Genomic DNA, 64,753 nt, shown 5'->3' on the forward strand with positions numbered 1-64,753 from the left:
AAGTTGATTTTGAAATATAGCTTGATTTTAAAAACTTAATGTAAGTTAAAAGTGAATTAATAATATAAGTACTTTATCATGGGAAATCTTCCCCTAAAACTCGATTCTTTCATATTTGAGTAATGTTAATAATCTATTTTGCAAAAAAATTTCAGAAAAGAATGTGTAACACTGTTAACTTAAGTGAATAAAATTTGAAATTGCAAATTAGCATGTATTTAAATAATGAAAATTAAGCAACTTTGAATTTTAGAATAATGTAACATACGCTATTAGAGTTTTGAAAAGCTCTACATAAAAAAATAAATAAATTGAATCAACTGCCCAAAAACATAGAAATATATATCCATTAATCTTAGTGAAAAGAGTAACATCCAGTTAAAAAAATATAAAATTAAAAATACCCAAGTAAATTGCAATACACATCAATATTTAAAACACACTCACATAAGTTTTTTAAAGCATTAAATCTCCTCTAGTTTTTTTTTTCTATATTAAGAATATTAAACTAATTTTAAAATTTGAAAGATAGAAGAATTACAAATCAACATAAAAAATAAAAACAAGAAAGAAAAAAAGGGAGGAACTAGAAAGAATAAAAGAAAGAAGAAAAAAGAAAAAAAAGTATTTATTACGTTGCTTTTACGTTTGAGAAGGTATCGATACTTTATATTATTAATTTAATTAATTAATAATTTTTTTATTATAATTTAATTTTTAATATAAAAAATATTTTATTATAATTCAAGGAGAGCATTATATATCCCTCAACAGTCGGTGCACCGTAGATCGTTAAAACTAGCCGATTTGATTAATTTAAATTAGTATATCAAAAGTAAAGTTCAAAGGAAAATCAATTTAAACAAATTCACTTTTCTTAAATGTATATTAATACTCAGTGATATTTAACATAAATCGATGAGAATAATAGAACAATAAAGTGTAACTTTAATTAAAAACAAAGGTAGAATGTTATATTTAAATTTTAGAAATTAAGATATAATTATTTTTATAATTTTTTAAACATTTATAATTTAATTTAAAATATTTAGTAAACCAAACATAATCATACAAAATTCATGCTCCAAAGAATATTAAAAAATTGAAATATGTTTACTAGAAATGCATGCATGCGTGCGTGTGACATATGTTTCTGTAAAGACTGAAAGTGCAAAGGTCATCTTTTTCTGTCAGACTTTTCATGCTTTTTCAACAAATACGTACAGCCAATAATGGGTGGGTGAGTTCAATTTTTTACCATCTCTGTTTTTATTATATATTTTAAGAAGAAATTATTTATTTATTTATATAAATTTTTAAATAATTTTAATTATCATTTTATTATTAGAAAATATTTAATATATTTGAAAATTTTGAGATTTAATAATTTTTCAATAAAAATAAGTTTAAAAATTAATAAAATAATAAATTTTTAAAATGTTTTAGATAGATATATAATTTAAGAGTTGTTAAGTATTACTTAAAGAGTTAAATTAAAAAATTATTGAAAAATTTTATTAATGTATTTTCTTTGTAATTTTTAATTCATTTTAACGTTATTTTTAATAAAATAATTTACTTAATTTTTTAAATAATGTCTTTTAAAGTAATAATTAGAATTTGTTTTTGTATAAATGTGAAACTGATTTTTATTTTAGATAATATTTTTAAAAGTTGATTTAACTCTAATTTTACCTCTACCTTGATAATGCACTATTATTCATAACCAAATATGTGTTTCCTAGCACTTATGTTAAAGTGGGATAAAGAGAGTTTTATCAGATCTTATTTAATTTCAGTTCAAATAAGATAAATCAAACCTAAAAATAACAACATATAATTATACCTTATATTAAACAAAATTTCAAAAGTATAAATCATTAGATAAATATATTAAAGGAGTGATTGATTATAGATGATATATATCATCAAATGTTTTTTCCCTTATAATCTTTTAAATTACTCCATTCGTACTAATACACTGTATACATCAGATCAAATACTTTTCATGAAAACTTTAATTATAAATGTTTTAACAAATCCATGCATTAAAATAATTGGTTTGTCAATTTTGATTGTCCTTTGAAGTTAATTTTTTTTTGGTCTAGTCAGACATACTCCACAAGAGCCACAAAAAACAATAATTACTCAATCTTGGAACATCTACAATGTGTGAAGATTGGTAATTTCAGAATTTTTTTTTTTCACACACAAGGTTCAAAATGAAGAACTTATTTTAAAGAAGATCAAGCATAACACTTGAACAATTCCTGTGGATATTTTTTGGCCCTTTGAAGTTAGTTTGCATCGTTTTAATGCCAATCGCATAAATTTCCATTAAAAAAATCCTTCTAACTTGTCTACTCATTGAAGGGAATTGTCGAAGTAATATAATAATCACATAACAAAATTAACGATTCATGACAATAAAGTTGTAATATTTAAAATTAAGACAATGTTTTTGATGTCTAATTATGCTTCAAAATATTATTTCAAGTTTTCCTTTCCAAAATTAGTGAAAACAAAAAAAAAATGTAGAATTAAGTGTAATGCGGCATAGTAAAAGAAAAAAAAGATTAAGAGTTTTGTTAACCTCAGTTTTTAAAACTGAGTTTATATTTATAAATAATTTTTTTTATAAAAAAATTATTAATTATAAAAATATAATAAATATTTTTTTAAATTTTATTATTATTATTTACTTATTTTTAGTTTTAAGAGATGAAGTTAATAAAATTCAAAGGTTAAAAATGAGCAATTATATAGTAATTGGAATAATGAATGTGATGTTATGAAATGCGTTACATTGATCTTAAAGTCTGTTACTTTTTCCTTTTCTAGTTATATTTGTCAGGTAACAAACGTGAATAATGTATTGTTGACCTAAAGATATGTTTGACCATAACATAACAGACAATTCCGCGTACAAATTCAAAGAATAGTGTGAAGAACCATTACTTTACCTAAATATGTTATAAACTTTTTTTAATATATTTTTTTAAAGTTTAACTAAAACGTAAAAATAAATGTAAATTAAGAATATTTTAATGCGAATTCAAACACGCACTTGTACTGATAATTCTATGTTTTTCTTAAAATTCAAACATGTATAAATCTTTCACAGATTAAAAAAAAATAAAAGGAAAAAAATATCTAACAGTTTATATTAGAATAATCTTGATTAGAAGAAATTACAGTTGTAAGATGAAGTGCATGGGAAGAGCTAAGGGGACCATAAAACCTTGTCGGTCATGAACACTAAATGAAGTAAAGTTTTTGATTATCACGAAAGTTAAACCAGAGGAAAAAGGATGATGTTAACGTTAACCCAAAAGATTGGAAAGTGGGAGTGTTATGCGAACTTAGTTGTCTAAAAACTGAGGATTATAGCTTAAAAAGGTGATGGAACTCACAATCTCAGCCATGAAATAGAAGAAGTTTAGAAACCCACTTGGCCACATAAACATTAATCATAAGGGACAAATAAAAGGACAACAACAACAATGTCAGACTATGTTGTTTAAATCTCTCTTCACCTTTCTGATCTTAGATCTCGTCTGACACTATTTTTAAGATCCTCTGCCATAAAGCTCCAAACCCTTCTCTTATCCATTGCTCTCTTTGGTCACTGAGATCATAGACCAACTCTGCCATATTGAATCTTTATGTGCTTTTACAGCTAAATCTGTTTCTCAAATATGGCAAACTTCTGAGCTCCAAACGTATTCAACTCAGATTCAAGGTATAGAGTACTAGCACGCCTTCATATTCTTTGTACTTGCATGAAAACTATTTGGTTTCACTTTCCAAGGTACATTTCTCAGTTAGTTCAGCCCATACCCTTTTGGCTTTTATGTAAAATTTGTTCTTATCCAATGGTGTCTGCTTCTGCAGGGTATATATATATATATATATATAAATTCAGGAACTGAGGTCTTGTGCTAGAGCCAAAATCAAGAAAAACTTGATATTTGTTCAATTTTTGGATCATTTGTGCTGTTGATGTGAAGCATAAGCTTTTGTAACATAAAGGGGTACCAAAATATGGTTAGATCCTGTTGGAAACCAATTGCAGATGGTGACGAAGGAGATGGAAGCGGGAGAGTTGATGGATTGCTATGGTACAAGGACTTAGGGAGCCATCTTTATGGGGAATTCTCAATGGCTGTGGTTCAGGCCAATAGTTCATTAGAGGATCGAAGTGAACTTGAATCTGGACCCTTGAGTTCCAACCACTTGGGTCCTCAAGGAACCTTTATAGGTGTATATGATGGCCATGGTGGAAGCGAGGCCTCACAGTTTGTCAGTGACAATCTTTTCTGCAATCTCAAAAGTATGCTCTCTTTTTTTATTATGACTTCTAGATTAAAATTCATTTGGATTATTGCTTCCCTAGACGTTGCTCTATGCAGATTTTCAAATGAATTGAAGACTAAGCAAGCCAAGCCACTTTCATAATGACCCTGACAGCTATTTGTCTAAGATCACGTCCTTCAAACTCATCAAAAACAAGATATCCTTAAAAACATTAATAGCACAAGTCCTAGTTACCCTTCAACCAAAACAAAAACTTGCTACATATATGTGAGCCTCATGCACTTGGCCACCCTTAATTTCAGTTTGTTACTTACTGAATCCATTTTCTGTGTGATCCAGAGCTTGCAGCTGAACATCAAGGTGTGTCAGAAAATGTTATCAAAAGGGCATATTCAGCAACTGAAGAGGGTTTTCTGTCTCTTGTGAAGAAACAGTGGCTGATTAAGCCACAGATTGCATCCACTGGTACTTGTTGTTTGGTGGGGGTAATTTGCGATGGCATGATCTATATTGCAAATTCTGGAGACTCCCGAGTGGTGTTAGGAAGATTGGAGAGAGCAACAAGGGAAATAGAAGCTATACAATTATCTAAAGAACACAATGTTAACCAAGAAGGAGTGAGAGATGAACTTCGGTCAAAGCACCCTTTTGATTCACAAATCGTGGTTATGAGACAGAACGTTTGGCGTGTGAAAGGCCTCATACAGGTTGAAGTTTGGTAGATCTATATTTCTTTTTTGTCACTAAGGAAGATTTTAAATTCAAGGTTCAAATTCTTCTAAGAAAACAAGGAAATAGTAATCTAGTGTTTAAACAAATTGCTTTATATTATTTGTAAAGATAGAAGACTAATGAATTATTCTTGCCTTGGCACAAGACCATAGCATAAGCAAGAACAGACATATTTAACTGCTGATAACTTATAACCATTTTATTTATTTATTAGAATTTGATGTCGATAGAACTTGGCTTGGCAGGTTTCACGATCCATAGGTGATGCATATCTGAAGAAAGCAGAATTTAACAGGGAGCCTCTACCAATGAAGTTTAGACTACCAGAAACATTCTTCAAGCCAATTCTTAGCTCTGAGCCATCAACATCATTGCACAAACTCCACCCCGATGATCAATTTCTCATATTTGCTTCTGATGGTTTATGGGAGCATCTTAGCAACCAAGAGGCTGTTAACATAGTCAGCAATAACCCACCTAATGTAAGGTTCCATTAACTCTTTCTGTCCATTCAAGTTTGTTTGTTTTCTTTAGCATCATACTCTTTTCAATACACTCTTTCTATCCATTCAAGTTTATCCTTTTTTTGAGAAATGCTAAAAACACTCTCTTTTAAACAGACTCTTCAATACACTCATTGTAATTGATTTATTTATTTTTAAAATTATTTTAAAAAGCCAGAACACTCACCTCGCCAATTGATCACTTTTTAGAGAATGGACCAATCATAAAAAGTATGTTAAAAGAGTGTGTTGCAAGCATTCTTCTCTTTGGTACGAGTCTTTTCCTTTCTGAATTGTATGGATGGCATGCATTTCATTCATGTTCAGGGAATTGCTAGGCGACTTGTGAAAGCAGCACTAAGAGAAGCTGCTAAGAAGAGTGAAATGAGACTTGCTGACCTCCAAAAGATTGAACAAGGGATGAGGAGACACTTCCATGATGACATAACAGTGATTGTTGTGTTCATAAATTCCAAAATTACTGATAACAGCTCTTTCTGTGGTTCTCCTCTTTCAATCAAGGGAGGTGGGTCTGCCAATTCCTAGCTGATCATACAAAAATAACAACATATATATATAAATATATATATGTATGTATGTGTAGATGAATGTGAAGCAATTATCACTATAACCTAGCAAAATTTAGATGTATCATGATGATCTTTCCCTATCGTGTTTCTGTTTATGATATGGTTAACATGAACGTATATTTTATATATTAATTGTAATCCCTTCACTGCTCATGTTTCTGAAGACACGAATCTATGGCCTCAGGTCGTGGTTCATAAATTGCAAAGCGTTGTATACTAATTAATAATTTAATAATTCTGCGTTTACTTGGTAGAACTGATGTTTCTTTAGAAGATTTGTATGACTTTTTCCTTTTTTTCCCATAGAAAGATAATTTAATGTTGATGAAAATGTTTGCTTCTTTTCGTTCATGATATATCCATCATTTCCATAACAATAATTCTTCACATATTATGCATTACTATGGCCATTGAAAAAGATCGAATAGTAAAATCATAGAAAGATATAGCTTTGTATAAATGTTCCATTTGGTGTTCACATAGAAGTTAAAATCGTGAGTATCATACAAGCTCGATCCATAAAAATGTTAGGTAGATTCGTCCAGATTTTACTATTGAAAGCTAGGTCTCTTATTACTGATAATTTTTGTTGGAAAAAAAAAACTTATAAATCCTTTTACAATTTGATATCTTATTTATTTTTCTTGAATTACTTTTTAAATAATCATTTGATATGGAAAATACGAAAGATTTTTTTCTCTCCTCAGAAATGCATTTATTACAATTTAATTTCTCAAGGATACATTCTGTTATTTTAATCCCTCAAATATCAAATGTCTAATAATTTAGTCCCTCTACCCATTTGTTACAAAATTTAATAACCAGATAGTCTTTCATATATTTTTTCAATTCACCCTTTAATATTAGATAAAATTCATATGAATATTCTAGTAAATGGTGATTTTCATTTCTTATTTAAGAAATTTTATAATAATAAAAAAGTATATTAAAAAGAGTATGCTAGGTTAGTGATCAATTTTATTTATAAACTAAAAATTTAATTAAAATATGCTAATAATGTAAATTAATTTTTTATAGTATTAAATTATCATAGATTATCATATTATTAAAAATTGTTGAATTTTGTAATACTTATTTAAATTTCAAACTTTAAGTACTTTTTTCATTAATTCATAGTGTAAAATTTTTATACCAATAATATATCAAAATTAACCTCAGTAAAGTTAAAATGAAAAAAATTTAATAAAAACGTTCCATGTCTCAATTCCCCAATTTAAATCCTTTCTCAACTGCCAATTTTTAATGTAAAATTCCTTGAATTAAGAGTATCCAAGTCTTTTATTTTAAAAGAAAAAAATATTAACCCTAACAATGATGATGATAATAAGAATAAAAGAACGAATAAAAGAAGGAACGGAAGGATAGAAGAAAAAGATAATTCAAATGAATAGATAAATACAATTTCAAAAAGAGGAAGAAATAACTTTGAAGGGGGGAAATTAGAGAAAGATTTTACGGATAATTTGAATGAAACAGTAAATCTTCTTATATGTTTTTTCTCAAAAAAAAGAAGAAGAAGAAGAATTCAAGTGGTCATTTAATGATTACATTAAGGTTAAAGAACTAGAAACTTTGATCAATGAATTGAAACTTCGAAAAGAGCACAAAGGATTTTTGGTGCGAGTTGGAAAGAAGTTTGGTTGATTTAAACAATCATCCATATTATCATCAAACTGAAAGGCACTCTAGTATAATCACTACCCTAAAAAAAAAAATACCCCTATCAAAAAATGCACTGCTGTCTATAAAAAAAAAAAAAAAAAAACTTCTAATAAAACCTTGGACATTTACAAATAAACTCCAGGTTTTGGATTTTGATAATGCTTCTGAGTGATTCTTGAGAGGAATTGATGAAAGCAGCTATCCTTGACCGTGATCTTGCATTGGCAATGGACTAGTGGTAACTATTTCCTTAGTGACAGTGTCTTTCGATTGAGGTTTTTCTTGAATGGTCTTGGATTGTTTGTGCATAGCTCTATGGGTGGAATATTATTTCTTTGTTTATTGACATCCCTAATAAACTAACGTAGATATATTAAAACATATTTTGAACATAGAATGCATACTAATTGTACAAAAATGGACTCAACATCAATGATCCTCACTCGTACTTGCCACTATCTCTGTGATCCCACTTTTTCTACAATTGTGTTAGTATATATTTCGAAACATATTACATTCGAATTAGTAAAAGTATAGTAAAAGATTGCTCCAAGCACCTCACCTCTGATAATTTCTTTTACTTATGAAAGTGGAGAATGAAGGTGTTTGCTTTCTTTGGCTTATTTGCATGTGGGCAGTTTGCATGTTCATATGTCGTGGCCCGTGTGAGACCATATTTTTGACATGCAGTCACCGTTTTGCGGCTACTAAATTTTAAATTACATATATTTATGTATGTATGTCATTATTCTTCAAAGGTTGTCTCACACAGCTAACAATAACAAAATAATTATGTCTCGAAAATAAGTTAAATCAAAATAAGTAATTATTTATCATTTAGGATCTATGACCTAGCCATGCTCTAGCCTTAGGCAAAACATTGGAAGAAACTGGATATGTAAAACTCGAGGGAAATAAATTACAGGCTTCATTGACAAATACCCAAAACACAAGCAGAAAAGCCTATGCTGAACCAAGCTTTCATTATAGTCATATCTATAATTGAATTCTCAACATTATGATAATTACAGAGAAAATACCCAAAACACAAGCTTTCATGCCAAACCAAATTTCTACCAACGTATTCCCTAAAGGCAATTTCAAAGTTGTGGTTCTTTAAAAAGTAGTGATTGTGGTGGTTAGTAATTTTAACTAAATAAAAAGAGTAAAAATGTTGAATATTTGTTTTAAAATAGATGAGTTGAAAGAAAATAACATGCCTATAAAAAACAATCAAAGCAAGAAAATAAACTAGACAAACCAAATGAGTAAATGAAGCAAGAAATTGAATAATGAATCCTATTTCATATTTTTTTTTTCTCCCTAATCAACGAGATCGAAGTACATAAACCAAAGCCTCTAAACACTTTCGAAATAAGCTTGAATGCTTGACGCCGTTTCTTCACGAATCCTAAATCAAACTACCAATCCGTGCAGTCATTTTAAAATTAGATGCAATAATAAATATGGATGTCTGTTATCTAATATCTTCAAGGGCTAACTGCATCAGCAACAAAAGATTAGAGGATATGACAGAAATGGGTTTCATACTTTTATTTCATAATAAAATTTGACAATATACAAGAAATCTAGTCAGAAATTAGAGGCTACAAACATATATAATGGTCCTTCAGTTCATTTATTTAGCTATCAACAGAAGTTGCTCCAGAATCGGGATACTGCTAAAATTTTTCTCCAAACAAAAAAAATAAAAACAAATCACAATGTAATTTAGTAGGACATTAAGAACTTCCCTGCATTCCCAGTCCTATTTAGCAATAAATAAGCTCTATGCTCCTATCTAGCAAGAAACCAACTCTATGCAATATTCCTTTTCAAGGAATATGCTTCCAATCCATATTACCACCCAGTAAATATGTGGCTTAATCTCAGCTTTCCCACAAGATCCAATAATAACAGAGCTCATAAAAGAGTGCAACAGTATGCATACACATACAAATGAAGAACTCAAGATCAAAGGATTCTCACATGTTTGGAAATTTTTGTAAATGAGGAATTATTTTTTTTTCTTTCAAAAACTCTACGAAGCTACTCAAAATAAGCTATTATTTTCTCAGCAGTTAAAACAAACACACAAGATGATGGAGGGAAAGCAACCCAATATGGAAGCCCAAAACAGCCATTCTTAGCCTTTCTAAGGTTTAGTATTTTTTATTTTATTTTTTGCTACATAACCATTAAAACAAACAGGAAGAGTGTTAATGGTAGGAACTAAACAGAAATGAGTACATCATATCTTCAAGCAATTTAAGGGCTTATCTTGTCAATTTATAAACATTCCTCAACAGACCACAGAAGCAACAAAAACCACATTAGCATATTTTGGATCAGCATGATGCTGGATTAACAATACCGACCTGGTACTTCCTTTTAGCACAGTGATTAAGGGAATTTAATTTTGACAAGGAACATATTATAGTTGATGATAGGGATGAAAGAAAAATTAAGAATAAACAAGCTTCCTTTCTACAAAAGCTTCATTCATCTAAAAATCTTTTCTAGGCTGTACATTCCAAAATTATGATCTTAGCATATGTTAAGACAAGCAAACAGCTGTTAATAATTCCAAGGTATCAACTATTAAGCCAAAACTAAGACAAAACAAATCTTGAATCTTGACCATGGCTCAGAGGAAGGCAGTGTTCCAAAAATATAAGATTGATGCATCTAGAGATCAATATGTCGACCAAAATAGATAAAGTATTGAGGCTATCAAGGGAATCCTGGCTGTTAAGCTAAACCTGCAGACAAGTTGAAGCAAAAAGCTTATAAAACAAAGAACATGACATTTCAAACAAGATTACAAATTTACAATTGAAGAAATGGTATTCGAGAAGTCAAAGGATTACAAAAAAGAGAAAAAGACCACAGAATCTTGACTTATTTTCTGAAAGTAACTATCAAGAAAATCTCCTAATATTAAGGCTGAAGCTGCAATTCAGACCCCACTTCCAGCTTTACCAGCAATGGCTAACGATGGATTTGAAAACCTGGCAACAGAAAGCAGAGAGAATCAATTAGCTACTTGCTCACTCAAAGATTACAAATTGTAAGAATTAAGAGATACTTGCATATACGGAATGAGTTATGATATATACTTCAGTGTTCTTGCTTTCTGTTTATCGTCCTCCAAAGGATCATTCTTGCAAACAGGTGCAGCAAATCTAGGAAGCCGAGCTTTCTTCTTCGCATCCTCATCAGCTACTGTAGATGGCATAGGCATCCCAAACCTGTGAAGCACAATTAGTAATCGCTAATAACATGAGGATAGGAAAACTGTGTAGCAAAATTCAGCTAATCCACTGATAGTACAACTATCCCAAGTACCACACCCACCATATCAAAAGAAGGTACTGCCGAATAGTCCTTGTCCAAGTACATAGCTGACATCAGTGAAGAGAAATCTAGAAGAAAAATTCAAGCTTCTATCAGTTTGAAGGATTACATTCGCTATTAGGAACCAATTTTGGTATTTTGCATAAGCTGTAATGATTGGGAATCTTCTTTTTAAGTTATTGCTTTCCCTGTAACAGTGCATATAAGGTACGCATATAGTGTGTATTGAGGTATACAAATGAATTAAGAATATTTTCCTTCACTGCTCTGTACATCCCTTTCATCCACTCAAATGATGCAAATAAGCTCAGGATTAACAAAGTGGAGTTAAAAGTATAACCTCTCAGCTCTAGCCTTTCTCTTTAGCTCCTCCGATTTTGATGCGTCTGATGCTGGTAACTGATAGAAGTCCCACATCAGTGTTCGGTAACTGATAGAAGTTCCACATCGGTACTCATATTTTAGACTTCATTTTGCTTATAAAAGGAGGCCTAAGTTTCATATTTTAGCCTTCCTTTGGCTTATAAAAGGAGGCCTAAGTCCCACATCGGTAAGTACTCATATTTTGGACTTCCTTTGTCATATAAAAGGAGGTCTAAGAGTCCCTTATTATTTTAAAAAATTTCCTCTCCTATTTATTTGGTAGTAGTAGTTTTTTATATTGAGAGTAAATTTTAGAGTGAAGATTAATAAGAGAGGAGATTTTTTGAGATGATACCTAAGGACCCTTAAGTTTTTATAAGCTAAAAGAGGTTTAAAATATGAGTACGATATGGGACTTTTATCATTCTCTCACTTGAAAATATAATTAACTTAATCATAATCTTTCTCCTACTTGAAAATATAATTAATTTAAGTATATTTTGGTCCTTTGGCTTGTACTTATATTTTGGTCCTTTGGCTTATAAAAGGAGGCCTAAGGTCCCTTAGTATCATTCCAAAAAATCTCTTTTCTTACTAATTTTGTATTACACCGAGTTTGAAAAGTAAAATTTTAACCGAGCTTGAAAAATAAATTTTAGAGTGAAGAGTGATGTAATTTAAAATATTTCTTTTTTTTATCTTTGCAGAGCCAAACCTGCAATAAATCAAATCATCAAATCCATTAAGTGTGAATCACATAAGTAATTAGGGGCAATAGTAGTAATAGCGGTAGTAATAGCGGTAAATGGAGGAGTTAGTGAGAGAAGAAAAGGAGAGGGAATTGACATTCCCTTCGAGTCTTTGAATTCGAGGGTTTTGAGAGGGCTATCGTCCGAAGCCGGAGGAGTGGCTTCTTCCGCCGGCGACGCCGCACCGGTTGCCATTGCTACAGTGAAGTTGTAAAGAAGCCAACCAATGTTTATTCCTTTTCCTTAGCGGGAACAAGCAATGCAAACAAATGGATACACCGTCCATTTATTAAGAAAAATGTATTTTTTATTTTTAAATTTAATAATTATTAATTAATTAGATTAATTTTCTAAAATCAAGTATTATTAATTAATTTAATTCCTTAATTTTATTAACCCGATTAATTTAATTTCTAAATTTAACTATTATCGTCAATTCATTTTGAGTAAAACATATTTTTCTCTTCTATAAGATATAAATATTATATTATTTTTCTTTTTTATTATACAATATACTACTTAATTCATTTAAGTTTATACTATTAAAAATAATTTTTAAAATTTTATTTTTAATTTAATATTCATATATTATAATATTTTAAGCTTATTAATTTTATTTATATATTTAAATTTTTTAAATATTTTTAATACTCTATTTGTAAAAGCATTAAAGTAATAAATCGTCTACCTCTTATACAGTTTTCATCAAAGACAAAAAAAATGACGTATTTTAATTTTTAGTGAAAAAATAGGAATATTTTAAGATAGAAAAAAAATTATTTATTAATACTTTATACACCCAAATGCATAACTTTCCTACTTGTTTTATATTTATTATGAACTTTTGCATAAAATTGAATCAATATTTCTCATTTAATTATTAAGTATGTACTTCAGTGATACTGAGTACATCGTAATTTGTATTCTTTTCAAAGAACAGTTAAATTCTAAATGAGTTTAAGTATTTAAAAAGTTCCTTATTCAAAATTTAAATTCTTAGTTATAGTTTCCAAATTTGTACAAAATGAAATTTTAATCTTAATTTTTTCTTTTGAAAAAAATCTCTTATAATCTTACTCAGGGATGGAGTGTGAGTCGTGACCACTCCTCCATGAGAACACAAAACAGAGAGCAGAAACAAACATCTTATCTTTGGCGCGTGTGAGAAAAACATCGAATCTGGCCCAGAATTTGTAATTGGAGTTGAATTGTAGCCACCAACAACACCATTCGCAACCACCGAGGTAAAGAGTCATGGGATTGGCCTCTGTTGTTCACAACGGTGTCCAATTTCCATTAAACTTCAGCAACACCCTTTCACGTTCCCATCCACCCTCCAAATCCTCTTCGCTCCTTTTTCTCCCTCATCATCGTTCTTCTCACCCTCACGCTCTTCCTCTTCTTTTCTCCACACGAATTGGTCGCCAGACCCATGGATTTCTCGCCTCAGGTTACTGCACTATCATTCTAATTATCTACACATGCATAACAGTTTTTATTATTATAATTATATGCGGTAGTGGATGAATGCGCATGTGCAGAAGTAAAGAGGATTAGTGCTCGGCCAAATGAAGACATTGAGAATTCTCCAACTCAGGAATCTCAGGGAAATGAAATTTACAACTCATCTGTTAGAGCTGTGGCGTTATGGGTGGGTCCCCAAATCACTGCTAATTATCTTTTTACTGCTTTCTTTGCTTGTTTAGATTTGCGTTAATTTCATTATGATTTCTTGTAGGTGTGCACTGCGGTGGCATTTGGCATTGGTTTGGGTTTTAAAGACGGTTTTGGCAAGGCATCCGAATTCTTTGCTGGGTATCTGCAATTATTTTATTTTACTTTATTTTATTTTATTATCAATTAGTAAGTCACTCCAATTTTGCAGTGTTAGCAAGAATAGCTAATGTTCTGGACGAATCAAAGTTGATATTGCGCCAAGTTTCTTTGAGTTTATTTGTCATTTGGAGTATTTCAGATGCCTTTGTATCTCTCTTTTATCCTGCTTCTGCCCCTCTTCTTTATATTGCCTTAGAGTTGTATATCACCAAGAGATTGATCAAAACACTAGGTGTATGAGTTGGAAGTTATAGCATGTTGGATGTTTATTTTAGTATTCATGAATACTAACTTTATGGTTTGAGCTGTGATGATGCCTTTTTTGTTTCTTTCTCTCCTTTGTTTTCATTTTCTTGAGCTTTGTCCGAACTGGGAATGATGATGGCCTTTGAATTTTGTGCACTTTTTAGATACATATTGGAGCAAAGTCTTTCGGTAGATAATCTCTTTGTCTTTGTTCTAGTATTCAATTACTTCCAAGTTCCAATTTCATATCAGGTGATGTATTAACCTTCTTGCCAAGGGTAAATATGAGCAATTTCAATTTTATGTTTTAACAAGTACTTGATACTGAACTTGTAATATCATTTTAACAATAAGAAAGTCTGAGTGCAAATAATTGATTAGTTTTCATGTACTTCTCATTGAACTTACAGAATCGTGTACTTTCCTATGGTATTGCTGGTGCAGTTGTCTTTCGCCTGACATTGATACTTATTGGAACAGCCACCCTTCAGGTGTGCTTCATGATGGATATATTTCTTTGCATATTTTACATTTTTTTAGTAAAAGCATTATACTTTTTCTGATTATCATATCTTGTTTTTTATGTTGTGTATAGAGGTTTGAGGCAGTCAACCTTCTCTTGGCTGCAATATTGCTCTACTCATCATTTAAGGTGAGGATTCACTATTTCCAATATCTCTATTCCTTATATTGGTTTGAATTTGATATAACACCATGTGTTCATGTTTGTCAAGGAAACAGTGACCCTTAAGGCTAAAGATAATAGAAGCTACTTGATCGTTTATATACCTAACATTGTCCTCGTTCTACTTTGTTTTGTGCTCAAAGCATGAAACTGGATATGTCCATTTTATAAATTATTACCACTGAAATTCAATTTAATCACGAAGGAATGAGTCATGAGGTTTTCATAATTTATATGATATATATACACTTTTAGATGGAACCACCTGAATGATTTTATCTCTCTAACTATATCTTAGGAAGTTGAGACTTCTTGTTATTATATTCAGAGTTCAATGGAGTGGCTTTAATCACAACATTTTATTGTTTTATGAATAGCTATTTGCCAGTGAAGAAGATGAGACTGACTTATCTGATAACTTTGTGGTGAAGACATGCCAGAAATTTATCCCTGTAACAAGTAATGTTCACTACTCATAATCATTCTTTCTCTTTTCCTAGTTGGAGATTTTGCTGATTTCATGGTTATCCTGACCGTGAATTTTAATTCTTACATTTTGAAAAAGCCAAATGGAAGGATATGGTAGAAGAATCAATTAAAATCTTAATGAATGTGTAGTAGAAAGGGCTGAATAAAAGCTTAATTGGCTGATGATTTAGGAAAATGTTAAGTTTTCCTTTTCTAATGGAATTGTGTGTGTGTGTGTGTGTTCATATAAAGTGCAACTCGTGTTGTTTGGTAAATGCAAAAAATAATTTTGATTTCATGAGTATTCTCTCATTGAATTTTGGGTATAGGTATATCCTATTTTAGCTTTCTTCTAGTATAAGCTGGAGTATTTTTATGTTAGGTTGATCCACTGTACCTTTTTGGAATGCTTGATTAGAATAGATAGATATACATATTACATAGGTGTATCTACATGTCTGCTACATTGGCAAATGCAAATGGGCAAAATATATTGTAGCTAATACATATCACTTGGCATGCGGTTGTTGCATTGATTCAAGTTGTACTGTGTCATCTTATTGTCCATAATCTAACTGCTGACAAACTTGTTGCAGCCTATTATGATGGAAATCGGTTCATAACTAATCAGGATGGCGTGTGGAAGGTAAGTTATTGATGTGTGTCAGTACTCAGTAAAATTTAAAATCAATTCCTTATTGTCTTGATTAAATCAATTGTTATATTTTCAGAGCACAAATGCACTGAACGTTTTGTCAGATTAGCATTTGTTGCTTCTTTTGTCAATAACTAAAAATAATTTTTAATGAATTAAATTAATTTCAACTTGATTTCTAACAGGGATCAAACATTTTGGGCAGGCTACCCCTTTGCTTCTTACTGTAGCAATTATTGAGCTCAGTGACATTGCATTTGCAGTAGGTTTTTCTCATCCCTCTATTTCATGAGGAATTTTCTTGTTACTTGGGCATGGGAATGTTGACACAATTTTTTTAGGTTGACTCAATACCTGCAGTTTTTGGTGTAACACGGGATCCATTTGTAGTGTTTACTTCTAATCTTTTTGCCATTTTGGGTAAGTTCTCTTGCCGCTGTTTCCCTTGTGTATATCTGAATTCATTTCTTAATCCTTTAAAATTGGGATTTGTGTTTCTTAAAGTAAGTGTATTTGATTGACACCTTGAGAGCTTTGTTTTAAGGGCATGATTCATCTATTTTCACTATGGAACATGTTGTAATAAATGATTTTATAACGCAGAATTTGTTGCAGTGAAATGGTTCTTTTGAACCTCATTTCTCTACTTCTCCACTACCATGTGTTGGTGGAGAGGCTAGATAAGTTCATTCTTGTTATAATCTCAGATCAGATGTGCATCCACCCAACAATATTTGATGCTTTTCCTTACAAATTTATTTGTATTTGAATAAGCAACAAATAAACAATTGTTATTTATCAAATGTAGGTTTAAGGTCACTTTACTTAGTAATTTCCGAGGGTATGTCAGAGTTGAAGTACCTACAGGTAAATGTTGACTTGGTCTGTTATGAAATACCTTGGTTGCTACATAATGCTCTGCTGCTTATGTGTCTATCCAATAAAATAACCATGAGTTTTACTGTTGTGACTTGGACTATGGTTTGGGTATCACTTCAACATTGCTGTTTTTCTCGGGATTCCTGCTAATATAGAAGTTCGCTGAGCAAATTTCCAATCTAGTTCCTGAAATTTCTGAGCAAATCATGTTTACTAAAATCATGTTTGTTGAGCTAACCTCACAGTCTAAAATGAATAATTTTTTGCAAAATCAGATACTAAAATGATTGACGCCTATAATCTTGGGGATTAAAGTGAGAGTTCATGCAAAGTTTGCTACTTCATCCTGTATAGTGGTTGAAGAAAAATTAATGCTCATTTTGTCAATATTTTAATCGAGATTTGCACTTTTGTGTATAACAATACATAATCCCAATTGAAAACCTTAATTTTGAAATAAAAACCCTGTAAAGAAAGCGCAAAAAAAAAGCCTAATCTACATCACTTAGTTGACATTAACATCTAGTACTGTCACCTTGAGATTCACTTTAGCAGAAAATCATTAAATATTATGTGCCTGACAGAGCAATGCATTTGTAGGGCACTAAGTTCTTATTTGGACAGCCGTAGTGTTGCATTTTGATTGCATATCTGCATCTTAAATGCAATCAAAATTGTAAGTTTACACCTCAACTTTTGGATAAGTTAAATGAGAGAGCTTCTAAACGACATGATTAACTTATAAGAGAAGTTTGATTCATTATAACTATTTTTTTTTATAAGTATTTGTTGATAAGTTTATCCAAACTAGTATTATTATCAAAGGTTTTGGTTCAAAGTTATTACTCTGTTACTTGGTTTGTACTTGTAATCACGTTTCCTTTTTGTTTACATATATTGTTACCTTTAGCAGCACCATCACTCATATTTTTTAAATTTAAGAATAATATCTTTGCATTAGCCGATACTAAAATGCTTCTGTTTACTAATGCTTCCATCCTGTGATTATTTCCATTTTTTGGCCTTTTTAGCCGTCCATTGCTGTTGTTCTGGGATTTATTGGGTGTAAGATGATCTCAGACTATTTTGGTGAGTATATGTTGTTTGATCATTTACCAATTCATACAAGATATACTGTACTTGAATTTCCATATCTTCTCATTCCTACAGGGATCCATGTCTCAACGGAGGCCTCTCTTGGTTTTGTAGCTTCAAGTATTACCATTGGAGTGGTATTAAGTCTGGCTAATAAGTCTGACTAGCTAAGAAACTCAATTACAACTCATGGTGGATTGAGCTAAGTATGATTGCTTATACTCACCAACCAACCGCTTCCCCCTCCCTCCCACACACGAAAAAAAACAAAAATGAAAACGCGTAAAAAACCCCTTACTGCTTTTATCTTGCAGACATTGTAGAGAGAGATGGTTTATTTAATACATTAGTGTCAATTGCAGCTGAGGAATCTCTTTTGTAGCAGGAGATGCGGCATGACTTGATGTTCAATGCCAAAGGATAATTGTAAATTGTCAATTGTGTTTTTGGATTGGTATCAAATCCTACAAATTATAAATTTCACGTTGAAGGTTTAACGTGATTTTGATTAGTTTCCAAGCATATACTAAATTTTTTTAATTAAAACTATGTAATTTAAACTTTGGATTATCATTGGAAAACATCCCGTAAGTTCAACAATTTCATTTAAAAAATAGACGTTTTTAAGTAACAGTAAGATCTATTACCAAAGAAAAAAAAGAGAATGTTAATAACATTTGTTTCTTACATTTATTATTTGATGACTATAGTGAGTTTTATATATTACCAAAAAAATGTAATTTAAACAATAATAATAATAATAATAAATCAAACAAAAATAATTTATACAAAAAATACCCACCTTAAACAAACACAAGAATGTTATAATATATGGTGATTAAAATAAACATTTTATCTTCGTGTACATTCTTAAGACAAAATGAAGCGTTTTTAGTGAATTTATAACATTCTTAATTAATATAAATAGAAAATTTATTTATTTTTTGTCAGAAGTTATAGACGTATTATCATACCACATTACATCACCGTTACTATAGCTTGAATTCAATTTTTATTAGCTTGAATTTTCTTGGGATACGTTCCTATAGTCAACTTAATTAAATAACCATTCAACAAAAGAAAATAAACTTACTAGTAAGTTTAACTATAAAATATATTAAAATAAAAAATATTTTATTAAACTTCTCCATCAAATTTCTTAAGTTAGAAAAGCTTGTAAAAAGATAACATTATTTTCTTAAATTCAAAGAAACTCTAAAATCTCTTCCAACACTCTTCATTCATTATTCTAAAAGCACAAATTCCATGTTGTAAGTCAAGCCAATATTTTATGGGTGCTTTTGTCAATGTTAATAAACGTTCACAAAATTTGTTAACGATTTAAAAATCAAAATATAATTTTGCAGTAACTAAACATATTAAATAATATATTTACCATTAAATACTTCTTATCTTTTACATTTTAGTATCATGAGAAAGTACTAATAAACATTCTTAAGACACTTAAGGATTCAATGATTGACAGAAGTAAATAAAATTAAAACTTACCAAATTTCATATATAAAAAATGCTGACATAGATAACCAGACCCTATAATACAGAACATACTCAAATATGTTCCCAGTTTCAGTATCAATATGGAAAACAATACATGCATGACCGGAGCAGCATACCCAAATGATCTCATCGGTCGATCACATTATTGTAGCTGATGGACTAATCAGCACTAATCAGCAGCAAAAATAAGTCAATTCAATTCCTTTAGAAGCATTTGTCAAAAAAATTGCAAGCAAATTATGCCTATTGCTCCGTGTAGAGCACAAAGTACTCCCCATGGACATGTAACGAAGCATTATTGAAAACATGAGAAAACTACCAACAAAGACATTTAAAAATGAAAGGAAAATGAAAAAGTAACACTTTCAATATTCCACAGGAGACTATCTTACTCATAACAAGAACACCTACAACATGATAAAATTAGCTCTCTTAACAAGAGAGTTAAGCATGAAACACTTAAAACAAACGATAAGTCAGGAAAATTAATACTTTGAAACATTAAAAAACAAAAGTTGTGAGTAATAAAACCAAAATTTGGTCCCGTCTACACACGGGTGCAATCGCATCGTCCATCAACTACATCATTTAGTAACCAAATAAAACACAAGTAAATACATTATATTATATTATTATACTCTCTTGCTATATGTTAGCAATAGAAATTGCTTTTGCTCCAATGATTCTCAATCTACTTATTGTTATTGATACCCTGGTCTAAACACCCTTCATATGAAATCTTGTCTATCAAAATTTCCAAAATTGAGAATGAGACTAAAAACGAATCACCAAATTAATGTGTAATACTAACTACTATTTAAGTAGGATTCCCAACCATTTTTTTCTAATTTGTTTCCTTTCCTCAAGACGTCTTCTTTTTGGTCCTCTTGATATTGACTCATCCTGCACAATATTATAAATGTCAAATCGAATAAATGAAAAATGAGATAATATTTCTATTACATTTTGTGATTTTTATTTCAGTAACATCAAAGACATAACAGACAGGAAGAGGAGAAACCTTGACAGAAGATTATCATTGGCAACACCCAACATTCTCACTGCCAATAATCCAGCATTAGTTGCATTATTGACTGCAACTGTGGCAACGGGAACACCTCTTGGCATCTGCACAGCCAACAATTATATTTGTAAGCAAGAAAAGAAAATAATAGCGTTTGGTTCAGTCTTTTTGACTCTTGGGTTGTATGGAAGCTCTATTTTTGAGCTTCTGCTTATTTGACTATTTTTACTCTTGAAAGCTTTTCTAAATTTGTGTTTGCCCTAACCCTAACCTTTCCTTTTAAGTAGAAACAAAGCTCAAAAGAATTGAGCAAAAAACTACCTACATGTAATGAAGCAGCTTTAATAATTGCAAAAGATCGACTGAATGTCCTACTTCCTACACCAATTGAGGAAGTCATCGGCACTGATTTTAACTACCTAGCAGAGAAGATTAGTATGACAATACCCATGATTCTATCCCTTTGGTTAATCCATCATGTTACTCAAGACAGAGATAAAGCAAGGCAAAACAAGGGTAATTTTCAAGATGGTCAAAAAGAGACCAACTCTAGCTCCAATGAGATTGAACCAAAGAAGTGACGAGAGAATTGTGACAAGAAATGTGATTCTATGCAGGATAGAACATTCCCCATAATAAGCACAGTAATTGAAAATTTGCTTTTATATATGTAGGTTAACTGATTGTCAATACTAATTTTCAAGTACTTTAGACAGTTGCTGAACTCATTAAGTGTTGCATAAGAAAACTTCTAGGATTCATTTGTTTTAGCATTTTGCACAAGGCATCTCTCATTCACATACAATATTTAACCTAATATTAACATCCATAAAGTTACAAGAATCCTTATTGACCACAAGTTCTAGATAGTGGAAGAAACTTCTAATTAGTGACAATTTTCTGAAAGAAGCCATAACTCAAATTTATTCATTTGTCCTTTTTGTGAACTAACATAAGGCATATTATTAACTCACCATTAGAAAGGAAATCCTAGAAACCAGTAAAAGTAATTTTGTTGAGCATGGAAAATTGGTAAGTAATGAATATTTAAACATCATAGAAAAGTATACCTGGACAATTGACAAAAGTGAATCAAGCCCATCCAGGGTAGAAGCTCGCACAGGAACACCAATAACAGGCAAGGCAGTTAGTGCAGCAACCATACCTGAAATTAAAAGCTTGCTTAATTTCAAAAAGAAAATCAAACCAAACAAAATTAAAATTATTTACCTGGCAAGTGAGCTGCCCCACCAGCACCAGCAATAATGACTTGTATGCCTCGTTCATGAGCCGATGAGGCATAAGAAAACATCAATTCTGGAGTCCGATGTGCTGAAACTATTCTTACCTGAAATATTCATAGTTAAGGATAAACAAGTTCATACAGGAACCCCCCAAGGAAATTAAAACAATTTTACCTCATGAGGCACACCAAACATCTCCAAGATTTCAGCAGCACTTTTCATAACAGGCAGATCTGAATCAGAGCCCATTATGATCCCCACACGTGGAGCAACTACATTTGACAAAGAAAACAAAGCATAATTAAGTGCAAGAATAACAAATTTTTAACTTCAAATTTCAAATACAATGCTCCTCTCCATTTTCCTAAATTAGAAGAGAAAGGTAGTTTTCAATTTTATCAAAGATTTCATAATAAAATAGAAAAAGTACAACTGAAAGCAATATATGAATGAATGAGACAGATAATATTCCACTTTCATAATCTTATTTTATTTTCTCAATTCATCAGCCACCAACAATATTTTTTGCAAAATAAGGGGAAGAAACAAGCAATTTGTCTCACCAGATTCACAAGGAAACATTAAAATTTGTCAGAGGATTAAGATAATGAAACACACAATAATAGACTTTTCCTAATAAACTAGAAAACCCAAAAAAGAAAATTGTAAAAATATCAAATGACTTAAAAATGAACAAAAAATTACAGTAAAAAGACTAATTTTGCTTCAATGATAGAAAAGGGGGTAATGTTCAATTAAAAAACGTAGCCATGTGCAATATGGCCAAAGATCTAAATTGATAATCAATATTTTATAATTCACATTCAACTTCCTAAGATAATGACTCAAAAAATGAGGCATTATTTTTTAATATTCTACATTATAATTTAAACTGAATTTTCCAAAAAAAAAATAAAATGGCTATGATGCTATGAACTATTCACTGTACATATGAAATTATTACATGAGTTGATCAGATATAAAATGAAGAAAACCATTTTTCTTCATTGATCTATCAACATGAAATCACTAACTACAAAGATAAAGTATAAGCGAAGAAAAGTCTTTGTCACTGACCTGCAGTCTTGTAATCTAATATTTTCCCTTCTACCATTGTTGCAAGATTGCTTTCAATATTGCCAAGGGAAGTCCCAACAATCGTTATATGCCCCATCTTCCGATGCTTTCTCATTTCTGACAAAGTGTCATGACAATAATATTTACTAGTCATACAAGTGATTAAACAGCAACAACTGAGAGGGGAGTGATCAACCTTAACATTATTGCTTAACCAGAAGTTTACCTGGCTTATACCAATGAACAGGAGACCCAGGGATGGTCAATGCCCTTCTGAGCAATTGATGAGCTAATTGAAAACCAAGCTCCCCCTAAAATCAATTAGCAAATTTAATGCACTATCATCTGAAACTATGGGAACAAACTAGAATGTTCTTCTAAAAACAAGTAAATAACTAATGGGAGCACTCAATAGCCTTAAGGAGTATAACCATCACTGCACTATGAACCAAGAATATAACAAGAAAAGAGTAAAACATTTTATCCAGATTCATGATCTAATTTGACTTTCATACCTTCTGACAAGCGCTTAATTTAATGTCCTACTACATAATTTTTACATTTTCATTTTCTACATAGAATAATCATGAGAAATATACAGTTCCTTAGTTATAACACCACTCCCTCCCAACCAAGCACCTAACAATATTAATAACAACGACAACAATAATAATAATAAACATAATTAATTCCAAGCAAATATAATAGCATGATTTCAGTCGGGACTCGGGATAAAAGAAAACCAGATTTTTTTTCAAATTTGGAAAGGAAAATGGGAAAATATTAAATGCTAATAGTACCTATTCTTCACCTAATATATTGTACATTATAGCTGCTGGAGTTTTCATCGATGGATCTCCAAGGAGAAGACCTACAACAGCTCGCAATTGTTGCTCAAATTGTGAGGTATAGCAAGATTCAATTGTGTGATGCCCACTATTGTGAGGTCTAGGTGCTACTTCATTTAATAAAATCTGAGAAGAAACACAGACACAACAAACAAATGAAATGCTTTTGCAACAGCAGAAAAATAACTAGTAAAACAAATTCAATGTAGCAGTCAAGAAAAGAAAAAACATTGAGGCATGTCCAGAGTGAACGAAGAAATAAATTCACAACCTGTCCATCGCTAGTCAAGAACAGTTCAACTGTGAACACACCAGCACCTTCTAGAGAGTTAACAGCTTTGAAAGCAACTTCAGTGGCACGCTCCCTAATCTTCCATTTCACATTAGCTGGAGCCTTGACTATGTGACATATGTTATCCCTAGAATAAAACATTAATCTTTAAGCAAATATATAATAAGGAAGCTCAAATGAGACATTGCTGATTTATTCAAATTACCATAACCTAGATTTTGAATTTAATCTGAGGTAAATCTTGATTTAAAACCTTCCATATTAATGGGATTTATGTGTTCTGCACGTTACCTGTGAATAGTTTCAACAACAGGATAGCATGAAATAGAATTGTCTCTTCCTCTCGCCACAATGACAGCTAGTTCCTGCCATTATATTTGGAACAAAGTATGTAAGAAAATCCTTAAACTTGTAAGCATCATGACAAAATTGGGTAGTTTTAAGAAATTAAAGACTTTTTTTGGCAAATCAAATGACATGTTTTACAAAAGTAAACTGCATGCAAGCACTATGAAGTGTAATCATAATTTTTTGAAAGGGAGACAGTTTAATAGTAGGAGCATTTTGTAAGTGATGCAAGCATAGTATGGCATTGGAATAAGTGACATCATTGTTATTGGAGGTAAACATCATAGGATTATTACCGGACAAAAAAGAGCATGCAATTAGCTGATTGAGAACCATATTCAAGAACAGAAACAACCATTGTAAGGAACCCTGATCATAATATACAAATTTTAAGACTTGTTAGCTTAACACCAGCAATATCACCTTCTATTGTACAATTAGTGAATTCAGGATTGAAAAAAATGCCATCTTAATTTAGATATTGACCGTGATAAAAGGTGCCCATTTTTCAGCATATAAACCACGATCGAATCCTCCAAGGGCTGCAAAGTTGGGGGTAGGGGTGGTGTAAATAAGAAAATGTAAAATGTAAAAAGTAAGGAGTGAGCACATATCAAATAGACAAAAGGACAATTTGGAACTCAAAGATAAGTTTTTCCTATTCTCCTTTTCTCAAAGAAAGAAAAATAAATTACCATCCACGCCAGAAGGAAGTTCCTCTTCACTTTTAATGACAGCATTTCCTCGTCCATCATAAGCTAATCTCCTACTCTTGATCATAAGAGGATAGCCAAAGAGCTCTCCAACCTTTTTAGCAAGATCATCTATCTGTTCAATGAATTACTCGTGCATCTTCAAATTAGTATCCTAAAGATGAATTTTCAAATACTTTTAACTAATATAAACGGTACAAACCCACTTAAATTCAGGAAGTGGAATGCCATGCTGTGAGAAGTGAACCTTTTGTTGATACTTATCCTGTCATACATTCAATAGTCATGTCAAGGAAATCATTCAGAGAACATTATTCTTCTCTTCAAAAAGATGGAAATTAGCGAGTCTACAATGAGAAAAATTATCCTACTACAATGGCAATACTTTATGCATGAGGTGGAAATATCTAGTTGTTCATCTTCTAAGTTAATAGCACTAGCCAAAACTAAAAAAGTAACTACCTGAATAATTCGAATTGTAGAGGCTTTGGGTTGGCAGTCAACTCCTTGTTTCTCAAGTTTTTCCAATGTAGCAACGTCAACATGTTCAATTTCAACCATTAATACTCCACATCTGACCATCATACTTTCCAATAAGTGAAGCAGAAAAATGACAAATTCAAAATAACACGCATTACATAAAAATTGAACCTCTTGGCAAATTTCTCAACCGTAGTGCTGTCATCAAAGCTTCCAACCATGTGATGATAAGCCAGGGAACTCGCGGGGCAGTTCTTTTGTGGATCTAAAACCATGACCTTAATGGCCATCTCAGAAGCAGCTTGACATAGCATACGACCAAGTTGACCTCCTCCCAAAACCCCAACAACAACTTCAGATAGTCCATGAACAGGTAACTCATCATTCCTACACACCCCAACAACACGGTGAATCAAATTTCTGGGCTTTTCATGACATTTCAATTTCAGAAACTTTAAGAATAGATATTTTACATTAAACCGAAAAGGCTGAAAAGGTAATAATTGGAACAAGTATAAGACAAACCCCATTAATAAAAATGCAAAATTTAACCTTAGAGAAACTGCATCATGTGTAGTTGCTTGACAAGAGATTTGGAGCGTGTGACACTGCTTTAGCTTGAAAGAAGATATAAGAGAGGGTTGCTCCATGTAGAAACCGAGAGAAGGGTTTGTCTTGGTAGAGGGATGGCAGGGTCTGAAGGCAAAAGCAGAGACGTCGTTGTGCCCTGACAACACTATGTGTGCACTGAGAAGCATATTCAAAACCTCAGTTTTCGCAGCAAGAAAACAGCTTCCTAGTATGTGAGAATGTGTCTTGTCTTGCGAAGACTACACAACACAACACACCGAAAAACAATTTGGCTTGGAGGGAAAGCTGAGAAGAGATTCCATAGGACAAAAGAAAATTAATATTTTACTTTTAGGTGGGAGTAAGCTATCCCGAAACCTAAAATCTAAATCTTAAATTTTACAAAATTAAATTAGATCTATTTTAAATCTAATTATATAAATTAAATTTCAAATTAATTTATTTTATTTTTAAAAAATTAGTTTAAAATTAATTTTAAAATTTAAATTTAGTTTAAATTTAATAAAATATATTATAAATATTTTTTATACTATTATTTGATTATTATATTAAAACTAAAATTTTCTAATAATTAATATAAAATTATATTTTATATATTTTAATAAATTAATAATAAAATTCTTTTACACTTATATTATACTAAAATTAAATTTTTATTTTTATTTCGCATTATTTATTTACCATACAAATTAATTATAGATTTAATTTTAAATTAATTTTTTCTTTCAAAATTGATTTAAAATTAATTTTAAATTTGGTTTAAATTTAATTTTGATTGAACCTACTTTAAATCTAATATTTTATGTTAAATTCAGTTTTAAAATTAATTTTTAAGATAAAATTGATTTTTAACATATCTATAAATCTAGTTTTTAACGTAAAATTAATTTGTTATACTGTTTTTAACCGTTGTGTTAAATTAGTATATTTAAAAAAATTAATAATTAATAATCTTTATTAATTATATTATATATCATAGAAACTTTATAAAATATTTATTATTTTTTTAACTTATTTCCAATAAATAATTTAAATTTAAATTTATAAAAAATATCAATATTAAATAATGACAATAATATTATATTATAATATTTTAAAAATTTAAATATAAATTTAAATATAAAAATAAGAATATTAATTAATTAAAAATATTTTTATATTTTAAAAAATATTTTTAAAATATTTAGTCTTAATTATAAATTAAAATTAAAAAATATTAGTTATAAATTTTTGTAACATGTCAAAAAATATTAATCGTAAAATATAGAACAAAAGTCTAAGAAGTTAAAATATGAGATAAAATCTATATATATATATAGTATGGATTTAAATAAATAAAAAATAATTTTAGAAAGTAAATTAAAAATAAAAAAGTAATTAAAAATACAGTGAATCAAAAAATTAATTTAATATAAATTCAGTTTTGTAAAACTAATTTATTGTGAATTTTGTGGATTTGAATTACGAAACTAAATTTTTTTCACAGCCCTAATAATGAGTCGCTGCTGACGAGCGATGACGGGAAATGAGGTAGCAGAGGCAGTAATACTATAAAAGGCCAATTCGTATACGATGCTTGAATGTAGCCACTATTCTGGTCCAGATTAGTGTTCAAGCTCTGTGTTTTGCCTCAGGTTTAAAGCATTTACCATTTCTTTTTAAAACTAAACTAAAACAAAATTACAAGCCAACCTTTAAAATACTTTTCAAGCACCGATACAAATTTATTAGTAAAGTAAAATAAAATAAAAAACGTTAATATTTTTATTTATTAACGAGTTTCACGTAAATTTTATTGAGCAAAATTAAATATATATTTTAATAAAATTTACAAAATAATAAAAATGTCATAAAAAGAGTGAATTAAGTATTACATTACTTATATTTTATCAATAAAATTTACACGCACGATATACATTCAGTTCATTTAAAAAATAAAATAATTTCTATAATTATTTATAGATAAATGAATAATTAAAGAAATCTGGAAAGGAAAGTTACGTCATCGCTGATGACAGATCATGTGGATGAAGTGTATAAAAGAGGGGAACTCGATCGATTGTAGCCACCATTCTGATTCTGCTGAAGCCTTAAGATACTGTCAAGTGCAACATTTTCATCAATGGCAACTCTGTATGATAATTCTTCATTTATAACTTGTTTTATGTTACTTTTTCATTCCAACACTTTCCTCTTCTCTAATGTGCTTTCTTTTTGCAACTAAAATAGAGGTTTTCAAGCTGTTCGTCCTCCACCGTTAACTTCCACCTCCGACCCACCTCCTCTTTTTGATGGAACCACCAGGTTCCTTCTCAAACTCCCAAATTCACCTTTTTCTTCTATGTTTTTGCTTCGAATTTCCCATGCCCATGTCCTTATTTTTTCTATATATTTATTTATTTAAATAGGTTGTACATCAATTATTCTTGCCCCTATGCACAACGTGTATGGATCGCTAGAAACTACAAGGTTGTATCTTCGTTCTGTCTTCTTTTTACAATAATCTATTCATTTGTTCCATGGCTTTATTCGCCTAATCTTTTCCTTTAGTTATAATAATGTTTTGGTTTATTTTTTAATAAATGCTAAGCTCGGCACTTAAGTTTAATATTAAGGAGTGATTTTGATGCTATTTGTCAATCAAAATTGAACTTTCATCTTGGTATTTGGCGATAACATTACAATGTAAACCTTTTATCAAAGTAAAACATCTAAGTTTTGTCTTAATTTTAAACATCTAAGAGTAGTAAGAACTAATTTTAAAAAGTATTTATTAAATCAAAATACAAAAATATAATAAAAATATTTTTTTACAGCGAAATTGATTATTTTTTATGCATAAGCCTTAAAATTTGACATTAACAGAATGGTATTTTTTATTTGCTAAGTCCTAAGTGTCTGTTTCTTGTGATCTTCTGTTAACCTGTTATTTCTCCTGTCGATAATTAAAACTACAGGGGCTAGAAGACAAGATCAAATTGGTCCCTATCGACCTTCAGGACAGGCCAGCTTGGTATAAGGAGAAAGTCTACCCTGAAAATAAGGTATGTAACTTGGTGGTAGAGGATAATGAATTGGTTGCTAGTTTGCTATGTTGACTTGACTGAGATGATTTGATTCAGCTAGTTGATGAGTGAGTTTCTTTCCTAATATATGTGTGTATATATATATATAGGTGCCATCCTTGGAGCACAATGGCAAGGTATTGGGAGAAAGTCTTGATTTGATTAAATATGTAGATGCAAACTTTGAAGGGACAACTTTGTTTCCCAGTGTAAGAATTACACATTCTTTTTTTGCCCATCATGGCCAATCATCTCTTTTCATTGGTTAGAATGAACTCATGATGTTAAGTTAAAATTTTTCTAGGATCCTGCCAAGAAAGAGTTTGGTGAGCAGTTGATATCTCATGTTGATACGTTCACCAAAGACGTGTTCATTTCATTGAAAGGGGATCCTGTACAGCAATCCAGTAAGCAATATATTTGCTTTTGTAAATACAGGAAATTGTTTTTTTTTTTTTCAAATATATATTGGTACATAAAATTGGTATTTTAAATCAGGTCCTGCTTTTGAATACTTGGAGAATGCTCTTGGTAAATTTGATGATGGGCCATTCTTTCTTGGTCAATTTAGTTTGGTAAGTTAAAATCAGTTCGGTGGTCTTCAAATTTTTTGTTTTCCTTTTAAATTTGCCGCCTTTCAGGCTGTTTATGCTTGTCATGGCTCATGCTGTATCTGATGAAAGAAAGTACTCATGATTTGGTCCAAAAGTAGTATACTAGGTACATATTATCAATGACCACAGCTTTTCTTCCATATAATTTTAGTAAATGCTTGTGATGATCAGGTGGATATTGCCTATATTCCTTTTGTTGAAAGATTCCAGATTGTGTTTGCTGAGGCGTTGAAGCATGACATCACAGAAGGAAGACCTAAACTTGCTGCATGGATTAAGGTACACTAAGAATCAATTGTGTAAAATTTCTTCCCTTGTTAATGGATATTATACTTAATTTATGTTATGAATTCATCATAATCGTCAGTCTGAACTTCAAGCAAGTTTCTCCATTTGCTTTGCAAGTTTTAACAGATTGTTCCATTTGAACTTAGCCCTCAATCTCATGCCATTGATAAAATCCTAACTATTAACCCTTCTGATATACTGGTTACAGAAGTGATATTCATTTGTGAACAAAAAATGTTTCTTTTACAGGAGGTGAACAAGATTGATGCTTATACACAGACAAGAGTCGATCCTCAGGATATTATTGATCTTTTCAAGAAGCGTTTTCTGGTATTACATATATTATGAATCTATTAACTATTGATTTTGATTCGAAGAATTGTGATTAGTTTCTTACTGATCTCTTTGCTACTTCATTAAAGATTTCGCATTTCTATTCTGCAGCCTCAACAGTGAACGTTGGATCGCTGAGGGCCCTCTAAGATGTAACCAATAAAGCATCCTTTTCATTCATGGGATGCATCTTCAGTCAAATATTGTTGTGTTTATATGCTAGATTTGCAGGATAGTTTGATGTCATAATTATGTTCAAATTTAAGCTTGTATGTTTGATGTCGTAACAATGTTTATGTACCAGCTTGTGATCACTGATCAATATAGTATTATCCTACTTGAACTATGTTATATTACGTATAAAACTTTGATATCTCAACTGTGAGCAAAGGTTTATTGTATGAAATTTTTACATGCTTGTGAAAAAAGAAGTGCTGAAGGAATTTACTAGTTATACGATCTTTTAGAATTTGAAATACATTTTTACACTATTATTTAATCATAGATTGTTATATCAATCAGAGTGATTTACTTTTGTAAGAATTAAAAAGTCATATTCTAATTAGGTGACACTGTAAAAATCTTTATACTATCAGTATATCATAGTTAAAGTACCACTAGGCCATGGCAATGAAGAAAGCGTACTTTCAGGAATTAGTTAAAATTTTAACAATATAAGAGTAGGAGATTATTAGATAATAATAGATCACTTCAGTAATTTTAATATTTATTAATTAAATACAACTGAACTGGTTGAGCATCGCTTAAACAGTTTTTTTTTTTCCCTTTATCTTTATCGCTTATCCAATGAGTTGTGATTATTCAGTGGAGCAAACCTTTCATATCCGGATTTACAATTGAAAGATAATATTTAATTATCTATTAATAGGAGAATACAATATACAAAATTAGATTTTTATGAATATATTTTTCGTTTTACACTTCACATTAGTCGGATACTGGAATTTTTATTTTTTTTTACTTTGAACAAAACAAGCTAATGATCATTAAAGAAGGTTAAAGGTAAAATATTAGTTTTAAAGTTTCTATTTTAAAACCGTAAAATAAAGATAAAGACACATTACCTGTTTGCGCATGTATTTACATCCATAATGTTCCAACATATTAAAAAATATTTATTATATTTTTATATTTCTGATGATATATTTATTTTTCTAATAAAATCATACTCTTTTAAAAATATTTAAAATTGGTCTTAAGAATTAATATTTTCATAAAATAATATTAAAAATTTGTAAAAAAAAGAGAGGAAAATTGAAGTTGAAAGAATAGGGTGAAAATCAGTATATAAGTCGTGTAATTTTATATTTCGTATCAAATAAAGATGCACAAAGTATGGGGAAAATGCACTAAAAATAGTTATCACGAATTGTGAATTTTTGCAAGACGTTTTCTGATAGCGTGGACTCATTCGATTATAAAAAACAAATTACATTTTTTGTTTTGTTACAACATACTAGGTATATTTTACATGTCAAAACTTATTTAATTTAATTACCTTATAAAATTAGTTCTTAGTGATTTAAAAAAAATACAATTTAGAAACATATAATAATATTCTAGAGTTACTGAAATTTAAACCACGTAACTTATTTTTTATGTTACTTTTACAATGAATGCAATATGCAAGTATGCTTTACGCAAAAATTAATATAATAAACAACAACGAAAAAAGGCAATGGCGATAAATATTGAACTCTGACAACAAACAATACAATATTAACAATACCTTCTAATAGATATTTTTTACTTTTAATAAAATATTTATAATTTTCTTTATTATTTTAGTAAAAAAAGATAAACTTAAAAAATATTGTTTATTAGAAACTTATTAAATAATATTATAAAATTATGAAGAAATTAATAAATAAAAATTATTAAAACTGATATTGGATAAATTGAAAGTCATACATTTTCCTTCTCATTACAATACTAGTATATTTTAATTAATTTAATTAGCATGCTCCCTCAAAATGACACGTGGCAGCATACCATCAACGGCTACCACTGCAGAAGCACACAAGTTGCAAAAAACCGGCGGCAAGCTAGGTGGATTCATAATACAGAGAGAGTAAGAGAAAGAAGGAAGATTGAGTTACCCTTCGATCCTCCTCCGAATCACACTCCCAAAACCCTCCCTCTTCCGTTTCCTTCCCCTTCGTATTCGCGCCAACTCAACCGAACATGACGCGCTTCGGTTTCAATCTCCTCCACGACCACAATTTCCACCCCAAAAGGTATGCACACACACACACACTCCTTCACATATCATGTATAATCATCACAATAACCACGCGTCCTTCAACCCTAACATTTCGCTACTTCTCAGATCCATTTTGGAACGTTTCTTCACCGTTTACACCGACTCTCATACAACACTTCATCGTATCCGTTTTTATTCCGATCATAAAATGGGAACGCGATAACTCCTTTTTCTTTAGTTAAGAGTTCGTTTTAGAATCAGTGTAACGTGCGTAGTTGGATGTTGAGTCTGAAATGTGGTGTTAGCGTTAGCATTGTGGGCTTGTTTTCAAAGCAAAAGCTATGGGCTGTATAACTGTACCTGTTCTTAAACTATGTTGTTGTCCTTACTGAGTAAGCGCTCATTGGAGGTTGATTCCAGGTAGCGTATATGGTAAAACTATGCATATTTGTGTATTTTCCCAGGGATTGTAATTCGATTTATTCAATCGTTTGGAAACTGTAGTTTACGTTCTATGCTGTGTTGAATCGCATGCATCTGGTTTTGGAAATAGGTGGTAGTTTATTCCTTTCTCTTTTTTTTATGTCTCTCTGTTAGAGAAATAATTACGTGTCTTGTTTATAGGGATTCTTACGGATTTGCATTAAGGCCTCAATACGCACAAAGATACAGGGAGTATTCTTCTATCTACAAGGTATTTATTGTTATACTTGAATTTTGCTTTTATGTTTCTTCTGATCCAGGTTTAATGTTTGAATCCCATATTCAAGTACACATGTACGAAAACATTTGGTTGTGAGATAAATGTATTTTTTTGCCTACAATCAGTGTAATTAAAGTAGCATTTTAGGGTCCGCCATTATTCAGAGGACAATCATAGTTCTTTGATTGGGCAAATAATGAAAGGAGATTCCCCCCTTCCCCAAATTCTTTTCTTAATTAGTAAAAAATAACAAAGCTTTGGTTGTGACAGATAATTTTGTGCTAATCATATAATAGTTATTATTCTCTCCATTTCAAGTTACCCGTGTTTAAAGTAATATACAAATCTTAAGAGAATTATTAATTGCACCAATTACTTTGACATAATATTTTTTAAACTAAAATACCCTCATTAAAAAGTAATTAGAGTGTAGTTGTGAATTAATTAAGAATTTAGGTGAGATATCTATAAATAGGGGTATTATTGAAAAAAAAATGTCATTTATGCATTCTTGATTTTCTAAGGTGATAAGTGTTTTGAAATAAATAAACTCACAAAGTAATAGATAATTTGAAAGGAGGGAGTAGTTGCACCAACAAGATCAAGAATGAACAACAACTTATAACCTTAACTGCATACTTGTTCAAACAGCTACTGTCATATGTCTTCTCTTTAATGGAAGAAAAAATATTCTATATTTTTTGAGATAATATTTTTTAAGAAATTAACCTAAGGGGCAGATTATAGACGTTTTCCTATTGGTTTAAAAATATGCATGTGTGTAGCCATACAAATAGACATGAGTATCCCAGTGCATGAGAGACCCACTTAACAGGTTTGGGGAGGGAGGAGGGTGGATGTACATAGCTTTATTTCCACAAGCAGAGAGGTTGTTTCTAGGATTTGAACTGTCACCTCCATGCTACAAGACAGCAACCTCACTGTTGTGCCAAGGCTTGCCCTCTAATAATTGCGACCAATTGCCTAGATGTTCCTTGTGTAATATGGCATTAGTATAAGAAATAATTGAATTTACATGCAATTTTTCCCATTTTTTCCTTCTGATTTCAAGAAACAAATTTCCCAGAATAACCAAAGAAAAGGCAATAGAAGTGTTGCAGTTTAGCCTTTTTTATAACAATCAGCATTAAACTAATGTATTTTTCTTTATATCAGGAGGAGGAAGCTGAAAGATCAGATAAATGGAGAAACTTCCTTGAACAGGTAGCCAAATCATCTCATGAAACTTCTTTTGAGAACAAACATAAAGAAACATTGACAGCAGAGCCCGAAAATACTGAGATAAAAGAAGAGCAAAACCCACATAGGCTAAGCAATGGGGATGATGCAAGTAGCAGGAAGTTTTCTGAAGGTACAGAGGTAGAAGAAGAGACAACTGCAGTTGTAGTTTGTGAAGGAGATGACTCAAGTGGCAGGAAGTCTGCTGAAGGTAATGATATAATAAAAGAGACAATTCTAGATAGGGTTGGCAAAGGTGGTGACTCAAGTGACAGTACGTCTTCTGGAGGTACTGAAATAAAAGAAGGTACTAGTCCAGGGAGGGTTAGTGAAGACGATGATTCAAGTGGCAGGAAGTTTGTTTCTGATAGTATAACTGGAAATAATTCTGGAAAAGAACCACGCCATTCAGAAGAAAGAAAGATCCGTAAGGTTCAAAGCTGGGCTGAAACTAGGCCATCTCTTACCGCCATTGAAGAAATATTGAGTTCTCGTGTCAACCAGGGAAAGAAAATGAAAGGTGAGAAAATAAATGCTAACAATGACCATCTTCCCTCTATAGAAGAATCTGAACCTGTAGAAGGGGTTCTTAAAGAGGATATTCAGGAATCGGTCTTCACTAATGAGACCCAAGATGATGGCATCAATGGCTCAAGGGCAGAAAATGCTTCAGTAGATCAAGACATACATGAACTTTTCTCCCGGTGGAAAGAACTGGAGTCCCTTGTTCAAGGAGGAGTCCCAAAGGATCTTAGAGGAGAGGTAATTTTTTTCTAATTCATTTAGGTTCTTGCTTTTGTTGGGGGGAAAATTACTGCAGCCTTCCCTACACTACAATATTATTGTTACAGGTCTGGCAAGCCTTTGTAGGTGTGAAGACACGAAGGGTGGAGAGCTATTATGAGGATCTGCTAGCTCAAGAAACTAACAGTGGTGAAAACGTGGAGCAAGATGTCCAATCTGCTGCATTGGGAAAATGGAAAAAGCAGATTGAGAAGGTCATTAGCTGCATGCGCCTTGGACTTTATTTTGATTTGTACGTGCTGCATCTTTTTCTTTATTTTGCAAGTTGGCTCTCTCCTTATACTAAATTGTACTGTTCATTCTCAGGACATACCACGAACATTCCCAGGTCATCCTGCTTTGGACGAAAATGGCAGAAATTCCTTGAGGCGTTTATTGTTAGCATATGCTCGTCATAACCCCTCTGTTGGGTACTGTCAGGTAACTGGAGTCCAAAAGAATCTTGGTAAATACTGATTCAGCTATTACTAGTTCTCGTTGGACTTCTTGTTCATAAAATTTCCATCCTTATCCAAATAAGTATTTTCCATGCAAGGGTTAAATAAACTGAAATACATGGCACCATTGGCAAATTCAAAGTTATTATCTCCAAAAGCTGTTTTGATCACTTTCCCTTTTATTAAAATTTCTTGTTATTGATGATGTAACTGAAAACCTGTGTGTGTGTAAGCTTTTTTGTTCATTTCTATGTTTTCACTTACAGTTGAGATAGAGATTTCATATATGATTGAAATAAATTTGCTTAGACAATAAATGCCTAACCTAGTTTCTTCATCATCTAGCCACTTAATTATCTGCTTTAAAAATTATGACATATAACTGATGATGGAAGTTTTTTTTCAAGAACTACAGAATGAGTTTATAGCTATTAATGCACCAAAAACCTGGAAAGTGCTTTTGGGTTTTTCATGTGTCTCTTAGTTTTCAAATCTCCTTCCATTTCTTGTCTTATGTTGAAACTTGTGCTTTAATGTTTTTGATCTAATCTTTCTTTTGATAAAAAGATTAGTTCTCTTGAAAATGAAAAGCACAGTGAGGAAAAAAAAACTGTCAAAAGAACAAGCTATTTTTTTGTGAACCATGGTAGCACATTGTTAGAAACAAATTTCCAGAGGGTTTAAAAGTTTATAAAAGGCAACAGTTTAGGAAAGGTGTTAGGAAATAGATTAGCTTTCAAAATTTAATTTCTATTTTTATTTTTCTGTTATTATCTTTCGGTTATGATGTTTGTTTTTTCCATTAGACGTAGTTTAAATAAAGGTTATGATAGATAGAATAGACAGCGGGTATTATTTGGAGAATAGGGCAATTATGCCGCTTGAGAGCTCAAACAATTCAGAAAGCTTTAGTTCGACTGAGCCTATTCAATACATTTTCCATCATTCAAAAATTCCTATTCTATCAATCTGGTATCAAAGCTCTATCCTAGGGTGCGAAGATACCTCTTTGTTGAAACAATGGAGTCTGAACGTTTGGAGCGTGTGGAGAAGACGTTGGAAGAGCTGCTGCAGCGGATGACTATGCGGGGCCGATCGCGCCACCGTGACCGCACACCACCCAGGGCTGTCCGCCGCCAATCTGCAGGAAGGTGGAGACCCATATCTAGATCAGAGGTCTCAGCCTCCCCCGACCCCCACCACGGACAATCATCCCTGTCCCCGTGCAAGCCTAAAGATTCCTCCAGACGCCGGCACCACCATTCCCCGTTTCGAGACCGCCGACGCTACTACTCCCCGCCCTCAGACCGTGATCGAAAAATTGAACTTTCAATTTTTTCCAGCGACGACCCAGTTAACTGGCTGGTGAAGATTGAGAGGTACTTCACCCTTCAACGCATTGCCGGTGATGAGCGCCTCGATGTGGTGCTCCTCGCCTTGGAAGGAGCGGCTCTGAACTGGTTTTATGCTTGGTAGGAGCATACGACGGTCCCTTCGTGGCGCCAGTTCAAAAGCGCCTTGCTAGGTCGCTACCAACCAGGTGCGAGCAGGGACCCCTTTGGAGCACTGTTTCGCCTAAGACAGACCAACTCTGTGCGGGAATACATAGAGGAGTTCGAGAAACTCTCGCGTCCTCTTAAGCATCTTGACATGGAGGTACAGATCGGAGTCTTTCTCAACAAACTCAAAGAGGAGATCGGGGCAGAGCTAAGGAGCTTGGAGCTGGAGTCGTTGATGGTGATGAAGGATAAGGCCATCCTTCTAGAAGAGAGAAACCGAGCTTGGAGAAATAACCAAGTCGCCCAGTGGGCCAAAGGGGCCAGCAACAGTAGGCCCAATAGCTCGTCCTACTCAAAAAGGGGATAGACAACAACCAGAGCCTGGCCCAATAACACCATGCGTGACTTGCAACCCAAACGAGACCCACCACATAATACCCAGCCGCGACCACGATTATCTCAAGCCGAAATCCATGATCGAAATCGTCGAGGACTATGCTACAAGTGTGGGGACCCATGGAATAAGGAGCATGTGTGCAAGTACAGACACTTTCGGCTCGAACTAGTGGAAGGAAGTGAAGGCAAAGGGACGGGGGAGGAAGATGAGACTCAGGTAGAAGAAGAAGAAGCACCTCCCCTGGAAACCAGACTTCGCATATTCAAGATTTCATTGCAAAGCTTAAAGGGGTTCACCAACAAGAAGTCTTTCATGGTGCGAGGGAGTCTTCAAGGCCGCGATATCACTATTCTGGTGGACTGTGGCGCTGAAGGAAATTTCCTGCACATAGTGTTGGTCGAGCAATTGAGGCTAAAAGTGACAGAGACCCCAGAATACAAAGTGGAGCTAGGAACGGGAGCACAGCACCGGAGTACAGGAGTGTGCGAAGGAGTCGAGCTCAAGGTGCAGGGAGTGACAATAATACAGACATTCTTCCTCATCAAACTGGGAAGCGTGGATGTGGTATTGGGTATGGACTGGTTGCAAAGTTTGGGGACAATCACAACAAACTTCTCTCAGCTCTACACTAGGGCGCAGAAATCCTGATTATACAGGGAGACCCATCTCTGAGCAAGAATGGGGCCACGTTCAAGATGGCCTTGAAGGCGCTGAAGGGGGAAGGCAAAGGTGTTTTGGTAACCCCAGTGGAGCCTCAACCCAAAGAAGAAACCTCACAAAATATACCCGAAACCATGAGTGAGCTGCTCAATGAGTTTTCTGACATCAGTAAAATGCCCAAGGGATTACCCTCTGCAAGGAGATGCGATCATGTTATAGTCCTAAAGGAGGGAGCTTCCATACCAAATATTGGGCCCTATCGTTACCTGCACTCTCAAAAAAATGAGATTGAGAAGATTGTGGATGAGATGTTAGAGACTGGCATCATCAGGCCTAGTATTAGCCCGTACTTAAGCCCCGTGTTGTTGGTAAAGAAGAAAGATGGAGGGTGGAGGTTTTGCATTGACTACCGAGCCCTGAACGCCATCACAAGACTGAACAAGTTCCCCATTCCAATAATAGAAGAGCTGTTAGACGAGTTGAGCGAAGCTAAAATCTTTACTAAGCTGGACTTAAAATCTAGGTACCACCAGATTAGGATGAAAGAAGATGACATTGAAAAGACAGCTTTCCGAACACATGAGGGGCATTATGAATTCTTGGTAATGCCTTTCGGGGTTAACCAATGCCCCTTCCACGTTTCAATCCCTCATGAATCAAGTACTCCGACCCCACTTGAGGAGATTTGCGTTAGTTTTCTTTGATGACATACTAATCTACAGCAAGACCAAGGAAGAGCATGTAAGGCAAGCAAGGGAGGTGTTGGAACTATTGCGACAGAACCAGTTGTATGTCAACCAGAAAAAATGTTGTTTTATGGTAGCAAAGTTGGAATACTTAGGACATCTTATCTCTAAGGAAGGAGTAAAGGCTGATCCCAGGAAGATTGAAGCCATAATTAACTAGCCTGCACTGCGAGAGGTGAAAGGATTGAGGGGATTTTTGGGCTTAACTGGGTACTACAGAAGATTCGTGAAGAATTACGGAAAGCTCGCTTTGCCTCTCACAATGTTGTTGAAGAAGGATGGATTTGGTTGGAACATGGAAGCCTAAACAGCCTTCGAAACTTTGAAGAAGCCCATGACTTCCTTGCCCGTGCTAGCAGCCCCTAGCTTTGAAAAGGAATTTGTGTTGGAAACCGATGCTTCAGGAACAGGATTAGGGGCTGTCTTGATGCAGGAGGGAAGGCCTATTGCTTTCTGGAGTCATACACTCTCAAGCAGAAACCAAATGAAATCTGTGTATGAGAGGGAGTTAATGGCAATTGCCCTGGCAGTGCAGAGGTGGAGGCACTACTTGCTTGGAAGGAAATTCACGGTGCACACAGACCAAAATTCCCTCAAATTTTTAATTGATCAACAAGTATTGGGTGAAGGGCAGCAAAGATGGATATCCAAACTCATGGGCTTCGAGTTTGAAATCAAATACAAAGCTGGAAAGGAAAACTGAGTTGCAGATGCGCTTTCCCGGAAGCTTCAACTAGCGGCCCTTTCTACAATTACTTCCCAAGAATGGGCAGGGTTAGAGGAGATCAGAGGGGATGAGAGGTTAACAGACATCATAGAAAAGATTATACAAGGGGAGCCTATAGCCAGCAACTATGAGCTAAAAAATGGAAGGCTTTTCCATAAAGGAAAGTTGGTACTCCCTAAAAATTCACAGTTTCATGATTCCGCCATAGGGGGCCACTCAGGATTTTTCAGAACCTACAAGAGGATTGCAAGCTTGGTTTGGTGGGAAGGAATGAGGAAGACTATTCAAGAGTATGTAGCTGCTTGTGATACTTGCAATCGGAATAAGTACCAGACTTTAAGCCCAGCTGGACTCTTGCAGCCCTTGCTGATTCCACAACAGGTTTGGGATGATATCTCCATGAATTTCATTGGAGGACTACCGAAGTCACAGGGCTGGGATACTATCCTAGTGGTGGTAGACCAACTAACTAAGTACAGTCACTTCATTGGCTTAGCTCACCCTTACACAGCCAAGGACGTGGCTGATTTGTTCAACAAAGAGGTGGTGAAGTTGCATGGATTCCCAGCCTCAATTGTTTAAGATAGAGATAGAGTCTTTATGAGCTCCTTTTGGAAGGAGTTATTCAAAGTAGCAGGGACCAACCTAAGGTTCAGTTCAGCATACCATCCACAAACCGATGGCCAAACGGAAGTAACAAATAGGTGCTTGGAGGCTTATTTGAGGTGTTTTTCCAGCACTAAGCCGAAGCAATGGGCTAGATGGTTGAGTTGGGCTGAGTTGTGGTTTAACACCACATATCACAACTCAACAGGAACTACCCCCTTCAAGGCATTATATGGTTGAGTTGGGCTGAGTTGTGGTTTAACACCACATATCACAACTCAACAGGAACTACCCCCTTCAAGGCATTATATGGTAGAGACCCGTCGGCTATCATACGAGGGGAGGTCAGTACATCCGCAGTGGAGGAGGTCAACTCGGCTCTAGCGGAAAGAGACCGCATCCTCAGAGATTTAAAGTGGCAGCTGAATAGGGCACAAGACTGAATGAGGGCCCAAGCTAATAAGAAAAAGAGAGAAATGGAGCTTGAAGTAGGAGAAATGGTTTACTTAAAGATCCAGCCTTATAGAATGAAGACTCTAGCCACCAAAACCAATCAAAAGCTCAGTTCTAGATACTACGGCCCCTACAAGGTGATGGAGAAAATTGGAGAGGTTTCCTACAAGATAGAACTACCGGAGGAGGCAAGAATACATCCTGTTTTTCATGTTTCTCTGCTTAAAAAATGTGTGGCAGCCGGAGTGAGGAGTCAACCCTTACTCCCCAGTCTTAATGAAAATTGGGAGTTACTAGTACAACCCGAAGAGGTCCTGGCAGTGAAGACCAACAGCCAAGGAGACACGGAACTGCTGATTAGGTGGAAGAACTTGCCAGATCATGAGAGCACGTGGGAGGTTGCTGAAGACATTCAGATAGCATTTCCAGCATTTCACCTTGAGGACTAGGTGGTTGTTCAAGAGGGGAGTGTTGTTAGAAACAAATTTCCAGAGGGTTTAAAAGTTTATAAAAGGCAACAGTTTAGGAAAGGTGTTAGGAAATAGATTAGCTTTCAAAATTTAATTGCTGTTTTTATTTTTCTGTTATTATCTTTCAGTTATGACGTTTGTTTTTTCCATTAGATGTAGTTTAAATAAAGGTTATGATAGATAGAATAGACAGCGGGTATTATTTGGAGAATAGGGCAATTGAGCCGCTTGAGAGCTCAAACAATTCAGAAAGCTTTAGTTCGACTGAGCCTATTCAATACATTTTCCATCATTCAAAAATTCCTATTCTATCAAACATTTAATAGAAAGAAAAGGTTTGGTTTGGAAGAACTTAAAAAATGATGTGTCTGACTTACATGTTATACTATTAACAACTACTTTGCAAACCAATGTTTGTCTAGCACTCTAGCAGGCCCTCATATTTATTTGTTTTTTCTTTTGTGACAATTGTGAACTATGGTCAAATCACGACAATATTTATAATTATGTATCTATAACTTTCTATTTTCAGTAAATTAACAGTATGAAAGGTTGATTATCGTATTTGTTTGTGGTACAAGATTTGTTAAGATTCCTTTTGGTGGTGGTGGTTTTTTCTCTTTTTTTTTTTTTTGGGGAGGGGGGGGGTGGGTTACTGGTTGTGATGATGGTATCTGATAATATTTTTTGTTGGTGAGTAATCGTCATCGTTGTCATCATCATCATCATCATATTCTTCATCATTAAATTTTGTTATTGAAATACATGCAGGCAATGAACTTCTTTGCTGGTCTATTGCTGCTGCTTATGCCAGAAGAGAATGCCTTTTGGTAGGTTTTGGAAGCTTGTCATATATTTTTCCCTTGTTAGCTCCTCTTTTCAACATAGGCAAATAGCTTGTGCAGGCAAAATCTTGGCCTGTTTAATTGTGGATCTATGCAAGTTGATTCACGAAACTCATAGGCACATGAAAAAATTTTAAAAATATTTTTAAAGTAAAAAAGAAAAATTTATTTTGGACTGACCCACAGACCATTTGGGCCAGCCCACAAATCAAGAAATTTGAGGGGAAAAAAATATTGGTAGATATGTGCAATGGTTTTTCTAATTGCAGGCCCATTTAAATGTGGGGCCTATATGAGTTAGTTCATGCAACTACAGGCTTAAGCTGACCCATGTGGAGCTGTCCAACCTGGTCCACACATCAATTCATTTCCATCTTTGGTAACTGATTATAAAGGAAATTCAATGTTTTAAAAATGTTGTCTATTTAAAATTTTGACTGCATTTTTGTATTGCTTTACTCAAAACACTTGGTTTGTCCTACATTAATATTATTTAATTTGGTTTATTGGGATATCTCAGGACATTTGTCGGCATTATTGACGATTATTTTGAAGGCTATTATACAGAGGAAATGATAGAATCCCAAGTATGGAAATTTTCTGTCTTAATAAAAGAAGAAAACATTATTTATTCTGTTTCCGAAGTCAAAATTGCATGTCTGTTTGATATTTGAAGTACTTGTAAATTCTCTTTGCCAATCACAGAAGCTTTTACATTGTCAGGTGGACCAGCTTGTTTTTGAGGAATTGATGCGTGAAAGATTTCCTAAACTGGGTTTGTCTTTATCATCTTTTCTCTTTAGTAGTCTTCTTGTAATTGTCTCTATGAATCAGCTTGGATAGTTTTTTTTATTCTACTGATGCTTTTGGTGCAGTTAATCATCTGGATTACTTGGGAGTGCAGGTGGCATGGATATCTGGACCTTGGTTTCTATCAATCTTTGTAAACATGATTCCTTGGGAAAGTGGTGAGATTTATATGGAGTGATTTTTTTTTTAATCTTTTAATATTACAGCATTGATTTTGAATTTGGTATATTCTTAGATATGTTACCTTATGCTGTGTTTCTCCATCTCAGTTCTTCGAGTTTGGGATGTGATACTATTTGAAGGGAACCGTGTTATGCTATTTCGAACAGCACTGGCTCTAATGGAATTATATGGTATTGAATTTTGTTTTCCGGTGTTTTATGAGTGATCTGTGCAAACTAGCATGTGTAAGTAGTTAAAGTAAAATAAATTATTTTTTATTTCTTTAAAGCAACATAATTTCTAATCCTCTTATTCTAGGTCCTGCATTAGTTACAACAAAAGATGCAGGTGATGCAATTACACTATTGCAATCACTTGCTGGCTCAACATTTGATAGTAGCCAGCTTGTCTTTACTGCTTGTATGGGTTTTCTAGCTGTGACCGAGGCTAGATTGAAGGAACTGAGAGAAAAGCACCGGCCATCTATATTAGATATCATAGAAGAAAGGGCAAATAAGGGACGGGTTTGGAAGGATTCCAAAGGACTTGCATCTAAACTGTACAGTTTCAAGCACGAGCGAGGGCCATTGGTAGAGGAAAGAAAAATCAGTGAAGGAAATGATATGGTAGCTGATAAGAACGTGCAGTTAGATTCCCATTCCTCTGATTTAGATGAACTGCTCAATAGCCTCAATGTTGATTCGGAAGTAGATTCCCTACCAGATCTCCATGAACAGGTTGCTTCCTCTACACCTCAACATTCGCTTTCCTCCTCCTCAACACCCCCCCTTCCCCCCAAAAGAAACCAAAAAAAAGGCATTGTATGAAGCAGATTAAAATTTAACTACCATTAAACTCGAATTTGACTTATAAATCCACCCTAGTATTTTATTGATGTGGGGTTTGGCCAGTCTTGTCTGTGTGTTCCGGATGATGTGGTTGCCAGCGTTGATCGGTGGTCTAGCAGTAACAGTGACAACGGCTGCAGCAGCAGCAGCAGCAGCAGCAGGGGCTTTCAGTGGTTGAGAGAGAGAGAGAGGAAAAAAAAAAAGGGTGCTTAAGCACAATGAAGGTGCAGACCTATGCTGTAATGAAGACTAGGTTTTGGGTGTTGCAATAAAAGTAGCTAGGGTTTACTATGTGGAAGCAGTGACCCCATGATTGAAGTCTTTGATACCAACTTGAAATTCTGAATTATGTTATTTAATTATATATTATAATTTATATGTATACATAGGAGTCTAATCCTAATATCATGAGAAAATATCCTAGAATACCTTCTAATAATCACAGAGACAATGACAGATAATTACAAAGATAATGCAATAAATAAGTACAATAAATAATAATTAGGAGTAGATATTCTCAACATAATCATCTAAAAGTATTTTGCCTACAAGTAGTTGCTCTATTATAACCAACTCTTGTGCAACTATGTAAGTTTCAAACTTTCAATCATTAACAGCTTCTGTGCAGGTGGTTTGGTTGAAGGTTGAGTTATGCAGATTGCTGGAGGAGAAAAGATCTGCCACACTCAGGTTATTATTTTGTTGGTTCATTTTCTTTAAGATAACTTGATTTGTTCTTCAGCCTGGCACTTATAAAGTTGCAAACAGGTTTCTAGAATATTATTTTAAAAACAAATTAAGTTCATGAAGTAATCATCAAACAAATGCAGCTAGCTTCATGCTTATCCCTGTTTACTTTTCTATCTGCTGCCAATAGAGTATTTCAAATTCTATCCATGAGAGTCCTTCCAGAAATTTCAATGATCATGTTCAAATCAAGCCCAAAAAGTGGTTTGGAAATAGTTCTCAACCAACAATATATTCATCTTTCTAGAGCCATACTTTGCCATATTCTTTAGCCATTTGTGAAATATTCTTCATTTTTTTTTCTGACTTTATATTCCAATTAGGTCTTCTTTCTTGTAAATCAAGCCACTTAATAAATCTTGATAATGCATTGCATTTAGCACTTTTGATGTCCTATCTGTATCCTTTCCCCTTTATTCTCCATGTTTGCTTTGTTAATATGGTCACTTTATGTATATAGTTATATTGTCATGATATCTTATGAAGACTATTAATTCATTTCCATGTGTGTGTTTTGAACCTTGAACAGAGCTGAGGAGCTAGAAACAGCTTTAATGGAGATGGTGCAGGAAGATAATCGTCTGCAATTGAGTGCAAGGGTATATCCAACATTTGGATTATTCATCTTCTTGTGTGATTTTTTTATATTTTTGGTATTTTATTGTGTATTTTTGCTTATTAATTTGTAAAAATGGAAATTGTCATTTCTCCTTGCCCTATGTGTGTGAGTGCACATGTGCTTGTGCAAAATGTGGATGGAAGGTACTCTGATTAGAAAGGGCAGAAGAAGACTAAAGAAAATCTGAAGAGCAACCATTAAAAGACTTTAAATGGATTTCATGAAATTATGGTTTTTGGTGATAGTGCCAAATGGCATTGGACGATCCATATAGTTGACCACACCTAGTGGGATTAGGATTGGTTGTTGATATAATTGAAGCTTTTAACCTCGATTAAGTTTTACTGGACTTTCTATTAATTTACTGCTGCTGATATTATTTTGCAGGCCTCCTATACATCTTTGTCATGTATGATTCAATGTTATGACGTATAGCATAGCTGCTTATTTTTTGACATATACCTTTGAGTCAAAATTATTACTGTGACGTATGTTTCTTGCTTTATCCTTGATAACATCTCGACATGAATATTCTGGTCAATCTGTATTTTTCTTTAGATTACAGAGAGAAAATACGAAGATTTTTGAAATTTAAGATAGCTACTCACAAACTTTAACTATTTTTTTTATGGTTTATATCTTGGAGACACCACTATACTAAACCCTGCCTGAGGCATCTTTTAGTATAAATAATATAAAAAATATTGATTTAAATATCATTTAATCAGCAGATGTGCTTTTTACCTAACCCCATAAAAGATACAAATACTAAGAAAGCTTGTTCAGGTTCAGTATCCATGTACAATTTTGTGTTCATATTTATTTTCTTCTCTACAATTTGTTTTTTTCTGGTAAAATGGCTTCAAAGGTTTACAAAACTGTTTGTGATCATGTAGGTTGAGCAATTAGAGCAGGAGGTAGCTGAACTACAAGAAGCCCTTTCTGATAAGAAAAAACAAGAAGCTGCCATGCTGCAGGTTCTAGTGTGCACCTGTTTTCTCCAGTGTCTATTTCTGTAAGCTTATATGCAAAACAAATAAGTAAACAGAGATTAAGAAAAATGCCTCTACATGTTTATAAAACTTTGAAATCTTCTCCATCGTACAGGTCCTAATGCGGCTAGAGCAGGACCAAAAAGTTACTGAAGATGCTCGCAGAAGAGCAGAGCAAGATCTTGCAGCTCAGAAATATGAAGTTCACATGCTTCAGGTAGCCCCTCCCCCTTCTCATAATCATTGTGATTCTAGTCATTTGTTTTTATTTTAGAGTAAAATTCTTATACATAATCATTCTTAGAATATCATCTCAATGTTTTCCAAATATTAAAAAAGGTTTACAACAAAAACTTCATTTCTGGATCATGATCATGCTTAGAACATTAACATTTGCTTCTAATACTTAATATAGATTTGGGCACTCTTCTATATGGTTCGCATGCAATATCCCTGACACTATTGCCTGTTAGAATGGATGAAAGTATGAGCAGTTGAGACTGATATACTCAAATTATGTTGTTACATCTAATATATTTACTCTTGGTAATGTTCATGGGCAAGAAAATCAGATTTTCTGTTGGTTGTATTTTATTCACTATGGGCTTATAAAGGTTTTCATCTTTATGTTTTTGGCTAAAATGGATAAAATTAGTTATATTTACACAAATTGAGAAATACAAAATTTCCCCATCATCTTTGTTTTCATCCAAATACCCTCAGCATGTCCATGTCATTTAAAAGCTTTCTAATATCTAAGAGTGGTAGATTTATTTCCCAAAGAGAAATAAGTGACCACCCTATGCTATCTATTAAGGATCTTATTAGACATGATTACATCTATTTCCAGTATAATAAATATGCAGGAAAAGTATGAGAAGGCCATGCAATCAGTTGCTGAAATGCAAAAGCGGGTCGTTATGGCAGAAAGTATGTTGGAGGCTACCCTTCAATATGAATCTGGCCAATCCAAAGCAGTTTCCTCTCCAAGGTATAAATATATATCACCTTTTAGATTTTGGATGCAACTTTATCTTCTTTGAGTTCAAATTATTTTAGTCATTGCCTGTTATAATTCTCCCTTGCAAGCTCTTGGAACTTGATATATAATACGATTGTATATTATAGATTGTAAACTTGATCTAAGTCTTACAGAAGTTGAGGCTGCTAATACTCGTTCACTTAACCATAAATAATGTTTTATCTGTCATCTGAGTCATTTGACTTTAGCATAACCTAGTTTCCATGGATTTGCGGGGAAGGAATGCCAATACCAAGAGCACGCTGTATATTTGGAATATGCTAAATCTATTTATTGGTGGAGACCACGTTATTTTGGCTCAATTTCATGGGAGGTATTTTGTGTAGGACTGGTCGTGTACAAAGCCCGAGGTCAGAAAACCCCTCACGGAAAATTGGTCTGTTAAATTTTGGACTAGGCTGGCGTGACAGAAACAAGGTAAAATCTTATCTTTGTCCACTCATCATCTCCCAGTAACTTGTATTGAAGCAGAGGACATGTATTTTGCTATGCCAATTATGGGTTGCTAAATCGAATCTGGAAGAATTCACCATTGGATGGGTATGCCATGGCAGTCCATCTAGCAATTCCTTGACTTCAAGGCTAAAAAAATTGTTATTTTTGTGCGCAGTTATTTGAATTCAATTCCAATCAACATGTTTCGAGGATAAAAAAATTGTCTATTTATTGTTCGGGGTATTAATCTTTGGAGGTGTTACCCGAATTGTATAGTATGTTCATTTGGCTAGGATCGGATCATCATTCGTATAGATTATCGCTTACACGTCCTATGATACAGGGCAAGCCGAATGCTGAGGAATCTAGCGAAAGTTTGCATGACAATGGCACTCCGAAAAACGAATCCAATAACCAAGAACTAGATAGATAGAACATGCAGAGAAGTGGTGCTGGAACCCTACCCGGTGCTTTTACCTGTCTACTTAGGAATTCTTGCCTGTTTCTGATTATCATTGCCAATTTTTCTTGGTTAATTATGTCATATAGTTAGCCTAAAGTTAGGTGAAGAATCTACTGTACCATCAAATTCATATGGGTAGATTAGTTTTTTACGGCCGCTTTTTTTCACCATTCGTTCAACTAAATTAAAATCAGATTAAGGAATGTTTTTATATGTTGATAGGTTAATTAGAAGACACATTCTGTATGACACTGACCCTTCGTTGGTAACGTTTCATCGTGCGCCATACCATATTACTATTTTCGTTTTTATTATCTCTTTAAAGATAGAGAAAATGACAGAAAAAGATTTAATTTTGAATTATTTAGTAAATTTAATATACCCTTTATTAGTAAGTTATTTTTTACTTAGACTACTCAAATAATGTAAATATTTTGTATTGTACTCAAAAATTTTATGTGAACAAGTAGTAGAAAATAATAATATTGTGCTGAACTTTTACAAGGATAAATAAATGAGAACAAATTTGTCCTCTCTGAACATGTAAATAAGAATAAAGGAAGTATAACTATAATATGTGCACGTCTCATATACAATTATCAAACTTAAAATATAAAAACTATTTTTTAAAAAGAATCGTATGATTTTAGATAATTTTTAAATCTTGTACAGTTAAGATTTATTCCCGTAATTCTCGGAAGTCCTCTTATTCTTAATCTCCTGTATATATTAATAAAATGGCGTTCTTTTAATAAAATTGGTGCAAACAGACTAAGAGGTTCTGCTACTGTGGGATTTCCATCTTAATTATGTTCAACACATTGATTTACTTTACTAAATAACGTACTTACAGAAAGATCAACAAAATTCTGCGAAGAAAATGAATATTATTTTTTCAAATATATATATACACACACCAAGTACAATATTCTTTTTACCATACTCTTTCTTTAATCACAAGATTCTTTAATACACCTTGTGATTGATCTATTTTAAAAAAAGTCAAAGTACTTATTTTATAAATTGATCATATTTAAAAAATTACTTTAGACTTCTTAAAAAATTAATCAATGGGCAGAAGTGTGTTAAAGAGTATGTATTATTTTATTCCTCTTTTTTCAATCATAACAGTACTTGAGCCAAATTCCTAGTTAAATGGGTTTGTTTGGAAATTGCGATTTATAACACCCTTTTTAAATTGTGAATTCTAGAATTTTATTTTCAAGTGTATTTAGTATCTTCTAAAACCTAAATTCTAAAATTGATTTGTAAATGACTTGCAGAATTTAGTTTCTGGAAGGTGTAAAATTACTTCCAAATTAATTTTTGAAAGTTGTTTTTGCAAATGAAAGTTAATTTTCAAAAAGTATAAAGTCACTTTCAAAAATTAAATTTCGAAATTCATTTGCAAAACACTTTTAAATTTTAACTATTAGACGATATTAAACATGTTGCCAAAAATTTCAGAAATCACACAAAATTGGTGGTGTAAACAATAAATAAAGATGGCGTTAAAACAGTGTCCAATGGGAAAGTGAATATAAAGCATGACATTGAAAAAATAAACAAAATTGGATGTTACCGTAACTATGTTGATGTAATGTTCCATATCTGCAAGGGGTTTTTTGCCTGTATAGGGTTAAAATCAAAACATTTTATCCGTATGGGGTTATTTGATAAGAAATTCCCTGCCTGGGGTGAATTGTGAGTGTCGTCAAAATGTCTGGCGACACATGATCAAGTATCGGCTGAAAGAATGCCGACACAGGTGTCAGACCCCACAACTGAGAGCGGTTGTAACGGAACTGCTCTCTAAAACGGACTTTTGAGAGCGGTTCAAATAGAACCGCTCTCTAAAGCGACTTTTGAGAGCGGTTCAAATCGAACCGCTCTCTAAAACGGTCTTTTGAGAGCGGTTAGACCTGAACCGCTCTCAAAAGTCATGTGTGTCGGTTTTATTTATGCGACACTTGTGTATCGGCTGAAAGAATGCCGACACTATTTTCCTCCTATATAAAGGCTCCCGCCGAGCATTCTGCTGCTACATTCCGCAATTGTGAGGAGAGGGGACGCAATTGTGAGCTTTTCTGCTGGAAAAAAAAAAGGTTAGAATGTTATTAATTTATTGTTTTAAATTTTTTTATTATTGTAAATAAATTTGAATTAATAATTTTACTATTATTATAAATAAATAAAAATAAAAATATTTGTAGTAATAAATTTAATTTATTTAATGTTAATATAATATTATTGAAAATATAAATGTAAAAATATATTATTTTAATGTTGTGGTAATTATTTTTGTTACTATTTGTTTAGGTAAACTTTTTTAATAATTTTGGTTGTATTTTTTAATTTGATACACAGGATGACTGAAATTGTGGTTATTTTATACTGGAATGGAAGAGTGTACGAAGGAAATGAGGGTATCATATTTGAAGGGAATAAGAAAATGATTAAAATAGAACGTGGAATTACTTTTGAGATGTTGAAAAAAAAAATACATACAAAATTGAAATTGTGCAATAGTAATGTTATTTCTAGACTAATTTCACGAATTTTAGTTGATTCAAGGAGTGAAAATTACACAATTTTAGATGTATGTGATGATGAAGACATTGACTGTATGATAAGTGCTTGTGAAGAACGGCATGAAAGAGTAGTTGAGTTATATGTGGATATTGCGGTTGGTGAAACTTCTCATGTAGGTGAAAATTTGTTATGTTTAAATGTATCACTCCCAACTGTGTCTGTTAGTGACAATGAAGAAGAGTATGCAATTGGAGGAGGTAATGTATAATATTTATTTCAATTATATGATGTTTAAAATTTTATAATTTGTTAATAAATATTTACTGCTGCATCTACAGATGACGAAGATGAGTACGATGATGACTATGAAGATGAAGGAGAAATTCCTTTAGATAGTTCTTCTGATACTGATTTGGAAGATGGCTTCGATTCAATGATGACAGTTCCAAACACTGAAAGAAATAACATTATGCAAGGACAATCTGCAGGTACAATTTTATATAATACAATAATTGTTAAATATTTTTAACTAAAATTTGTTGAGTTTAATACAGATTCTATAACACCTTTTTGGAACATAAGTTCACACTACACTGCTATTAATTGGGAACATCTTGATCAAGAATTGAATTTTTCGGAGTTGCATTCGTCACAATCATGGGTACAAGGAGATACATTATATGTTGGACAACTATTTGACTCTAAAGAGGAGGTAAAGATGGCGATAAAACATTATGCAATGAAGAAACATCAAACATTTTTTGTGGTTGAGTCAAAAGCATCAACTCATTTTGTCAAGTGTGTAAATCATATTTCCGGGTGTCCTTGGAAAGTAAGAGCATTGCTTCCCAAAAATTCAAATAAGTGGAAAATTACGAGATGGGGTGGTATGCATACCTGCGTTAATACTATGATTTCTCAAGACCACAAAAAGTTAGATTCAAATTTTATTTGTTCATGCATTATTGGTACGTGAAACTCAATTGAGATTATATTTATTTGTGTATTTAAAATGATTTGGATATGATCATTAGCTGATATGTATTGTTTAATTTTATTGATAGGTATGGTCAAAGAAGAACCTTCTGTTCCCGTTTCATTAATCCAAGAGAGAATAAGTGGCCAATTTGGGTATTCAGTTTCATACAAAAAAGCATGGAAAGCAAAGCAAAAAGCAATTGTGACAATATTTGGTGATTGGGATGAATCTTATGCAACATTACCAAGATGGTTAGAATACATGCAATTACATGCTCCAGGGTCAGTTTACAAAATTGAGACCAATGATTATGTGAGAGGTAATGTAATGGATAATAGATTCAGAGTCTTTCATCGAGTATTTTGGTCGTTTAGGCAATGTCGTGAAGCCTTCAAGTTTTGCAAGCCTATAATACAGGTAGACGGTACCTTTTTGTATGGTAAGTATAAGCAAACATTGCTTATTGGTACAACTCAAGATGGCAATAACAGTGTGCTTCCTATAGCATTTGCCATTGTTGAAGGAGAAACATTATCAGCATGGGAATGGTTCTTAGCCATGATCCGTCTAAATGTTACTGATAAAACTGGAATTTGTTTAATATCTGATCGCCATCAAAGTATTAAAAGTGTTGTGTCTAATCCACATATTGGGTGGCAACCTCCTAATGCTTACCATGTTTATTGCATTCGTCACATTGCAAGCAATTTCAATAGAAGATTCAAAAATTCCGCAATGAAGAGTATGCTTATGAAATTAGGTAAGTATGTTATCACTATGACATTTTACATTATCTATGAATATATATTTATTTTTCACCATTAACTGTATAACTTATTTAAATGTAGCGTATACACCTTGCAAGCAAAGATTTGAAGCTGGTCTTAATAAATTCCGTTCGCATTCTCCTGAAGTTCAAACATAGATTGACAACATATCAAAGGAAAAGTGGAGCTTGGCTTATGATCATGAAGGGCGGCGTTATGGTCACATGATAACTAATTTGTCTGAGTCAGTGAATAAAGTTTTAAAAGGGGCAAGAAATCTCCCAATTACTGCCCTTGTGAAAGCAACCTATAGTAGATTGGTCGAATATTTTGTCAAACGGGGTGAAAGCGCAATCAATGACATGAACAATGGTGAAAGCGCAATCAATGACATAAACACCATCTCCTCGTTCGGGCAAAGGGGGCAATGTAAAATCTGTGGCCTGCAATTTTAAACACATAAGTATGTTCAAATGAAACATGTTATAATTTAAGTAAAATGACCCAATGAAGCATAAGGTAACAATACCTGAAATGATGTTCGTCGACGTTGCAAACCTTTGCCTTCCCGACGTTGTTCACCAATACCAATGTCAATCTGAGGCTCATCTAGATTTTCACTCTGGATAGGAGGATCACATGAGGATGAAGGCTCTAAGATACGTTCCTGCTTATTTTGCAAGGCTAACATCGTCTCACACAAATCCTTCATCTCCTCAAATGAAAATATGTCCCTCCCATCATTACACAAGTAATAGGCCCTCTCATGAGCATCTCCTTGCATAACCATTACATTCAGATTAGATTCTATTAAACAAACAAAATCATTTACTAGAACGATCTATACGTACAAGTAATGCAAACACTGCAGCATCTCTGCTCATCCATCGTCTAGTATGAGTATGGTACCACCGCATGTATTCAGAGTTCGAACTCAGTAGACCAATTTGTGGTTCATTACTCACAACCCAATCTAATCTCCTGTCCCAATGCTCAAGTACGCCCCTGAACTTTGACTCCCAATTGTTAGCAGTCTTCCCTCTAAGAGTAATGTCATGTAGCTAGTCTGGCTGATAAGGAGCATGAGGAATATGTTGTACCATCCCAAATTGACGCATGGTACGATCGGGCTGGTGCCATTCACATATTTGGAAACAAATAAGCGGCACAATAGCTCTCCATATATGCATGCCCTCAGTGCATATGGCAGGCAAAGTATGCATCAAATCTATACTATATGGTTGCCACACAAACTGCAAGTGTACAAAATATTATTGTAATTATTCATAATTATTAATTGATGATAACATATATCATAAACAAATAACGCATACCTGATCACGTTTCAAATGATCAATTTTGAACCTAAAGTAAGCTAGATCCTTTCTCCCCTTCTTAAAATTTTGAAATCTTAACCACCTATAAAAACATAAATATTAGCATGACTGTTTGTAATAAAATACTGTTGTGTAAATATTGAATGAAAGTTTTAATATTATAGACATACCGTGCACCATAAAAAAGATCATTCTGTGTGTAAGGGGGATCACCCGGAGATAGAAATGGGAACCTATCCCACGCCCACAGCATCACAAGTGGAGTCAATCCTCCAATACCAGACCGATCAATATTCGTGGACATGCATAACTCTCTGTATAGGAAGGCTAACGCTGCACTTCCCCAACTATATTGTCCAGTTATCTCTAAATCCTCAAGTAAAGGAAGGTACCTAACTGGGACCCTGCTACTAGAATGATCAGCTAACATAAACCCACCAATAAGTCTCAAAATATATGCTCTTGCAAAGCGAGTTAGCTGAATGAGATTTTGGTTGTGCAACCACACATGGGAAAAATGCTCATCCAACCAAGTAAGTTTCAAGCTGCTCCCCATGAATGCAGAATTAGGTGGTCTAATTCCCAATAAATCTTCAACAATTTGTGCCCTGTCACCTCCTGTAGGAGCAATAACTGGTCTTCCATCAATACGAAGACCCATCTGAATAGCAATGTCTTGAAGAGTAATAGCACACTCTCCATGGGGCATATGAAATGTATGGGTCTCTGGCCTCCATCTTTCTACCAACGCTGTAATCAATTGGCGGTCAATAGGAATACTAGCCAACTGTGCTACTCCAGCAAATCCTGCTACTGTCAAATGAGGAATAATCTCTACTGGTACTCCCTCCATGCCAGCATGTATGAAATGACCTCTTCTCACTCTCAATATTGGGTGTTCACGATCATCCCAAATATGCTCTGAAACATGAATAGACTGATAGCGCAGTAATGAACCATCCTCGGGGCTGGGATTTAACACCCTACTACGAGACGAAGATGATGCCATCTAAAATCTATATATACAAAGTAAACTATTTACTTCAAATTTATAATATAAGCAACCAAATTTAATAAAAACAATATCATTTTAGTATTAAACAATTTGTACCTTCAAATAATATTTTTCTAATTATATTTTTTTGTTATTTTAAGATAATAATATTTGTATAACAATAATAATATCATCATCATTTTTACTTTTAAATACAGTTTTCTACATAAATAAAACGAAAAATCAATTTTAATTTATTTATTTTCCTATTTTTCTCTTTCCCTTTTTTTGTTTTTTTACATGCATAAAATTGTAATTTATTATTATTGATTAAAATCATTTAAATAACTACAAACTTTTTAAAATATTCAAATGTCTAAATTAATATTGATCTAATATTTTTATTTTCAGTCATTTATATTTTAAAATAATATTTTCAATTTTATTTAACTTACATTGCTTATATATTCATCTTTATTTCACTTAATTCCTTATATTTTTATAATATAAATTTATTAATTAATATTTTTCATTCTTATTATTTCAATTTTATTTTGTTATTCATAATTTTATATTTTATTAACCTTATAATAATAACATACATAATTTTTCTTCATATATTTATTCAATTTAATTCTTTTATATTTCTTATTTAATTATTTTTTACATAAGTAACAAGAAAATTATATATTTTAATTTAACTATTTTTTTATTTTTCTATTTTTCTATATTCCTATTTTCCTATTTTTTACATGCATAACAAAATCACTATAAATATAAATTTTTACTAACCTCCTTATGCCAAGAATCTACACCACCGAAAGTCCCTCTCACAATACCCTGGACCACCACAGATTGCAATTCCTGGGACCAAAAACGGAAACAAGAATAAATATTTTATATTTATATCTAATATACACTATAATGTTTTTTTCTTACCTTTCAAACCTTTAAAACTTTTGCATTCAACTGTCCGGCTTCTCCACTCCACCTCCAGCGTTTGCGCAGTATGTTTGCAAAAATTTTTCACCGAAGAAGATAAATAACAGAAGAAAGATGGAGGGCTGGACCAATGAGTGTGTGTCGGTCCTGAACAACTCGACACTAGTGTGAACCGCTCTCAGTGCTGGGTTCTGGCACCTGTGTCGGCATTCTTTCAGCCGATACTTGATCATGTGTTGCCAGACGTTTTGACGACACTCACAAATCACCCTAGGCAGGGAATTTCTTATCAAATAACCCCATACGGATAAAATGTTTTGATTTTAACCCTATACAGGCAAAAAACCCGCCAAGGGCTCGTGCTTCTTAGGTCCAATCCAATTTTTAGGCGTGGAATTTAAGGATATTTCAAATGTATGAGCATATTATCTGCTCTTACTGTTCAACTATCAAAAGAAAAAGATAGAAACACCTTCGATTGCATTAAATATAAATAAAAAACTATACTCTAGAGGTAATAAAATATGCCTTGGAAATGGAAGCTTATTACAACATTCCTCATCAGAAGCGTGTACATGCAAATGCATGAACTCGTGTTTGAGAATTGTGCTATATGAAGAGTGTTTCATGAGCAATTCCACGCACCAAACGGTAAAAACAAGTCACATCGAAAATCTGTACACGACCATATACACTTGTAAGCAAGATAAAAGTATAACACATGATATTTGCATACATTTCTACAGAACTTGATAACTATACAAACAACCAAGATAAAAAGGAATAGACAACTATGGAGTGCGGGTGTACCAGCAGAACCATTGCCTAGACAGAAGGAACATAAATCATGAATCCACCAATTTGCTTTTAAATAGAAGCTAAGGGAAAAGGAAGTGGAAATACTATCTTGGCTCCAAATGGAAATAGGAGCAGTTCTGAGCATCATAAGTAGAACAAAATTTTACAACGTTTTTAGCAACTAAGCTCTTAAGGCATACCACCACCATAAGACATCTGGTATTAAGATCTACAAACCTATATCTTGCCACGTGTCAAAAGATGTTTGAAATTTGCAGCAGACTATCATATAGTAAACATTGAGGTCCATATCACTGCCCCCTCTTGGTTCTAGGAGGAGTACAAGGAGCGAAGCGTGAGCTTTGTACTGTCTGTGTATCGGGGTCATATCTTTGTGAAGCAAGGTAACTCAGAGCCGTGACAACATCAGCTATAACTGGGCGCATATTGGCCTGCTCCTGAACACACATTGCTGCTACAGCAAGGGCCTGGTATAGCCCTCTTTGAGGATATTGTCCTTGAAGCATTGGATCAGCCATTTGTGGAAACTTTCTTCGATCTTTAAACAAGGGTCTGGCCTGCAATCAAAGAGTAATCCATCCAAAAGTTTATATTAAAATTTTAATCCAGTTACTTAAATTAGAAGCCAGGACAAAGTCATGATATCAAATTTCAATATCACAATTGAAATTGTTAAAGCCAGTCAAAGAGTTTAGGGGATATGCACAACTTTGACCACTAGCTTCATTGCTTTAACAATAGTCTTATTCTGCCAAATGAGGTCAGCTACATGGATCACATAACATCATTGATCTTGCTCAAAAATTAAATTCTAGCGTCACTACTTTAACATTACAGTAAATGGAATTTCTTTTTATAGTTTATTAGAAGGGAAGAAATTAAAGAAGAGGGGATCAGCAAGCCTCCCAAGAGAAAGGAAAAGCCAAAAAATATAAGAACTCTGAAGAAAATATCAACTAAAAGGACTTTCGAATCACCATTACAGAATTTCCTCTCGAAAGCACTGTACATCTTATTTACCATGTTTAGTTACTTTCGATTAGGACGTAAAGGAGAACTATCAACTATTTGACTGGAAATGATTTCTTATCATCAAGTTCTCATGCTCAAGTCCAATTATGCATGTAAAATTTTCCAAGTATGGCCAATGCATACCTCTTCTTATTTTAATCCACACCACACTGGCTACCTTTTGACAATTAATATGCAAATGAAGATATCCAGAATGCTATATTTGCCGATTCATTATTCTGTTTTCTTGCTTTTAAATCATCAACCAGACCCGTGAGATGAGGTAACAGTTTGTCTCTTACCCATGCAACAAGATTCTGCTCTCCTGCAGACTTTGAATTGTCAATTGCTTTCCTTCCTGTAATTATTTCCAGAAGAACAACACCAAAGCTATAGACATCTGATTTGAGAGTCAGTTGACCTGTCATTGCATACTCTGGAGCACAATATCCATAGGTTCCCATAACTCTTGTTGATACATGAGTGTTCTCCCCTACTGGGCCAAGTTTAGCCAGACCAAAATCAGATAACTTTGGATGATATTCTTCGCCAAGCAAAATGTTGGAGCACTTTAAATCTCGGTAAATAACAGGAGGATTAGCTTTGTCATGTAGATATTCTAATCCCCTTCCTGCCCCCGCTGCTATTTTCATTCGTGTGTTCCAGTCAAGTCGTTTCTTGCCAGGAGAAATATCTGCATATAAAAAATTTACTAACAATATCTACTAGAATACAATACATAAGGAATTGAAAAGAGATAACAATCAAATTTGAAACACAAATACCATGTAAGTGGTCTTCCAAGGATCCTAATGACATATATTCATAAACTAGAAGCCTCTGATCCCCATCAGCACAATAACCAATCAGGTTGACAAGGTTAGGGTGGTGAAGAAGACTTAACATCAACACTTCAACAAGGAATTCTCTATTCCCTTGTAGCCCATTTCGGTCAAGTTGTTTAATTGCAACAATCTACATTTAACATTAGAAAGCATGAAATGTGTTGCCAATTCAAACTACACAAATTTAAAACTCGGTTATATACTGGCAAAACTAAAACACTATTACTCTCGCTGTCAGAATAAGGCAATATGAACGAGGGAGAAATGATGAATAACAGCAAAAAAGGAAACATTTCTTTACTTGCCCTCAACTTTCTCCTGTTCTTCATAAACAAAGAAATCATGAGAAACAGAGTCACCTGATTAATACTTTCCAAACGCCCTTTGTATACCCTGCCAAATCCTCCCTCACCCAAAAGGCATTCAGCTCTGAAATTTCTAGTTGCAGTTGCCAACTCACGGAATGAGAATGTTTGTGCAGCAATGTGATCAGTGTTTCCATTTTTAGAGGAATCTTTGGAATTCATGGATGAATTCCTCTTTAATTTCCCTGCACTCAATTTCAAAGACTAATGATGTAAGTGGGGAGAAGTATACACCACTGCAGGATTAGATTTTACATCTAAGACCAATACGAGTTGCTTCATTATTTAGGATTCAGAAAGTAAAACATGGCATGCTTCATTTTCCAATTGCCAAAAACAATCACAGATTGACTTTGTCTCACAGGGTGCATCGTTTCAAATTACCATCAATAGTACAATTTTAAACTTGATATGAAAACTTTGTAAACGAGGAAATCAATAAGATGAAAGAAACAAGTTTAACAAGTATTAGGAAAACGGATACAATAATTTCAGGTCAGTTTATTAACCTAGGATATAGTAAGCTGTCACTTAGAAAGTTACCTGAACCAATGCTAATAATACACCAGTTAAAGAAATGTAATGTATCCAATACAGGGATAAAACATAATCTAAAACAGCAGAAAATCTACATTTGAAAAAAAAAAAAAAAAAAAAACTAACACAAATTCTTAAATCCAACACAACGGACAAACATAAGAGATCTCTCCTAAGAAGATCCTTTAACTAAATAAAGTATCTGATCATACATATGTAGATTCATTCTACTCCACCCTGGGTTTGAAGAGAAAAAAAAAGAGTATAAAACTAAGTTAAAGAAAAGCACACAATTACCACTACATCAAGTCCCAGCTATCTTTACCTAGGAAGTGCACTCTTCCAGGACTCAATTTGTTTCCCCAATACATACAAAATTAAAACTCACACAATTTCAGTTGTTCCAAGATATCCCATATAAAGCTAGAAACAACTTAGTACAAGACATATCATAACAACCCCTTACCTGGATTAAAAAAAAGGAGGAAAAGAAATCGAAGAAAAGCACAACAGTCACAAGAGGGGTCTAATCATCACCAACCATTGATGAATTGTTTGATACCCAAACAAACACTATAACGACAATATCACTACCTGGGGTGGCTTTGATCGGATCAACTAGGCTGTTCTGCGTTTCCATCTTCTCCAACTTTTTCTTTAACTTCTTCTTAGTGCTTGAACTTCCAGAACAGGGAATCCAACCCATGTTTAAAAAAAAAAAATCTTCTTCCCTTTTCACGCAGATAAGGTGATGGTAGATGAAGAATCGATGAATCACTCAAAATTCATATGAAAAGGAGGCACCTCTGCTCTTTCTCTCTCACATGATGATGTTGCTTTAATGTCATAATTTGTGTGTGTTTGTGAATTGGTCTACGATTGGTATTTTATTTTCACAGTAATTTTCCACCAGAAATTTCGTCATTGGTTTCTTTTTGGTCGGAAAAAAGCCATCATTGGCTGAGATGCGCCCCAATGGATCAAGGCCTAAACAAACCTCTAGCTCACGCCCCTTAACGATGTCGTTTAACGTTCCATCTCCAATAAATAATTAGGTTTTAAATGTTTATAAGTTTAATATGCCACTGCATGTATTTTTTAGGGGTCAATCAATAGCATTAACGTGTGATAATATTATAAAGATCAAATTTTAAACAAAATGAAAATAAAATATAATTATAAGGCCCACATATCATCCCTCTAAAGTTGAAGTAAAATCAAATGAGATAAATTATAAGAACTATAAAAAAAAATATCAAATCAATAAATTACTAATGGATACTTGTTTTATTCAGTAAAGAAAAACATGTCTTGCTAACCTTTCTAATATAATTTAGATAATCTCATTTTGTTAATTAACAAGAGATAATTATGTTAGACAGAAAGATATTTTGTCAAATATAATCAGTGAGTCAAATAACTAATTATTGTACGTTTTGATTTTTCAAAAAAATTGTATATCTTGTAACTTAATAACAAGAAAGAATTCAATTTCTTTCTATTCCTGTCTTAATTTGAGCAAAAAAAAAATATTTTTTAATAATTTTTTTAAGCACTTCCAAAATTAAAAAGGAAAAAGTGATTATTTCTTAAAATAAATTAAAGTAATCAAAATACAAAAATTTGTAAATAAAATCGCTAACAAATATTCACATGTTATCATGAGTAAGTGAAAAAAAATATAAATTTGGAAAAAAATTACAATTAGTTATGATAATAAATAATATAAGTGATGAATAACACCTTATTTTTATTGTAAAATAAGATATCTAAAGTGTGTCAGGTGAGACTAAGAATATATTTTCATGATTGGTATATTTTAATTACTTATATATGATTGGTTGATTCAAATATCTTTTATGATCTTATTTATTTATATATATATATATATATATATATATATATATATATATTGAGAATGATTTTTATTTTAAAATTGTGGGAATTATAAATTTAGATCATAGAATCATATTTAAATGATCAAAATTAAAAATTAACTAATAATCACTTAATTATTTAAAAAATCATTTTTTTATTTTATATGTATATATATATAGTTATTTTATGTATTTATACAATTTAACGCAATGATAGTAGTTTTGGTCGCCCTTAAAGTTGAACTTTTAGCGGTTGAAGAAGTATTAACAGCTGTGGTCTTAAGACATTCCAATAATTATTTCAAGGTGGGTCTCATGAGACCAACTCAAATTTTGTTCTCTTCTAGTCAATTGAAGTAGCACTTAGGTTTGAAAGAAGTTAATATGCTATTTTATTTTTTCAGTTCAAACTTGAAAAGTAAGCAAAAGTAAAAGGGATCATTAGCCCAAAGCCTGGACCCTGGATAATGTTTCTATCTAAACTAAAGGTAAGTAATTAAAGCTCCTATTATAATGATGTGAAAAGAACACATATGTTTCTTATTTCTTCCTTTAACTTACCCATTTCTTAAGAAAAAGGTTAGATTTTTTATTAAAGGAATTTAAAATATTTATGAAGCTTGGAGGTTTCAAAAATCTACAGCAGGAGACATCTACAGCTTGGAGGAAAATTATTATTAAAATATTTATTTACTTTTCATGATATATTGGCTAAGGATAAACTGAGGAAAAATAAAAAAGGAATAGCATTGAAATCTATTTTTATTGACCAATTAGAATTGCCTCCCAAGATCTATAATTGTCTCAAAAGATCCAATATTCATACATTATTAGAACTTTTGAATAATAGTCAAGAAGACCTTATGGAAATGGAACATTTTCATGTAGAAGATGTAAAACATATATTAGACATTTTAGAAATAGAAAAGCATTTCGCATAAATTTGAAATCCATTGGCATTGGTTTTTTTTTTTCATATTTTTATTATTTATAAAAATAAAGGTGAAAATGTGTAATTTGAATCCTTAGAATAAATCCATATACTCGGAATAGGCCAAAAGATGTATCTAGGGATTAGTCGTTTCAAAATGAATTCTCCCTAGATACACAATATACATGGCATGATATTTTATTTCACAATTGAATCCATTTAATTAAAAAGTTTAAAAAAGACCTAAAATTAGAGATTTCTCAATAGGTAATGTTGCTCCAATACCCAACCAAAGGGCTACTATGGTACCAATTAAAAAGATGGTTGTTGCTACTGGACGGCGAAATGGGTTTTGGAATTTATTAACATTTTCCAAAAAGGGTACTGTTAATAATCCCATAGGTACCGAAACCATTAAAAGAACGCCTAATAACTTATTGGGCACTGTACGAAGTATTTGAAATACGGGAAAGAAATACCATTCGGGTAGTATTTCCAAAGGAGTTGCAAATGGATCCGCGGGTTCTCCAATCATTGATGGTTCTAGAACCGCTAATCCTACGTTACAGGCAATAGTACCCAGAATTACTACTGGAAAAATATATAAAAGATCATTGGGCCATGCAGGTTCTCCATAATAAATCTGATTCAAATCCAATATAGCATCCCTGGTTACATAAGAAATGTATTGAATCGATTCATTAAAAAGAATCGATTCGATCGCAACTTCGAATATGGAATTCAAAGGTATCAAATAGGAAATGATACTCTGAATCATAGAACTATAATGAAATACACGATCAACCAACATTTATCAAATTTGAAAAAGAGTCAGAAGAAATGGTTCGATCTTCTTATTTTTATTTCTCGAACGGAGAGATCCATGAATCGGGATCCTAATGCATATAGATACAAATGGTCCAATGGGAGCAAGAATTTCCAGGAACATTTGGACCATTTCATTTCTGAGCAGAATAGCCGTTTTCAAGTAGTGTTCGATCGATTACATATTAATCAATATTCGATTGATTGGTCTGAGGTTATCGACAAAAAATATTTGTTTAAGTCACTTTGTTTCTTTTTGTCCAAGTTACTTCTTTTTTTGTCCAAGTTTCTTCTCTTTTTGTCTAACTCACTTCCTTTTTTCTTTGTGAGTTTCGGGAGTATCCCCATTCATAGGTCCGAGATCCACATCTATGAGTTGAAAGGTCCGAATGATCCACTCTGTAATCAGTTGTTAGAATCAATAGGTCTTCAAATCTTTCATTTGAAAAAAAGGAAACCCTTATTATTGGATGACCATGATACTTCCCAAAAATCGAAATTCTTGATCAATGGAGGAACAATATCACCATTTTTGTTCAATAAGATACCAAAGTGGATGATTGACTCATTCCATACTAGAAAGAATTGCAGGAAATCTTTTGATAACACGGATTCCTATTTCTCAACGATATCCCACGATCAAGACAATTGGCTGAATCCCGTGAAACCATTTCATAGAAGTTCATTGATATCCTCTTTTTATAAAGCAAATCGACTTCGATTCTTGAATAATCGATATCACTTCTGCTTCTATTGTAACAAAAGATTCCCTTTTTATGTGGAAAAGGCCTGTATCAATAATAATGATTTTACGTATGGACAATTCCTCAATATCTTGTTCATTCGCAACAAAATATTTTCTTTTTGCGGTGGTAAAAAAAAACATGCTTTTTGGGGGAGAGATACTATTTCACCAATCGAGTCACAGGTATCTAACATATTGATACCTAACGATTTTCCGCAAAGTGGCCATAAACTATGATACATAAATAGATATATATATTTATATATGTATTAATAGAATATTATTATTATTAAATGAATATTATTACTATTCATATTATTACTTATAATTACTAATAATTAATATGAATTTTTAGTAAAGAATGATATTTTTATTATATATAATAAAAATATCATATAAAAAAAGAAATAACTAAAAAATAAAAAAATAGGAATTGTAGAAGGATAATTAGTCTATCCATAAAAGGAGATGAGATCATATGAAAAATATAACCGATTCTTTCCTTTACTTGGGCTACTGGCGATCCGCCGGAAGTTTCGGGTTTAATACCGATATTTTAGCAACAAATCCAATAAATCTAAGCGTAGTGCTAGGTGTATTGGTTTTTTTTGGAAAGGGAGTGTGTGCGAGTTGTTAATTTCAAAGAATAGATTGGATCCAACCAATTGCACTTTTTTTTTTCGTTATAACTAAGAAAATGTGCATAATCCCGCGAATTACTTCTCA

General features: G+C 32.8%; 7 protein-coding genes and 1 pseudogene across 20 annotated transcripts; 5 read left to right on the top strand and 3 right to left on the bottom strand.

Moving 5' to 3' along the window:
• Positions 1-3,536: 3,536 nt before the first annotated feature.
• LOC113872752 (probable protein phosphatase 2C 38) lies at positions 3,537-6,271 on the top strand. 3 transcript variants are annotated; one of them, XM_027510551.1, is made up of 5 exons: positions 3,537-3,811; positions 3,895-4,333; positions 4,657-5,024; positions 5,295-5,531; positions 5,880-6,271. In XM_027510551.1, exons 2-5 carry the CDS (start codon positions 4,045-4,047, stop codon positions 6,096-6,098), a joined length of 1,113 nt encoding a protein of 370 aa, XP_027366352.1. In that variant the 5' UTR covers positions 3,537-3,811; positions 3,895-4,044; the 3' UTR covers positions 6,099-6,271. The 3 variants fall into 3 exon arrangements, with proteins under 3 accessions (XP_027366352.1, XP_027366353.1, XP_027366354.1); XM_027510552.1 differs by having other exon boundaries at positions 3,537-3,742; XM_027510553.1 differs by having other exon boundaries at positions 5,295-5,536; positions 5,880-6,046.
• A 7,120-nt stretch (positions 6,272-13,391) lies between these two features.
• LOC113871138 (thylakoid membrane protein TERC, chloroplastic) lies at positions 13,392-18,398 on the top strand. 6 transcript variants are annotated; one of them, XM_027507953.1, is made up of 13 exons: positions 13,392-13,744; positions 13,815-13,945; positions 14,033-14,109; positions 14,541-14,628; positions 14,787-14,867; positions 14,972-15,028; positions 15,439-15,520; positions 16,126-16,175; positions 16,390-16,446; positions 16,526-16,604; positions 16,993-17,051; positions 18,095-18,152; positions 18,234-18,398. In XM_027507953.1, exons 1-13 carry the CDS (start codon positions 13,549-13,551, stop codon positions 18,323-18,325), a joined length of 1,107 nt encoding a protein of 368 aa, XP_027363754.1. In that variant the 5' UTR covers positions 13,392-13,548; the 3' UTR covers positions 18,326-18,398. The 6 variants fall into 6 exon arrangements, 4 of the variants coding, with proteins under 4 accessions (XP_027363754.1, XP_027363757.1, XP_027363756.1 ...); XM_027507955.1 differs by having other exon boundaries at positions 13,393-13,744; positions 13,836-13,945; XM_027507956.1 differs by lacking the exon at positions 16,993-17,051 and having other exon boundaries at positions 13,836-13,945.
• Positions 18,399-20,347: 1,949 nt separating this feature from the next.
• Positions 20,348-26,525, bottom strand: LOC113871333 (annotated as a pseudogene).
• Positions 26,526-28,286: 1,761 nt separating this feature from the next.
• On the top strand, positions 28,287-30,994 carry LOC113871334 (glutathione S-transferase L3-like). 2 transcript variants are annotated; one of them, XR_003505797.1, is made up of 10 exons: positions 28,287-28,426; positions 28,523-28,597; positions 28,702-28,762; positions 29,251-29,337; positions 29,469-29,567; positions 29,663-29,765; positions 29,857-29,933; positions 30,144-30,273; positions 30,510-30,590; positions 30,705-30,930. XR_003505797.1 is itself a non-coding variant. In XM_027508389.1 (10 exons), exons 1-10 carry the CDS (start codon positions 28,416-28,418, stop codon positions 30,714-30,716), a joined length of 714 nt encoding a protein of 237 aa, XP_027364190.1. In that variant the 5' UTR covers positions 28,287-28,415; the 3' UTR covers positions 30,717-30,994. The 2 variants fall into 2 exon arrangements, 1 of the variants encoding a protein (XP_027364190.1); XM_027508389.1 differs by having other exon boundaries at positions 30,144-30,251; positions 30,705-30,994.
• Positions 30,995-32,663: 1,669 nt separating this feature from the next.
• LOC113871249 (TBC1 domain family member 2B) lies at positions 32,664-48,709 on the top strand. Of its 4 annotated transcripts, XM_027508220.1 has the most exons (19): positions 32,664-32,851; positions 33,442-33,511; positions 34,697-34,956; positions 35,113-35,521; positions 35,611-35,757; positions 35,870-35,983; positions 42,330-42,388; positions 42,924-42,990; positions 43,127-43,178; positions 43,279-43,371; positions 43,483-43,566; positions 43,694-44,112; positions 44,852-44,913; positions 45,500-45,569; positions 46,486-46,566; positions 46,697-46,798; positions 47,448-47,572; positions 47,950-48,040; positions 48,402-48,709. In XM_027508220.1, the coding sequence occupies exons 1-19, from the start codon at positions 32,799-32,801 to the stop codon at positions 48,489-48,491; spliced, it is 2,448 nt and encodes an 815-aa protein (XP_027364021.1). In that variant the 5' UTR covers positions 32,664-32,798; the 3' UTR covers positions 48,492-48,709. The 4 variants fall into 4 exon arrangements, 1 of the variants encoding a protein (XP_027364021.1); XR_003505781.1 differs by lacking the exon at positions 48,402-48,709 and having other exon boundaries at positions 47,432-47,572; positions 47,950-47,973; XR_003505783.1 differs by lacking the exons at positions 47,950-48,040; positions 48,402-48,709 and having other exon boundaries at positions 46,486-46,604; positions 47,448-47,487.
• A 1,801-nt stretch (positions 48,710-50,510) lies between these two features.
• On the top strand, positions 50,511-52,957 carry LOC113870769. The gene is made up of 6 exons (XM_027507220.1): positions 50,511-50,598; positions 51,119-51,310; positions 51,392-51,541; positions 51,608-51,940; positions 52,118-52,792; positions 52,881-52,957. Exons 1-6 carry the CDS (start codon positions 50,511-50,513, stop codon positions 52,955-52,957), a joined length of 1,515 nt encoding a protein of 504 aa, XP_027363021.1.
• Positions 52,958-53,623: 666 nt separating this feature from the next.
• LOC113870782 (serine/threonine-protein phosphatase 7 long form homolog) lies at positions 53,624-55,145 on the bottom strand. Its single transcript, XM_027507242.1, has 2 exons — positions 54,307-55,145; positions 53,624-53,840 (listed from the first exon to the last, which is right to left on the bottom strand). Exons 1-2 carry the CDS (start codon positions 55,143-55,145, stop codon positions 53,624-53,626), a joined length of 1,056 nt encoding a protein of 351 aa, XP_027363043.1.
• A 1,607-nt stretch (positions 55,146-56,752) lies between these two features.
• Positions 56,753-60,645, bottom strand: LOC113870726 (probable serine/threonine-protein kinase PBL7). 3 transcript variants are annotated; one of them, XM_027507159.1, is made up of 6 exons: positions 60,244-60,645; positions 59,107-59,297; positions 59,060-59,062; positions 58,688-58,877; positions 58,205-58,596; positions 56,784-57,448 (listed from the first exon to the last, which is right to left on the bottom strand). In XM_027507159.1, the coding sequence occupies exons 1-6, from the start codon at positions 60,353-60,355 to the stop codon at positions 57,182-57,184; spliced, it is 1,155 nt and encodes a 384-aa protein (XP_027362960.1). In that variant the 5' UTR covers positions 60,356-60,645; the 3' UTR covers positions 56,784-57,181. The 3 variants fall into 3 exon arrangements, with proteins under 3 accessions (XP_027362959.1, XP_027362961.1, XP_027362960.1); XM_027507158.1 differs by lacking the exon at positions 59,060-59,062 and having other exon boundaries at positions 56,753-57,448; positions 60,244-60,642; XM_027507160.1 differs by having other exon boundaries at positions 56,772-57,448; positions 58,688-59,297; positions 60,116-60,645.
• Between the last annotated feature and the right edge of the window lie 4,108 nt (positions 60,646-64,753).

This window comes from Abrus precatorius, unplaced genomic scaffold (assembly GCF_003935025.1).
Source record: "Abrus precatorius isolate BTA unplaced genomic scaffold, Abrus_2018 Scaffold7, whole genome shotgun sequence".
Lineage (NCBI taxonomy): Eukaryota > Viridiplantae > Streptophyta > Magnoliopsida > Fabales > Fabaceae > Abrus > Abrus precatorius.

Coding starts and splice junctions, on each gene's coding strand:
- LOC113872752 (XM_027510551.1), top strand. CDS start 4,045: ATGGTTAGATCCTGTTGGAAACCAATTGCAGATGGTGACGAAGGAGAT. Junction 5,025..5,294: donor GTGTGAAAGGCCTCATACAG/GTTGAAGTTTGG, acceptor TTGGCTTGGCAG/GTTTCACGATCCATAGGTGA. Junction 5,532..5,879: donor TCAGCAATAACCCACCTAAT/GTAAGGTTCCAT, acceptor ATTCATGTTCAG/GGAATTGCTAGGCGACTTGT.
- LOC113871138 (XM_027507953.1), top strand. CDS start 13,549: ATGGGATTGGCCTCTGTTGTTCACAACGGTGTCCAATTTCCATTAAAC. Junction 14,110..14,540: donor GCATCCGAATTCTTTGCTGG/GTATCTGCAATT, acceptor TGCACTTTTTAG/ATACATATTGGAGCAAAGTC. Junction 15,521..16,125: donor GAAATTTATCCCTGTAACAA/GTAATGTTCACT, acceptor AACTTGTTGCAG/CCTATTATGATGGAAATCGG.
- LOC113871334 (XM_027508389.1), top strand. Junction 28,598..28,701: donor CTTTTTGATGGAACCACCAG/GTTCCTTCTCAA, acceptor TTATTTAAATAG/GTTGTACATCAATTATTCTT. Junction 29,338..29,468: donor AAGTCTACCCTGAAAATAAG/GTATGTAACTTG, acceptor ATATATATATAG/GTGCCATCCTTGGAGCACAA.
- LOC113871249 (XM_027508220.1), top strand. CDS start 32,799: ATGACGCGCTTCGGTTTCAATCTCCTCCACGACCACAATTTCCACCCC. Junction 44,914..45,499: donor AAAAGATCTGCCACACTCAG/GTTATTATTTTG, acceptor AACCTTGAACAG/AGCTGAGGAGCTAGAAACAG. Junction 46,567..46,696: donor AAGAAGCTGCCATGCTGCAG/GTTCTAGTGTGC, acceptor TCCATCGTACAG/GTCCTAATGCGGCTAGAGCA.
- LOC113870769 (XM_027507220.1), top strand. CDS start 50,511: ATGCCGACACTATTTTCCTCCTATATAAAGGCTCCCGCCGAGCATTCT. Junction 50,599..51,118: donor TGAGGAGAGGGGACGCAATT/GTGAGCTTTTCT, acceptor ACACAATTTTAG/ATGTATGTGATGATGAAGAC. Junction 52,793..52,880: donor GAGTATGCTTATGAAATTAG/GTAAGTATGTTA, acceptor ATTTAAATGTAG/CGTATACACCTTGCAAGCAA.
- LOC113870782 (XM_027507242.1), bottom strand. CDS start 55,145: ATGGCATCATCTTCGTCTCGTAGTAGGGTGTTAAATCCCAGCCCCGAG. Junction 53,841..54,306: donor GATCTTTTTTATGGTGCACG/GTATGTCTATAA, acceptor CATTACTCTTAG/AGGGAAGACTGCTAACAATT.
- LOC113870726 (XM_027507159.1), bottom strand. CDS start 60,355: ATGGGTTGGATTCCCTGTTCTGGAAGTTCAAGCACTAAGAAGAAGTTA. Junction 59,298..60,243: donor TCCGATCAAAGCCACCCCAG/GTAGTGATATTG, acceptor AATTGAGTGCAG/GGAAATTAAAGAGGAATTCA. Junction 58,597..58,687: donor CTTGGAAGACCACTTACATG/GTATTTGTGTTT, acceptor TTTTATATGCAG/ATATTTCTCCTGGCAAGAAA.